General features: G+C 50.7%; 1 protein-coding gene across 6 annotated transcripts; it reads right to left on the reverse strand.

Annotated features, from left to right (window-relative positions):
- Nucleotides 1-7,498: 7,498 nt before the first annotated feature.
- LOC115082213 (zinc finger protein 324B-like) lies at nt 7,499-46,063 on the reverse strand. Of its 6 annotated transcripts, none has more exons than XM_029586467.1 (12): nt 45,763-46,063; nt 45,205-45,332; nt 44,556-44,669; nt 43,947-44,060; nt 43,676-43,789; nt 41,591-41,676; nt 41,008-41,134; nt 40,470-40,583; nt 40,199-40,312; nt 33,533-33,682; nt 16,434-16,508; nt 7,499-8,423 (listed from the first exon to the last, which is right to left on the reverse strand). In XM_029586467.1, exons 3-12 carry the CDS (start codon nt 44,572-44,574, stop codon nt 7,915-7,917), a joined length of 1,422 nt encoding a protein of 473 aa, XP_029442327.1. In that variant the 5' UTR covers nt 44,575-44,669; nt 45,205-45,332; nt 45,763-46,063; the 3' UTR covers nt 7,499-7,914. The 6 variants fall into 6 exon arrangements, with proteins under 6 accessions (XP_029442327.1, XP_029442326.1, XP_029442325.1 ...); XM_029586466.1 differs by having other exon boundaries at nt 16,434-16,511; nt 45,763-46,062; XM_029586465.1 differs by having other exon boundaries at nt 7,499-8,426; nt 45,763-46,061.
- Nucleotides 46,064-71,413: the final 25,350 nt, after the last annotated feature.

Below are 71,413 nucleotides of genomic sequence, written 5' to 3' on the forward strand. Positions count from 1 at the left end.
GGGTTGGAATATAAAAGAGTAATATATTCAAAAATCCTGCCGATGAAACCCATCTTAGAAAGAACCTGCCGCAGAAAGGGCCAGGCCACCCTGTCAAAAGCCTTCTCCGCGTCACACGTAACGAGAAGTGGATCCTGGAGAAGAAAATTGTGGCAGCTTTCCAAGGCAGCCTGTACCTTATGAATGTTTACCGCTGATCTCCTACCAGCCACAAACCCAACCTGCCCTGGAGAAATAAGCTGGGGCATAAAAGGCTGCAGCCTAGTGGCTATTATTTTAGCATATAATTTGATATCTAAGTTCAGGAGGGAGATTGGTCTGTAGGAAGATGCTAACAAGGGTTCCCGGCCTGGTTTTGGCAGCACTACAATAGTAGCCGACCGAATGGAAGCTGGCATAGAGCCCTGAGTCGCCATCTGTTCAAATAAAGATTGCAAAATAGGGGCAATATCCTCCATCAGGGCCGGGAGCCTTGTTATCTTTCAAAGCCTTTATAGCTAGTAGTACTTCAGGAGTCGTAATGGGCCTATTGAGAACACTACGCTGGTCCTCAGTCAAAACAGGTAGTGGAAGGCGACTGAGAAACTCTGTAATAGCTGTTTCATCTACCTGTTCCGCCGTGTACAGAGTCTGATAGTACTCTGAAAACAATTGGGCAATGTCAAGGGATTTAGATTTAATTTCCCCATTCGGAGCCTTCAAATTGGCTATGAATTTAGAGGATTCCTGAGCCCGCAAAATACGGGCCAGCAGACCCCCCGCTTTGTTCCCATAGTGAAAGAAGGTGTATTGCCTAAAGCGCATAGACTTCTCCGCCCTTTCATGCAATAGATTATTCAGCGCTACTTGGACTACTTTATACTTGGAAATCAACTGTTCACCTCCCCCCCTGTTCAGCTGTCGTTTAAGAGCTTGAAGCTGTTTCTCCAAAGAAATGATAGCCGCTGCCGCTTTACGCTTTTTGTGACTGGCATAACTAATAATCTCCCCCCTTAATACAGTTTTACCAGTTTCCCATAGTAAGACCGGGTCATTGGTATGTTGAGCATTAAAGAACAGGAAATCCTGCCATTTATTCCGCAAAAACTGTGGGAACTCCAGGTCCGTATTCAAATGAGACGGGAGTCTCCATTGAGTAGGAATGGCGGAGTCCTGCATGCACATTGCAGCCATGACAGGGCAATGGTCTGAAATGACCAATGATCCAATGGAAGCTTTGGCAAATTTAGGAAACAAACTTTCTGAGATCAAGATATAGTCGATGCGAGAACGAGTGGAATGGGCTCTCGCCAGATGCGTAAAGTCGCATTCTCCCGGGTGTAAAACCCGCCAAAGATCTAAGAGCTGCAGGTGCTTACACAAAAAAACTGGACCCTTCCTCTCACTAAGTGGATGTCCGCCCAAAGAGGGAGATCTATCCAATTGAGGATCTATGACTATATTCAAGTCACCACCCAAAACAATTGGAGTAGAGCCAATTTTAGAAAAATGGGTCAGAAGAGTGCTAAAAAACCCATGGTCATAAGAGTTTGGGGCATACACCGAAGCCAAAATAACAGACGCTCCCATCAATTCACCTTTTACTATAATATACCTCCCATTTGGATCAGCCTCTGTTTCCTGAGCCCGGAAAGCAGTATTTTTATTAACTAGAATAGCTACTCCCCTACTCTTAGTGTTCCCTGTGGCATAAAATAGTTGACCCACCCACTTTTTCTTTAATTTGACCACTTCAGCAGAGGATAGGTGAGTCTCTTGCAAAAATGCAACACTAGCATGTAATTTCTGAAGATGGGCAAGCACCTTCTCTCTTTTGACCGGGGTGCCTAGACCTGCCACGTTCCATGATATAAACTCTATCCCCATAGCACAAGATAAAGTTGCATCTCAAATAGATTCTCACACTGTATAATAAACCTCAGCTTCCCCGGCCACTCAGCCCCAAAATCCATTAACATTATATAAATCAAAGTGTCATCCAGTATGGTAATAGAAAAACAAACCTCCCCTCCCACACCCTCTCCCCCCCCTCCCACATCAGGTCTTGTCTGGCACAGAACAACACAGAACATGAGCAAAAATTGCAGCCCAAACCAAGACCCGGAGTTTTTAAGTAAACCTCCCAAACACATGCACATCAAACCAGGAGTCACACTACCATCAGTGTGCTCAACCACCACCCCCTCACATCCCCAGAACAATATACCCAAACTCATCTAAAACAATAAGGTCCAGCCAAAACATTTAAGATCTCAGGCTCAGCCATAGTGTAAAACATTTCTCGGGTAAACGCCATGAGCCCATGGTGAATATCCACAGAGCCAGACTTGTACAGTCAAAGCCTCAACAGGCCAGGAGCCTATTTAAGTACACTCCAATTAGACCAGTCCGAATTGTGATGAAAAGAAAAAACAGCGTTCATCTGATGAGCTTAGGCTATGTTAAGTAAGATCATTTCCCTCTAAATTCCATGCGCCGTTTTCAGGAAGCCTCCTCTCCCGGTAGCTCTTGCAGATTTGTAACATATGCCTTCGCTTCCACCGCAGATGAAAAAGATTTCAAAGATCCTTGATAAGAAATGCGGAGTTGAGCTGGGTACAATAAAGAAAAGCGGATTTTTTTGGCAATGAGTGTTGAGCAGACTTCGTGAAACGCCTTGCGTTTCTGTGTGACCGCTGGCGAAAAATCTTGAAAAACTAGAATTTTAAAAGATTCATAAAAAAATTCCCTTTGCTTGCGGTAGTGCTGTAATACCAAAAATTTATGGGCAAAGTGAAGAAAGCGGGTAATAATCACCCTGGGACGACTGCTTTGCCCTCCATCCGGTCTCTTTCCAATTCTGTGAGCACGCTCTAGCAAACCTCCGGAGGGGGAGGCTAGGGATGGAACAAGGCCCAGAAGCCAAGCTTCTAAAAGGTGGGGGAGTTCTGTTTCCGCCAGAGACTCGAGGAACCCCACGAACCTCAAGTTATTACGGCGTGAACGATTCTCCAAATCGTCTAGTTTTTCCGAGGTTGCCAGCGCCGTCTTTTCCAGTTCCGCCACTTTCCTCTCAAGCGCGCCCACATCGTCTTCCACGAGGCTAACCCGACCCTCCGTATGTTCAATCCGCGAATCAAAGCCAGTTAAAGATGCTCGCACCTCAGCAATCTGCTCCGAAAGCTGGTGGAGCCTCACATCGAGCGCCGCTACCACAGCCTGTGAGATTTTTTCCTCCAAAGAGTCAGCTGGTAGTAGGCCGTCTTCCTCTTGGTTTGCGGCGGCCATCTTTGTGTCTGGGGGCCTCGATTTTTCCTTTTCTTTCCGCGCCGTTCTTGTCGCCATAAGAAGAAAGATGGCAAGACTCACGCAATCTCGGGGGTATCCGCAATCGATCGGTGACTCCCAAAGATAACCCGGAGGAAATTAGAGGAGGATGTCTGGGGATGGATCAGGGGTGGCGGTCGGAGCTCAGAGTTTTTGCTGCTGCTGAGCTCACCACATCACGTGACTCCCCCAGAGGTCCTTCTTTATACGTCGATGGCGTTCGCGGGAGGATAACTTCCCACGTCCCACATCCGTGGGTTCATCGGGTAGTGAGCAGGGAGTTCCCAACCTACCCTTGGGTGAGGGTGAATGTCGGGAGCGGCTGGGCGGAGTTGCGGCCTTAGATGTTTTCTGGGTCTCTTGGTGACGCTCCTGGTGGCGCCGGTCTATGCGGCCTGCCAAGCCGATCAAGGCGATTAAGGACCTCTGTATCTCTCGCCCCGCGAGCTCGTCCTTGATTCGGGGGCTCGGCCCCTGGTAGAAAATGGTGTGGAGGCAGTCGGAGCCCCAACCGAGCTCTGAGGAGAGGGCCCGAAAGTCGATGGCGTATTCCGCCAATGTCCTTGAGCCTTGATATAACTGCAGTAGTCTCGGCCCTGCTAAAACTTCTTGAGCTGGGTCCCCAAAGTTTATTTGGAACAACTCCCAAAACTCCCTGAGGTTCCTTAGAACGGGTTAGTCCCATTCCCATAGGGGGGAAGCCCAATATAGGGCCTTCCCTTCAAGAAGAGCCAGGATAAAGGTAGTCTTGGTGGCGTCATCTGGGAAGAGAGCGGCCTGCAGGCAGAAGTGCATATTGCACTGGTTCATAAAACCCCTGCAGGCCCAAGGTTCCCAGGAGAACCATGGGGGTGTGGGTATGCGAACTACTGGCCAACCTCTAGAAGCCATAGGCAGGGAAGGCAGTGTAGGATTCATCGGACCCAACGCATCAAAACGCTGATTCAAACTCTGTACTGAGGAGACCAGGGCGTCCAGGGTTTTCTGCTGGTCCATTCCTGGAATGGCCTTGCAGGCAGATGCCTCTGCCGGGTCCATGGACTTGTTAATCTGTTATGCACAGGCTTGTGGACCCTTGGCCGACGGGAGGATGGTATACCTTTCGGAGGCTCCGTAGAGTCTCTCGCCGGGTGGCAAGGCAGAACAGAAGGCAGGACCAGCTGACCCCTGACACAGGAGACTGAGGCAACCACAGAAGCGGATGAAGAGCAACTGAGTCTTCACCCCTGGAAGTCTGTGGTCCCCCCAGGAGGAGCCTGTAGGGACCCGGACCCAGACCGCTGGGACTTAGGTGGACCTTAGAGAGGTCAGGCGACGGTGCAAGGGCTGACTGGAGCTTCACCCTGGAAGCCCGCGGTCCCCCCAGGAGGAGCCCGTAGGGACCCGGGCCGCTGGGACTTAGGTGGGCCCTTGGAGACGGTAGTCGAGAAGGAGTCCTAGATTGGGTGCCAAAGGGTCATAGCTCACCAGTCCAAAGTTGTATGCCAGAGAATCGCCACTTGCCAAGCGGAAGTCAAGAACCAGAAACACCAAGACGAAGCAGGAACCAGGAATCAAGACACTGGAACTCCCCGAAGCAAGCAGACCTGATCAACGAAGGACGTTGCGAAGTCACACTGACAATGCTTGATGTTCATCCTACCAGGCCACGTCTCCGGCCATCGGAAGGAACCTGAAGTCCTGGACAGACGATCGAGGACAGGCCAAGTTGGAGCGGAACGGAAGTCCTGGACAGACGGTAGAGGACAGCCGATTGACAGGAGTGAGGTCCTGAGGGCGAGCAGCTGAACAGGATCATTGAGCTTGCAGATGTTCTGGATCATTGTCCTGCAGATGTTCTAGGAATTCTTGAAGGGAGAGCTTGAACCCCCAAGCTTGGAATCGAGTGTTCTGAAGTCCACGGGAGCGTGGGCTACCAACCACGAACATGGAATCAATTCTTGGAGACGCAGAGAGTTGGACTCAATCCCACGATCTTCAGATCAAGGTGTCCTTCAACTTAGGCACTGTACCACATGCCAAGTCAAGGAATGAGCAGAGGAAGTCTTTTATACTTCCTCTGCTCCAGCTCATAAGGAACAGCTGAGCCTGGTTAAAGGGATCATGTCCCTTTAAGGCTAATGAAGAGGCGGTGGCCATCTTTGATTTTGTCCGACGGAGGAGAGACGCCGCAAGGGGGGGAGCAGGACGGCTCCCCCTGCGCGGGCAGCTCGGGAGGCCGTGCGGGAGCAACGGCCAGGATCGGCGCAGGAACGCCGCGGCTAAGGTAGGGGGGCGCGGTTGTGGGGTGCCCCAACTACGGAACACAACAGTGTAATTTTCATAGGTAACATATCAGGGAGTGCTTGGAAATTCCTCTGAATCAGACTAATATGGATTCTTTTTTGCTTCCTTAGAGCAAATATGTCTGCAACATTTACCACAATCATAACATTTAAACCATTTTGCAATGCTTATGGACTCTTTTGTGTTTATTAAGGTTAAGTATTTGAGTGAAACAGATACCACAGTCAAAACATTTAAATGGTTTCTCACTTGTATGGATGGTTTTTTTGGTACTTAAGATGGTATATTTGAGTAAAGCATCTCATTCAGAACATTTCATGGTTTCTCACCTGTATGGATGGTTTTGTGGTTTTTAAGATGGCATAGTTGAGTGAAACATTTATCACATTCAGAACATTTAAATGGTTTCTCGCCTGTATGGACGGTTTCATGACTTTTAAGAGCTGACATATGTGATAAACATTTATCACATTCAGAACATTTAAACGGTTTCTCACGAGTATGGACGGTTTTGTGGCTTTTAAGAGTGGAGATCTGAGCAAAACATTTATCACATTCAGAACATTCAAATGGTTTCTCACCAGTGTGCATTCTTGTGTGTTTTTTAAGAGTGGAGAGATGAGCAAAACATTTATCACATTCAGAACATTTAAATGGTTTCTCACAGTGTGCATTCTTTTGTGGACATTGAGAGTGGACATTAGCGCGAAACCTTTATCACATTCAGAACATTTAAATGGTTTCTCACCAGGTGTATTCTTTTGTGTTTTTTAAGAGTGGGATATGAGCAAAATATCACAGCCTGAAACATTTATCACATTCAGAACATTTAAATGGTTTCTCACCTGTATGGGACGGTTTTGTGGTATTAAGACCGGAGATTTGAGCAAAACATTTATCACATTCAGAACATTAAATGGTTTCTCACCAGTGTGGGACAGTTTGTGGGTTTTAAGATTGGACATTTGCGTGAAACATTTATCACATTCCGAACATTTAAATGGTTTCTCACCTGTATGGATGGTTGTGTGGTTTTTTAAGACTGGATTTTTAGCAAAACATTTATCACATTCCGAACATTTAAACGGTTTCTCACGAGTATGGACGGCTTTGTGGCTTTTAAGAGTGGAGCTCTGAGCAAAACATTTATCACATTCAGAACATTTAAATGGTTTTTCCCCAGTGTGGGCAGCTTGGTGGGTTTAAGAATGGATATTCTACCGAAACATTTATCACATTCAGAACATTTAAATGGTTTCTCACCGGTATGGATGGTTTCATGTCTTTTAAGAGCTGACATTTGTGAGTAACATTTATCACATTCAGAACATTTAAATGGTTTCTTGCCTGTATGGATGGTTTGTGGCTTTTAAGATGGAATTGTCTAGCAAAACATTTATCACATTCAGAACATTTAAATGGTTTCTCACCGGTATGGATGGTTTCATGTCTTTTAAGAGCTGACATTTCTGCGAAACATTTATCACATTCAGAACATTTAAATGGTTTCTCACCGGTATGGTGGGTTTTGTGGTATTTAAGACTGGAGATGTGAGCAAAACATTTATCACATTCAGAACATTTAAATGGTTTCTCACCTGTATGGACGGTTTTGTGGGTTATAAGATTGGACACGTGCCTGAAACATTTATCACATTCAGAACATTTAAATGGTTTCTCACCTGTATGGCGGTTTTGTGGTATTTAAGACCGGAGATGTGAGCAAAACATTTATCACATTCCGAACATTTAAACGGTTTCTCACGAGTATGGACGGCTTTGTGGCTTTTAAGAGTGACGCTCTGAGCAAAACATTTATCACATTCAGAACATTTAAATGGTTTCTCACCAGTGTGCATTCTTTTGTGGACATTCAGATGGGACATTTGTGCGAAACATTTATCACATTCAGAACATTTAAATGGTTTCTTGCCTGTATGGATGGTTTTGTGGCTTTTAAGATGGGATTTTCTAGCGAAATATTTATCACATTCAGAACATTTAAATGGTTTGGTACCTGTGTGAATATTTGTGTGTTTTCCTAAACTAAATTTCTGACATAAATCTTTATCCCATTCAGACCATATAAATGACTTCTCTCCCTTATGACTTCTCTGATGAACTTTAAGCCAGGATCTATATCTGAAACATTTTTCACATTGAGAACACTTACAAGGTTGGTCTTGTCTGTGAATTTGTTTCTGTTCTCTCAGGTTTGATTTCTCAGTAAACCTCTCCTCACATTCAGGGCACTGAAATGGTCTTTCTCCAGAGTAAATTCTTACATGTCCTTCTATCTCAGCTTGGAAGAAAAAGCATTGTTCACACTGAGTGCATTTTAATGGATTTCTTTTTTAGGTGATCTTTTCCATGTGCTGTAAGTTTTGTATTCGTAGGGGTCCTTATCTCTTCTTCAGAACCTGTAAATGTTGTTTTTTCCTTTTTCTGATATTGTTGGATAGATGTGTGACTTGTCCTTTCAGGAAACTTGTTCCCACATTCAATAATTTCTTGCTGTTCAACAGATTGTAAGTTTGTGGTGAAGTTTTCTGAAGTGTCAGCACTTTGAAATGGAGTCTCTCCTTCACTGAGTCTCTGAGTTTCTACAAGACTGGGGCAGAGGTTGAAGTTTCTTCCTCGTTCAGAACATGCATATGGACTCTCTCCTTTCTGGACTTCTTCTTTCCCCCTGGGTGATGTTACTCTACTGATACCTCCTGGATACTTAGCTGAAGGTCCTGGGCTGTCTCTGGAGTGGTCTCTCTCTTTCCATTCTTCCGTCTGCTGCCCATCACACATTCTCTGCATCTCATTATTATTCCTGAATCCATCTTCTGGTGCATAAAAGCGAGAGTATGATTACTACATTTATAACAATGGAGGGAGACGTATATAGGAAGATAGCTTCATCTAATCACTGAATGGCATTAGGGTGACTATGGATCCCTATCATATATAATAGAGCCTGGTGCTGCTTGTAGACAGGTACAGGTGGGCAATAGCAATGAACAGAGGGGAACAGACCACGTCTGACCTCATCCTGCTGGTTCTGTGCCTCTCATCCTCACCTCCAGTCTCTGTTCTGTTTCCCTTCACTCACCAAAAACTCTGCCACGCCTTGCAGGAGACCTGGGATTCATTCTGAACCCGGGCCCTGAACCTCAGACCTGTCAGCTTAAAGCAAGTGAACTCTAATGACTTAGTAATGAGAATTCAACTGAGAGCCAGCATTAAAATTCACCTTCTATGTGGAACGTTTGAAATTCTCATAAGCCAAAGACTGAATGTCAATTCCCATTGAATGACCAAACTAAAAAGGTGAATAAAGATTCAATCACAAATCTTACACAATTTACTGCAGTTTTTAACGACCATCACAATAGGCTCTGCCAGTCAATAGACCTTCATCTGCCTTATATTTAATCAGTGGTCGCAGTGACAAAAGAAAATTATTACTTACCTGCTAATTTTCGTTCTTGTAGTACCATGGATCAGTCCAGACAGTGGGTTATGTCCCCAATCCAGCAGATGGAGTCAGCACAAGCTTTGAGGGGGCGTATCCATATATACTACTACCCCCTCTGCAGGAGTTCAGTATCGAGTATATCAAAGCCCGAGTAGAAACCCCCGAAGGATCAAGTTTGTGAAAAACAGATAATGAAAAACAATTGTAACCGCAACAAGGAACTGCAAACATCCTACCAACTTGTAGGGAGCTGTGAAAAACAGCGAAAAGAAACGACGGTGAAGACACAGAACACTGCGAGCAAGAAGGAGCGCAGAGCTGAGCAGGATCAAGAACCCAAACACGGTGGGCGTCTGGACTGATCCATGGTACTACAGGAACGAAAATTAGCAGGTAAGTAATAATTTTCTTTTCCCTGTACGTACCTGGATCAGTCCAGACAGTGGGATGTACCCAAGCTTCCCTAAATCGGGTGGGGTCCTGCGAGGCCTGCTCGGAGAACCTGCTCGCCAAAGTGTCCAGAGACCGAAGAGGCGAGGTGCAGACGATAGTGCCTCGAGAACGTGTGTAACGATTTCCAAGTGGCTGCTCTACAAATTTCTTGCGAAGATACCGAGCGAGACTCCGCCCAGGAAGCCGCCTGAGAACGTGTAGAATGCGCTACGATTCCGGGTGGGGGAGTCCGACCCGCCCCAATGTAGGAAGCAGCAATGCCGGCCTTTAGCCATCTGGCAATGGTAGTCTTCGAGGCCTGAGACACCTTTTTAGGACCGGCCCAGAGTATGAAGAGACGGTCAGAGGTCCGGAACTCATTTGTAGCCTCCAGATAGAGACGCAGAGTGCGCTTTACATCCAAGAGACGGAGAGACTTCGGTTCTGAAGAAGAGAAGGACGGCAACTCCACCGTCTGGTTCACATGGAATGCAGAAACCACCTTCGGAAGGAAGGAAGGAACGGTGCGAAGCGAAACTCCAGAGTCAGAGAAACGGAGATAGGGCTCTCTACACGACAGAGCCTGCAGCTCCGAGATGCGACGAGCGGAACAGATGGCCACAAGAAAAACAGTCTTGAGAGTGAGATCCTTTATCGTTGCGCTGCGCAGCGGCTCGAACGGTGGTCCCGACAGGGAGCGAAGCACAAGGTTAAGACTCCAGGAGGGACAAGGGTCCCGTAACGGAGGACGCATATGCTTGACACCCTTGAGAAAACGAGCAATGTCAGGATGCTGTAGAAGAGAGCCCCCAATCCTCAATAGCGAACCAAGGGCGGCCACCTGAGCCCGTAGTGAATTATAGGCGAGTCCTTTTTCCACCCCCGCCTGTAGAAACTGAAGGATCTGAGGTACAGAAGCCTTAGCGGGTCTCGTGGCCTGGCTGGTACACCACAGCTCGAACACCTTCCAGACGCGGACATAGGCCGCCGCCGATGTCTTTCGCGCCCGCAATAGCGTGGATACTACCGCCTCCGGGTAGCCCCGACGCCGCCTCTCAAAAGCCAGGCCGCAAGACAGAAGAGTTCTGCCTGCTCGAAAAATACCGGGACCTGATGTAGGAGCTGGGGGATGTGCCCCAGCCTGATTGGCCCGTCGATCACCAGCTGTAGCAGGTCCGCAAACCAGGGCATTCTGGGCCATTCTGGGGCAACGAAAACCACGGTCCCCTGATGGCTTTCTATTCTGCGGAGCATCCTGCCCACCAGGGGCCACGGTGGAAAAGCGTAGAGCAGAAGATGTGGGGGCCACGGAAGGACCAGGGCATCCACTCTCTCCGCGCCGCGCTCTCTCCGGCGACTGAAGAAGCGTGGAGCCTTGGCGTTGAGAGCGGACGCCATCAGATCCAAGTGGGGGGCTCCCCACCGATGGACGAGAAGTTGCATCGCTGTGTCGGAGAGGGACCACTCTCCTGGGTCCAGCAGTTGACGACTGAGGAAGTCCGCCTGGACGTTGTCCACCCCGGCGATGTGCGAGGTCGCTAGCCGGACGAGATGACGCTCCGCCCATCGCATCAGCAGCGCCGCCTCGAGCGCGACCTGCGGGCTGCGCGTGCCTCCCTGTCGGTTGATATAGGCCACGGTGGTAGCGTTGTTGGATAGAATTCTGACCTCCCGGTTCCGAAGAAGCGGGAGGAAATGTCGCAGAGCTAGTCGGACCGCTCTGGTTTCCAGACGGTTGATGGACCACTTTGCCTCCACCATGGACCACGTCCCCTGCGTGGCGCTTCGATCGCAGACTGCGCCCCAGCCCGCTAGACTGGCGTCGGTGGTCACCACCACCCAATTTGGCAGATCGAGGGACACGCCACGGGCCAGGTTCGACGGATCCAACCACCAGCCCAGACTGTCCCTGGCAGTCTGCGGGAGCGGGAGAATCACCTGGTAGTCCTGCGATACTGGTTTCCAGCGGGAGAGGAGCGCCCACTGAAGGGTCCTGAGGTGCGCGAAAGCCCAAGGCACAAGGTCGATGGTGGACCCCATCACTCCCAGGAGTTGCAGGTAGTCCCAGGAGGTGGGCTCTGGTAACGCAGAGAACCGTCGTGTGTGATCCCGCAAGGATTGCGCCTTGTCCTGGCGCAGAAAAACTTTGCCCAGCAGGGTGTCGAAGGTCGCTCCCAAAAATCCAAGCGTTGCGAGGGCAGGAGGGAGCTCTTGGAGAAGTTCACTACCCATCCCGGGGAAGGAAGAAACCGTACGACTCGAGTCACCGCTGAGTGTCCCTGCTCGAATGACTTCGCCCGGATGAGCCAATCGTCCAGATAAGGATGAACCAGGATGCCCTCCTTCCGGAGAGCTGCAGCCACGACTACCATAATCTTGGTGAAGGTGCGCGGCGCCGTCGCCAATCCGAACGGGAGAGCCGTGAACTGAAAATGCTGGTCCAGGATTTTGAAACGAAGGAAACGGTGGTGGTCCGGGCGGATGGGAATGTGCAGGTTAAGTCCAGGGAGGCGAGGAACTCCCCCCGATGCACCGCCGCAATCACTGACCGGCGCGTTTCCATACGGAACCGAACGACTCGAAGGGATTTGATGACTTCCTTGAGGTCTAGGATAGGCCGGAAGGCACCGTCCTTCTTTGGCACGACGAAATAGATGGAATAGTGGCCCGAGCCCACCTCTCCGAAGGGCACGGGCGCAATAGCGCCTATCTCCCGGAGTCTGTCCAAAGTCAGCTGCACCGCGCTTCTCTTGAGGTCCGAACCACAGGGAGAAAAGATGAACCTTCCCTACGGGGGGCGGACAAATTCCAATGCGTAGCCGTGTTTTATGGTATTCAGGACCCACTGGTCCGAAGTGATCCGCGCCCACTCCGCGTGGAAATACGTTAGCCGGCCCCCAATCCTGGGGACAGAGGAGTGGGCGAGACTGGCATCATTGGGAAGACTTGGTAGAGGGGTTCCCGGGTCCGGGAGTAGTGCGTGCGGGCCGACGCCCGCGAAAGGAGCGCGACCAGGGCTGAGACCTGGGGGTGGATGGCCGGGCGCCCGCCTGTCTGTATTCCCTGTATCGCCGCTGTGCTCTGGCTCTGGTCCGAGAAGAAGAAAAAGCTCTGGATGGTCGAAACCTATCCTCCGGCAGCCGATGAACAGCGTTCTCCCCCAGGGACTTGATGATCTGATCCAAATCCTCCCCGAAGAGGAACCTGCCCCTGAAGGGAAGAGAGCCCAGACTCGACTTAGAGGACGTATCAGCGGCCCAATTGCGTAGCCACAGTAGTCGTCGTGCCGCCACTACCGATACCATGGATCTTGCGAGGACCCGAAAAAGGTCGTACGAGGCGTCCGCCCCATACGCCACTGCGGGTTCCAGCCGATCCGCCTGGGCAGCCTCATCGGCCGGCAGGCTCTGAGATGTGAGGAGTTGTTGCACCCAAAGGAGACCAGCCCGCTGGGCAAGCGAACTGCACATCACCGCCCGCATGCCCAGTGCGGAAACCTCGAAGACCCGCTTAAGGAAGACTTCCAACTTACGATCCTGTGTGTCCCGCAACGCCGCACCTCCCGTCACTGGGATAGTCGTCCTCTTCGTGACCGCCGACACTGCGGAGTCCACCTTTGGGACCTTGATGAGGTCCAGAAAATCTTCGGGGAGCGGGTACAACTTTTCCATGGCCCGACTGCTCTTCAGGGAGGCCTCCGGGGTGTCCCATTCCCTGGTGAGAAGTTGTAAAAACGAGTCATGAATGGGAAAGGCCCGAGCCCTCGGCCGGAGTGCCGCCAGGACTGGATCTCCCTTCTTTGAAGAAGTGACGACAGCGGGAGCTACTGGGGCAGGCGGGTCTGGTGGCGGGTCCAAATCTAATTCCTGAATGATCTGCGGGATGAGGTCGTCCAGCTCTCCCCTCTGGAAGAGACGTAGGGTATGCGGATCATCCCCGTCCTGCGTGCCGTCGCCTTGTCCCCCGTCCGGGAGGTCAGGTCCCTGTCCCGCTGGGTCTGGTACCGCCCCCACCGCCGCGGGCGCAGAGCGACCCCGTGTAGGAAGGCGGGAGGCCCCCGCACCCGAAGGGTCGGGGGGGGGGCCGGCGCCGAGGGCGACATCCGTGGTATCTTAGGGGGGGGGGTCCCACAGGTGTTTCCAGCCCCTGCAGATAAGCTGTGTGCATGAGCAGGATAAACTCCGGAGAGAACCCCGGCCTGCTCGGGTGCGCTTCGGGGGCGGCGTGGTTCCTGCTCCCTGGCTCTGGGTGCTTGGTTCCTGCACCAAAATCGGGGGGGCACCCCCGCTTGTAGAATCCTCCAGGGAGCCGTTCTCCCTCGTGGCCTGCGTCTCAGGGCGCTCAGAGTGTAAAATGGCCGCCGTTCCCGCCAAAAATGGCGGAGTGGCCGGCCCGCACCGCCCGGGCAAAAAAGAGAAATCAGTCAGGGACTGTGAGGTACCTTCCCCCACGGGAAAGCATCGTGCACAGATGCCCTCCCGTGAAATTTGGGACCCCGGGTCGCCGCAGGCCGCACAGCGTGACGGCCGCGGCATCGGGATCGCCGGGGGAGAGAGGAAAACGGCGCCAAAAATGAGAAAAGCCTCAGGGGGGCCACGCGCACAAAAGCGCCGCTGCGGGGGGGGGGCCCGGGCGGCCCTCACTGCCCGCTGTCCGAAAATAGAGGAGGGTGCCGCGGGGGGGCCTTCCCGGCCACACGACCCGCCCCAGACTTCTTTCCCAAAGCGCCGCAGCAGCCCTCGAGGAGCTGCAAAATGGCCGCGGGAGAGTGAGTGAAACACGAAGAGGCCGGCTCCACCGGCTTTCGCAGGCACCGGGGGCTGTGCTGTGAAATAAAAACTACAAAGGAATAAAACCCAACTTACCCCCGGCAACAACGAGAAATAAACAGCAAGGCCGCAGAGAAGAGACAAGGAAGATAAGCCACTCCCCAATAGTTGAAAGGCCCCTGCCTTACTTTTTTTTTTTTTTTTTTTAAACTTAATACAACTTGATCCACGAGAAAAGACAGCAACAAGCCAGACAATCAAGCAAAAAAGTGATAAAGAAGGAAAAGGAGGAGAAGCCCGATTCCCCTACTCGCATCTGCTGGCGTCAGAAGATACTGAACTCCTGCAGAGGGGGTAGTAGTATATATGGTGACGCCCCCTCAAAGCTTGTGCTGACTCCATCTGCTGGACTGGGGACATAACCCACTGTCTGGACTGATCCAGGTACGTACAGGGAATGCACAATTTTTATATTTTGATCATAAAATGCAAATAAGACACATCTGCTTGTCTCTTTTCTTCTTAAATATCACAAAAAAATCCAGACACAGGCTGTGTTTCAAAGCGGAGTCTGCATGGGGGGAAATCACACAGGAAATCTCATAAGCGGTGATGCACGGCCTCATTCCTCCTTACATTGAGGTGCATTGGCTCTGCCGGCATTTTAAACTCTCGGTGCCAATTTTTAACTTATTGCAAGTAGAGGAAGTTACAAAGAGGCCACTGCTTAAATATAAGGCAGATGAAGGTCTATTGACTGGCAGAGCCTATTGTGATGGTCGTAAAAACTGCAATAATTTGTGTAAGATTTGTGATTGAATCTTTATTCCCCTTTTTACTTAGGTCAGTGAGAAATACTCCACAGCACCCAGGAAGAAAGAGAGAAATGATGGCAGAAAAGGACCAAATGCTCCACCCAGTCTGCCCAGCAAGCTTACGCCAGTATCTGCCGCATCGTGCAGGTTACCCCCATGCTTATCAGTTTCCCAGACTGTAAATGTCAGGGCCCTCGGATGCTGTTTGAATCGAATTTCCTTTAACCAGTGCCGTTGAAGCAGAGAGCAAGGATGGAGCTGCATTAACAGTGTCAAGGCTTAATTGTTAAGGGTAGCAACTGCCGCACCAGCAAGTTACCCCCAGTTACCCCCATGCGCTCTTTTCCTCACTTCCATCCTCGAGCCTTTAGGGACCCGCAGTGCTTATCCCTTGCCCCTCTGACATCTTTCACTGTTTCTGTCTTCACCACCTCCTCCGGAAGGGCCTTCCAGGCACCACCATCCTCTCCATGAAGAAATATTTCCTGACGTTGGCTCTGAGTCGTCCTCCCTGGAGATTCACTACCTGACCCCTAGTTCTACTGATTTCTTTCCAAAGTGAAAGGTTTGTCGTTGATTGTGCATCGTTAAAACCTCTCAGGTATCTGAAGCTCTGTATCCTATCCCCTTGCTCCTCCAGGTTTATACATATTTAGGTCCCTCAGCCTCTCCTCATAGGTCTTCTCATACAGACGGGCTCCAGAACTGAGCACAGTACTCCAGGTGAGGCCTCACCAAGGCCCTGTACAAGGGGACTATCACCTCCTTTTTCTTACTCGATATTCCTCTCTCTGGGCAGCCCAGCAGCCCTCTGGCTTTACCTATCGCCTCGTCACATTGCCTCGCCGCCTTCACATCACCAGACACAATCTCCCCAAGATCCCTTTCTTGCTCCATGCACAACAGGCTTTCACCCCCATCACATCTTTTGGATTTCCACACGCCAGATTCATGGCTCTGCACTGCTTGGCTGCCTTATCTTCGACCACCGTTCAGGCTTCCTTAAATCCCGTCTCTTTCTCTCTACCTCCTTCCGGCGTGACCACTCTGTTGCAGATCTTAGTATCATCAGCAAACAGACAGACCTTACCTTCTCTCCCGTCCGCAATGTCGCTCACAAAGATACTGAACAGAATCTGTCCCACAACCCATCCCTGGGGCAGGCCCCTTAACACCGCTCTCTCTTCAGAGCAGCTTCCATTTACCATCACCCACTGCCTCCTGTCCCTCAACTGGTTTGTAATCCACGTCACCACCTTGGCGCTCACTCCCAAGCTTCTCATTTTGTTCACGAGTCTCCTATGCGGGAGCGCATCAAAAGCTTTAAAGTGTTGTGTTAAGAAGGAATATTTTGCTCACCGCTCTTGGTCTCCGTCTCCTCCCCGCCCATTCTCAGGATCTCTGCTGTAGGGTCAGGACTGGGACCTCGGCTGCCTGCTAGAGAATGAGATTGTGCCTTCAGCTTTTAAACAGTCTGGGATATTGACCTAAGAAAGGCAAAACCTGAACTGCCAATCAGTTTTCTCAGCATTAAGTGCACTTACGTGGGTAAATGGCTTTTGAAAATTGCTAGGACGCTCTGTTACATTTGCACGCGTGAAGGAAAATTATGTTCTTACCTGATAATTTTCGTTCCTGTAGTACCAAGGATCAGTCCAGACTGCTGGGTTATGCCTCCCCTCCAGCAGATGGAGTCAGAGAGAAAACTGAAAGCACCCCCTAGATATACTGGTGCGGCACCTGCCATCCTTCAGTATAAAGTATAACAAAGCAGAAGAAAGCCAAAACAATCCTCCGCCAACTTAGCCACGAATAAAACCATGGCAACTGTCTAGATCAAATAGTTAAACTCTCACGTGCCAAAAACTGGCGAACATTAACAGAACTTCAAAAAGGGCACCACCCTCTAAAGTCAAAGAAAAGGGATAGGCACCTACCGTGCTGAAATATTGAAAAAGAACTGGCTAGTGGAGCGGACTCACTGGATAGACAATATCGGGCGGGCGTCTGGACTGATCCTTGGTACTACAGGAACGAAAATTATCAGGTAAGAACCTAATTTTCCTTTCCCTGTACGTACCAGGATCAGTCCAGACTGCTGGGATGTACCCAAGCCGCCTCAATTGGGGTGGGACCCAGAGAGTCCCGCTCGAATGACACTGCTGCCAAAGGAATCGGCTGATGCTCCTCTCACATCAAGCCGATAATGACGAGCGAAGCTATGCAAGGACTTCCACGTTGCTGCACGGCAAATCTCCTGGCTAGAAACCAAACGACTTTCTGCCCAGGAAGTCGCCTGAGCCCGCAGAGAATGCGCCTTGAGCCCCTCAGGAACAGACTTACCACAGCCAATGTACGTGGAAGCGATCGAACTCTTCAACCAACGCGCAATAGTTGGGTTTTTTTTTTGTGTTTAAAGAATTTATTGTCAATCAGTGCAAAACAATGATACAAAACATCAGCATATAAAAACAGAAAGTGTAATACAGAACAGTAAGTGCAATTTGGTAGCATCAACAAACTGCTAGAGGAACCAATACATTCCGAACCAAAATTGACCAAGTTTTCAATTATACAGTCACCCCCCGCCCCAGTACTCCACCCCCCACCCCCCTTACACACTGGGAATATATATATCAGCAAGGAAGTAATGTATGGAAGATTTTAGCCTGGGAGAGGGAATGAAGTGAGACCACCAAAAAATTTAAGGAGAGGTAACAAGCATATGGGCTAAAACAGCGACAACTATAACAGAAAGGGCATATCCCACTTATGCGACCAGAGTAAGGGCCCTATTGAATAGGTCTATAGCTGAGGCCCAGCCCACGAGGGAGAGTGGCCAAGGTATCCAGATAGGCTTAAATATACTAGATCAGGACCTAGAGCATCGGTGACATTCATTTATGTAGACATGCTTTGGAGCTCGAGCCACTTGGTGTAATGACCCCACATCCTGTCAAACGCTGTGTACCGCAGTGAGTCTGCTAAGTTGGTAATATGTGTGTAGTCTGCTTTGGATTTTAGCCAAACTGGGGGCAGTGGCGTCCTTCCAATGGTAGGCTATCTCCGTGCGTGTCGCAATAAAGACTTGCAGCAAAAATTTCTGTGTCTCTTTATTATGTTCGAGTAAGGGTAGGCCTAGAAGTGCGTGCATCGGTTCAGCTCTCACCGGCTCCAGTACAACCGCCGAGAGCCAACCCAAAACCTCTCGCCACACTGTTGCTACCTTGGGGCATGCCCACCATATATGATAGTAGGTTCCGGTGTGTCCGCATCCCCGCCAACATTGGTTAGATATTGTGGGCCGAAACTTATGGAGACGCTCTGGTGTGTAGTGCCACCGGTAAATCAGCTTATAACAGTTTTCCTGTAAACTGGCCGACACTGAGCATTTGTGAGCAAGGGAATAAATAGAATCCCATTCCGTGTCCTCTAGAGGACATTGAAAGTCTTGTTCCCATAATGTGCGATGGCGTGGAGTCTCCTTCAGTAACCCATTAAAAAGGCCATATATCTTGGAAATGACACCCCTGATGGTAGTAGCAGATTTACAATAGGTCTCGAACAGGGTACTCGTCAGTTTTAGAGTGCCCCCCCCCGTAGTCCACGCTTAACAAAATGGTAAAGTTTGGCGTAGTGCAAAAAGTCCCCTCCACTCAACTTATATTGATTACATAACTGTTCAAGAGTGTACAGGGACCCCTGAAACTGAACATGTGCCAATTTAATGATACCTGCCGACATCCATCTCCGCACAATCAGTGAATTGTCAGAGAGGGGGTAGACAGTATTCGTGTGAAGGTGTGTCATAGTAGAGTACCGTTCAGGCCCCACCAACTTAACCTTCCAGTTAAGCCATACCTTTAGGGTGGTGCGGAGAGAGATAGGCATATATTGAATCTGTTCCCCAGTCAAAGGTGGCTGCCAAGGAAGTGCCGATAAGGGAACCCTCCCTACCAGAGCCTGTTCCAGCAGCACCCACTGCGGCACATCAGTTGTGCGGTGAAGGGCCACCAGAGCCCGAAGCTGTGCAGCTAGGTAGTACCACAACAAATTAGGTAGCTGAACACCCCCCCCCGAGGCTTTGTCCTATATAAAGTCGCCTGAGCCACCCTTGGGGGCCTCTTGCGCCAGATGTAACTGCAGAGCATCTGCTGCCACTTCTTTAGAATTGAAGAAGGCAAAAAAATTGGTATCGTAGTGAAAAAATATAAAAACCGGGGCAGGATATTCATCTTGATAATGGCGAGTCTACCCAGCCATGAATGCATCTGACACTGCCAGGTGTTTAGATCTTTACGTATGGTGTGTACTAACGGGTCATAATTTAACGTATATAACTGGCTAGTCGTGGAGCCTAGTCGGACACCCAAATATTTAAGGGAGGAGGCGGCCCATTTAAAAGGGAACTGTCGCCTTAGGGATTGTACTTCCAGAGGCGACAGAGTAAGATTAAGAATTTCCGATTTATCATAATTAACCTTCATTCCGGATACAGAGGTAAATCGGATTAATTCTGACATAATCTGTGGCAGGGAGTGCTCCGGATCTGTAATAGTGAACATCACGTCATCAGCGAAGAGGGAAATCTTAAAATGATGTTCCCCCTTCCGAACGCCCACCACCCCCTGTGAGTTTCGAATGGCCGTAGTGAGGGGTTCAAGGAATAGGGCGAATAGTAAAGGTGACAGAGGGCACCCCTGTCTGGTTCCCCTCTGAATCTCAAACGGCGTACCATAGCTACCATTAACCTTAACGCGTGCTAAGGGTTGAGCGTACAGTTTTTCCAACCAGGTCACAAAGGAAGGGCCAAATGACATGGTGTGCAGCGTCTGAAAAAGAAACGGCCAGTGCACCAAGTCAAATGCCTTCTCCGCGTCCAATGAAAGCAGTATAGCCGGCATCCCCTCAGCATGCACCCAATCAATAATATCGATTATCCTCCGAACATTGTCCGCCGCTAACCGCCCCGGTACAAAACCCACCTGGTCGTTATGTACTAAACAAGAAAATTACTTCTTACCTGCTAATTTTCGTTCCTGTAGTACTAGGATCAGTCCAGACGGTGGGTTATGTCCCCCGTCCAGCAGATGGAGTCAGAGTAAAGTTTTAAGGGTGCTGGTATATAAGCTGGTGCACCCTCCTAGATCCTCAGTATCGAGAATATCAAAGCCAAGCCAGAGAACTGGACAGAGCAAGGATGATGGATCAAGCATAAGTACAACCAAAAGGCTTAAACTGCGAACAAATTTATGCAACGTGCAATGAGAACTGTCGAACAGAACAACACACAAAAGACAACTACCCCCGAAGGGGAAGAGCAGAGAACAGAAGGACAGGAGATAATAGTCGAGCAGGTTCACACCGGGTGGGCGTCTGGACTGATCCTAGTACTACAGGAACGAAAATTAGCAGGTAAGAAGTAATTTTCTTTTCCCTGTACGTACAGGATCAGTCCAGACGGTGGGATGTACCAAAGCTTCCCTAAACCGGGTGGGTCCCTGAGAACCCTGCTCGAAGTACCCTGTCCCCAAACGAACCAGCCTCCGCTGCCGGTACATGGAGTCTGTAGTGTCTGGAAAAAGTGTGGAGAGACTTCCAAGTCGCCGCCCGGCAGATTTCTTGTATGGAGACGAGTTGAGACTCTGCATGGGAAGTGGCCTGGGCCCGCAAAGAATGCGCCTTGATGCCCGCCGGAGGATCCTTCCCGGAACCAATGTAAGCAGCAGCCACCGTCTCCTTGAGCCAGCGCGCGATGGTAGTCTTTGACGCCTGTTGGCCCTTTCTAGCACCAGACCAAAGGACAAAGAGATGATCGGATATTCGAAATTCATTCGTCACCTCCAAATAGCGAAGAATCGCTCGTTTAACATCCAGGCACCGAAGCGCCGCAGGGGCGTCCCCTGGGAAGGCTGGAAGTTCCACCACCTGGTTCATGTGAAACGAGGAGACCACCTTAGGCAAGAACGAGGGAACCGTTCGCAGAGAAACCCCGGAGTCTGTGAACCGCAGGAAGGGCTCCCTGCACGACAGCGCCTGTAGCTCTGAGATACGCCTTGCCGAGGCTATTGCAACCAGGAAAATCGTCTTTAGGGTGACGTCCTTGATGGAAGCCTGACGCAAAGGCTCGAAGGGGAGCCCTCCCAGGGCACGTAGCACCAAGTTGAGATTCCAGGAGGAGCAGAGAGGACGCACCGGCGGCCGCAAGTGCTTGACGCCCCTGAGGAACCGGGATATGTCCGGATGGGATGACGGATCCGGCCTGCCTGAGGCGCGAGCCACGGACGCGAGGGCTGACATCTGCACTCGGAGCGAATTGTAGGAAAGACCCTTTTCCAGCCCGTCCTGCAAAAACGCCAGGATGTGATGTCGGGAAGCCGCGGTCGCGAGGACACCCCGCGCCGAGCACCAAACCTCAAAGACCTTCCAAACCCGCACATAGGCGACCGATGTTGAAGCCTTACGCGCCTTGAGGAGTGTGTCCACCACGGGAATAGCGTAGCCTTTGTTCAGGAGCCCCCTCCTCTCAAAAGCCACGCCGCAAGACAGAAGGGTTCCGCCTGCTCCAAAAATACTGGGCCCTGATGAAGAAGACGTGGAAGGTGCGCAAGTCGAAGTGGACCGTCCACCGACACGCCGAGCAGATCCGCGAACCATGGACGCCGCGGCCATTCCGGAGCCACCAAGATGACCTGACCGTAGTGCAGCTCCACCCTCCGTATCACCTTTCCCACCAGTGGCCAGGGGGGAAAGACATAAAGTAGAATCTGAGTGGGCCAGGGGAGAGCCAGAGCATCGACGCCTTCCGCGCCGCGCTCCCTTCTGCGGCTGAAGAAGCGAGGAGCTTTTGCGTTGGCGGCGGACGCCATGAGATCCATCGCCGGCGTCCCCCACCGGCGGGAGATGAGCGACATCGCCTCGTCGGAGAGAGACCACTCCCCCGGATCCAACACCTGACGACTCAGAAAGTCTGCTTGAATGTTGTCCACCCCGGCAATGTGGGACGCCGCCAGTTGATCCAGGAAACGCTCCGCCCACGCCATCAGGCGCGCGGCCTCCCACGCCACCAGGCGGCTCTTGGTGCCCCCTTGCCGGTTGATGTACGCCACCGTCGTCGCATTGTCTGATAGGACTCGAACCGCTTGACCCCTGATCAGAGGCAGGAACTGCACGAGGGCCAGACGAACCGCCCTGGTCTCCAGGCGGTTGACTGACCAGGTCGACTGATCCCTTGTCCACCGGCCCTGAGCCGAGCTCCTGAGACACACTGCTCCCCAACTGGACAGGCTGGCATCGGTAGTGACCACTACCCAGTCCGGCGTTTCCAGGGAGCAGCCTTGAGCTAGGTTCCTGGGATCCAGCCACCACCTCAAGCTGGACCTGGCGGCCGGAGGAAGCGGGAGAATCACCTGGTAGTCCTGAGAGACTGGTTTCCACCTCGAGAGCAAGGACATTTGTAGAGGCCGCAGGTGTGCAAAGGCCCAGGGCACCAAGCTGATCTCGAACGCCATGGAACCCAGGACTTGGAGATAATCCCACGCCGTGTGTGTCTGAAGAGAAGCAAACCGGATGATTTGATCCCGCAGAGATTGAGCCTTGTCCGGACGCAGGAAGACCTTGCCCAGAGCCGTGTCGAAACGCGCTCCCAGGAAATCCAACTGTTGAGCTGGCCGCAGGTTGCTTTTGCTGAAGTTCACCACCCAGCCAAGGGACTGAAGGAAGGACACCACCCTGTCGACCGCCGCCCGTCCCTGCGACAGATACTTCGCACGAATAAGCCAGTCGTCCAAGTAAGGGTGAACCAAAATGCCCTCCTTCCGGAGCGCGGCCGCTACCACCACCATAATCTTGGTGAAGGTTCTGGGCGCGGTCGCCAGACCGAAGGGCAGAGCCTGGAACTGAAAATGTTGTCCCAAGATTTTGAAGCGAAGGAATCTGTGATGGGCTGGGTGGATCGGAATATGCAGATAAGCTTCCGTGAGGTCGAGGGAAGCCAAGAACTCCCCTTGAGGCACTGCCGCAATAACAGAGCGGAGTGTTTCCATGCGAAACTTGGAGACCCGGAGCACCTTGTTGATTTCCTTGAGGTCCAGTATGGGACGAAAGGATCCGTCCTTTTTGGGAACCACGAAGTAAATCGAATAATGCCCCGAGCCCACCTCTCCTAAGGGGACGGGCGAAATGGCTCCCAGGGTCAGCAGCCTGTCCAGCGTGTGTTGCACCCCCAGGCGCTTGAGACTTGATCCGCAGGGAGAGAAGATGAAGCGGTCCCTGGGAGCCCGAACAAAGTCCAACGCGTAACCGTCTCTTAGGATGTCGAGGACCCATTGGTCCGTGGTGATGTTGGTCCATTCCTCGCGAAACAAAGCGATGCGACCTCCAATCCGGGGCAGCGAGGAATGGACTGGCCTGGCATCATTGTGAAGGCTTGCCTGAGGCTCCCTGTGCCGAGGAGTCCCTGGCAGGTCTGCGACCCCGAAAGGGCCGCGTCCACGTTTGCGACCTGGTGGAAGGTGTCCTAGGGCCCTGCGGCCTGGAGCCTCGGTAACGCCTCTGGGCGCGGTAGCGATTCCTGGGAGTTCCAGAAGACGAACGAAAACCACGCTGCCGATCCTCAGGTAACCTGTGGACCGAATTTTCCCCCAGGGTCTTGATGATCTGATCGAGGTCTTCTCCAAAGAGAAACCTGCCCTTGAAGGGCAGAGATCCCAGACTCGCCTTGGAGGAGGCTTCCGCTGCCCAGTTCCTGAGCCACAGGAGGCGCCTGGCAGAAACAGCCGAGGCCATGGTCCTTGCCAGGACCCTCAGCAGGTCGTGCAAAGTATCTGCCCCGTAAGCAATGACCGCCTCCAGACGGTCTGCCTGGGCTGCCTCCTCGGGCAGTAGCTGTTGAGAGGTGAGGAGCTGTTGAACCCATCGAAGCCCGGCTCTCTGAGTCAGAGAACCGCAGATAGCCGCCCGGACCCCCAGCGCCAAGACTTCGAAGATCTTCTTGAGGGCGACCTCCAGCTTTCTATCCTGTATATCTCGCAGCGCGGTGCCCCCTGTGACCGGGATGGTAGTTCTCTTCGTGACGGCGGACACCGCTGAATCAACCTTGGGGACCTTAAGGAGGTCCAGGAAGTCCCCCGGAAGAGGATAGAGCTTGTCCATCGCCCTGCCGACCCGAAGGGACGCCTCCGGGTTATCCCACTCTCTCACCAGGAGATGGAGAAAAGAATCGTGAATGGGAAAGGTCTTCGCTATGGGGCGCAGGCCTGCCAAGACAGGGTCTCCCTTGGAGGTAGCGGAGGCTACGGAAGGAGCCGGGGGTCCCGGTGGTTCAATGGGAGGGTCGAGGTCCAGTTCCTTGAGAACGTGAGGGATGAGATCCGCCAATTCCTCTTTGCGAAAGATGCGAAGGACCCACGGATCATCGCATTCCAGGTGCGCTGTTACGCCCGAATCGTCATCCACTTGTGCCAAAGGATCGCCCCCGGATCCGGCGAGGGAGACGGGCCCCCTAGGAAAAGCGGTATACTCAGGGGCCCCCTGGCGCCGCCCCCTACGGTCCCCGGTACCGATGTCGTAGTGCCCGAGGGCCTGGGGGCCTTGGCGGGGGGAGGAGAGAGAACTGCCCCCCCCCTGAGGACTCAGGCTCTGTAAATAAGCCTGGTGCATAAGTACCACGAAGTCCGCCGAAAAACTGAGCGGCCCCGCCGAGGGCGGGGGCATGGGGTCCCTGGAGGGTCCAGCCGAGGAAGGCAGAGGCCCCGAATCCGAGATCGGGGGCGCGGACGGCAAAAAATCATCAGACGGCTCCTCCGTGTCTGAGCCCACGCTGCCTTCTAACTCTAAGATGGCCGCCGCTCCCGCCAAGGACGGGGGCGGGGCTACCCCTCGAGGCCCGTGGCGCTCCGAGCGCGGCGGCGAAGTTGTCGGTGGGACGGCGCCCGCTTCCCCCCCGGGGGGGCACCGACCACATGGACCGTCCCTCGAGGCGCCGTGACCCGGACCGCCGCAGGACGGACAGCGAGCGCGTTGCATCGCGCGAGGCCCGAGTCAGACGCAGCACCTCGAGCACGCAGCAGCTGATGATCGCGGCGCGGGAGGAGCGGGCTCGCCGTGCCCTCAAACCACCACCCAAACACCCTCAACCCCAGGGGGGGCAGGGAAATGGGACCTCCTTGCTGCCTGCGGCCCCGGGGAATGAAACGTCGCAGGGCCGCGGGGGAGGTGAGTCGCCGCGAAAGAAAGGAGGGGAGAGGCTGGCCCCACCAGCATCCACCTCAGGCTGCGCCGAACCTGTGCTGAAAGAAAAGAAACACAAGCCCCAAACAACAAGCTTCCCCCAGCTTACCCCTGAAGAATACAAGGAGCGCGAGAGACAAACAAAGCAGGTAAGAGACAGTCCTGATGGCAGGATGAGCAGAGGGGCCAAGGGAACCGGTTTCCCTCTGGCAGGAACAAAGTTTCCTCCTTCTTTTCCTTTTTTTTTTTTTTTTTTTTTTTAACTAACTTGATCCATCAAACGAAAGAGAGAGAAAATAAGTATATGTATAGCGGAAAACCACTAAATAGGGGGAACCATGAGATCCCCTCCTCACATCTGCTGGAGTCAGAGAGATACTGAGGATCTAGGAGGGTGCACCAGCTTATATACCAGCACCCTTAAAACTTTACTCTGACTCCATCTGCTGGACGGGGGACATAACCCACCGTCTGGACTGATCCTGTACGTACAGGGAATGGGCAATACTCCATTTAGGCGAGCGACCAAGACTCTGGCAAGGATTTTAAGGTCAATGTTAATGAGTGATATGGGCCGGTAAGAGCCACAATTTGTGGGGTCACGGCCTGGTTTCGGTAACACTGTGATACCAGCAGTATTAGCGTCCCGTCCAATGGCCGACCCCTGCAAGAGGGAGTTAAACGCGTCCGTCAAAGGTCCCACCAGGAGATGGGCAAACTTGCGATAATAACAACCCGTATAGCCGTCGAGACCTGGAGCCTTTCCAGGCTTCAATTGTTTAATGGCGGTGAGCACCTCCTCGGTCTCAATAGGCTTGTCCAGAAAAACCCTCTGTGATTCAGTCAGGGAAGGTAAGTGCACCGATTGCAAGTAGTCGACAATGGCTGTATCATTTATCGTACCATCAGATGAATATAAATGGGCATAAAAATTTGTAAAAGCATGCCTAATACCCTCCGACGTCGTAGTAGCAGAGTCCCCTGATGTAACTATCCTGGCGATGGTCGCCTGTGCCCTCTTAGCTCGCAGCTTTTGGGCTAAATATCACCCTGCTTTATTGCCTCCCTCAAAGAATTTCTGTTTTAACAAGAGCATATGATGGCTAATAACTTTGTCATCCAGGGACCGAAGTTTGCCCTTAATCTGTAATATTTGGTTATAAACAGAATTCGAGGAGGTAGCGCTGTGCCTTTTAGTCAAGACCCCTAACTGAGCTAGCAGACTGAGCCTAGTGGCCTCCCTTTTCTTGGTGCAGTATGCTGCTTGAGAAATAAAGAGGCCCCGCATCACAGCCTTAGAGCATTCCCATACTGTCAAGGGGGTCATATCCTCTGTCTTATTTTCCTGAAAAAAGAGTTTCAGGTGGGACTCTATCTTGGTAACAAAATCCCGATCCTTAAGCAAGCCCTCATTAAGTCGCCATGGCCTGTACCCAGGGACAGTGTCCTGAAGTTCAACATCTATCCAGATTGGGGCATGGTCAGACCAGGTGATATGGTCTATCTCTGTTTTCCGCACCCTATTTTGCATTTGTGTGGAGACAAAAAAATAGTCAATCCGAGAGTACGTGCCGTGGGGATGAGAGTAAAAGGAATAGGATCTAGAGTGTGGATACCTCCGCCGCCAGATATCAATCACACACCATTTGGCAAGGAAGCTACGCCACTTGGACCGAAAACTATGAGCGGCACTGGTGCCTGAACTGTTGTCCAAAGAGGGTGATAAAGTGGCATTAAAATCACCCCCCAGAACTAAATCCCCTTCTAAATGCTTTAACAGGAGGTCATCAATGTGATTCAGAAAGGCCACCTGATCCGTGTTTGGGAAATAGACATTTAGCAGGGAGATTATATTTTTACCCACCCTAAGTTTCAGAAAAACATATCTGCCCTGGGGATCTATCAATTTAAATAACTCCTCATGAACACATGCAGAGGAAAGTAGGATGCCCACCCCAGCATATTTCTGCTCTTTAGAGCTGGCTGCCCAATAACAGGTAGAGAACTGAGGGAAAGTCGGAAGCCGTTCATGGTGTCTCCGTACATGCGTTTCTTGAATAAATGCTATTCCTGCCCTCTGTCGCTGAAGCTCCTTACGGAGCAGCAAACGTTTCCTCGGAGTATTCAGCCCCTTCACATTTAGGGATAATATCCTAGTAGCCATGTCGCATAACAAGTACATAGCACACCCGTGGCGGTGAGGACAGTGCCCCCCCTCCTGTAGTACCAAGGATCAGTCCAGGACACCTGGGTTGTGACTCCGCACTAGTAGATGGAGACAGACTTAAACTTGTGGGCGGAGCCATATATGCCCCTGTGTCAGTCACAGCCCCTCAGTCATACGTAATGTCAAAGTAGAACACAACCAGAGAACTAAACTAGCTATAAACCGCTAAAAGAACGGGGAAAGAAACACCCCTCCTGGAAACGGACTCTTCAACCGAGAGAGCTAAACAAGCGGAACAGAATAATTCAGAACAATGAGCGGACTCTCCGTTACTTCAGCGCAGCACTGCGGGCGGGATCCTGGACTGATCCTTGGTACTACAGGAACGAAAATTATCAGGTAAGAAACTAATTTTCCTTTCCCTGTACGTACCAGGATCAGTCCAGGACACCTGGGATGTACCAGAGCAAACCTACTGAGGGTGGGAAGCAGAGAGTCCCGCTCGGAGTACCCTCTCTCCAAAACCCCCGGAATCGGTAGCCCGGACATCCAGCCGGCAATGCCTGATAAAAGTATGCAACGACTGCCAGGTAGCCGCCCTGCAAATCTCTTGAGGCGACACCTGCGACGCTTCCGCCCAAGACGCCGCTTGAGATCGAGTCGAGTGAGCCCTCAGGCCCACGGGAAGTGGTTTTCCCCGCATCAAGTACGCCAAACCAATGGCCTCCATGAGCCAACGGGCGATCGTTGTGCGGGACGCTGCGGCCCCTTTCTTTGGACCAGAGAACAGGACAAACAGATGATCCGTGACCCGAAACGGATTAGTGACCTCCAGATATCGGAGGAGGGATCTCCGCACGTCAAGCTTCCTTAAGTCCCTTGCTTCTGGGACGGAGGACTCCCCGCCCACCAAAGCGGGCAGCTCCACCGATTGATTCACGTGAAAAGACGAAACAACTTTGGAAGGAACCGTCCGCAAGAGACTCCGGAATCTGAAATACGCAAGAAAGGTTCCCTACAGGACAGGGCCTGTAAATCGGAAACACGCCGTGCCGAGGCAATCGCCACCAAGAACGCCGTTTTTTAAAGTGAGATCCTTAAGAGTTACGCGTTTCAAGGGCTCAAACGGCGCCGCGCATAGAGCGGAGAGAACCCAATTGAGGTGCCAAGCCGGACAAGGGAGACGCAATGGAGGACGAAGGTGCTTAGCTCCCCAAAGGAAACGAGAAATATCCGGGTGAAGCGCCAGGGACGTACCACGGCCCTTACCTCGCAAACAACCAAGCGCCGCTACTTGAACCCTTAGAGAACTGCACGCCAGACCTTTGGCTAGACCTGCCTGGAGAAAACACCAGAATGTCGGAAACTGAAGCCGAAGTGGGGTCCACCCCACGCTGCACGCACCATTCCTCAAAAACCACCCAGACACGGACATAAGCCAGAGATGTCGACTGTTTCCTGGAACGCAGCAACGTAGCCACCACCGCATCTGAGTAACCTTTACTCTTCAGGCGCCTCCTCTCAAAAACCATGCCGCGAGACAGAAGTGATCCGCATCCTCCAAACAGACGGGGCCCTGATGGAGTAGGCCCGCCATTCCTTGGAGCCGAAGGGGTGCCGCTACTGCCAGCTGGACGAGGTCTGCGAACCACGGCCGGCGCGGCCACTCCAGTGCCACCAAGATCACCTTGGCCGGGTGCAACTCTATGCGCCGTAGAATCTTGCCGATCATTGGCCACGGGGGAAACACGTAGAGCAACACATCCGTCGGCCATGGAAGCACCAACGCATCGACGCCTTCTGCCCCCCGTTCTCGACGTCGACTGTAAAATCGCGGAGCCTTCGCATTGTGCCACGTGGCCATCAGATCCATGTGGGGCACACCCCACGTTTCGCAAATGAGAAGGAACGCTACGTCCCCCAGCTCCCACTCTCCGGGATCTAAGCGATGACGGCTGAGAAAATCCGCCTGAACGCTGTCGACTCCCGCAATGTGAGATGCTGCTATGTTGCTGAGATGCAGCTCTGACCAAGCCATCAAGCGCTGAGCCTCCTCCGCCACCTGGGGGCTCCTTGTTCCGCCCTGGCGGTTGATGTATGCCACGGTGGTCGCATTGTCCGACAACACTCGGACTGCCTTTCCCCGCAGCAACGGCAGGAAGGCTTGTAGGGCCAGACGGACCGCTCTGGTCTCTAGGCGATTGATAGACCACTGGGCTTGCGACACTGACCATCGGCCTTGGACCGAGCTGCCTAGGCAGACCGCCCCCCAACCGGAGAGGCTGGCATCCGTGGTTACCACTGTCCAATCGGGCACCAGAAGGGAGACTCCAGAAGACAGATGACTGGGATCCAGCCACCAGAGTAGGCTGGACCTCGCGTGTCCCGCTGGAGGAAGCGGGAGATGGAAGCCCTCCGAGACCGGGCTTCCAGCGGGACAGTAAGGAGGACTGTAATGGTCGCAGATGAGCGAATGCCCAGGGAACCAGCGCCAGCGTGGAGGCCATAGACCCTAGGACCGTAAGGTAGTCGCAGACTCGCGGTCGGCGGAGAGACAATAAGCGCCGTACTTGAGATTGTAGTTTGCACACCTGGTCGTGCGACAGGAACACCTTGCCCTGCTTCGTGTCGAACACCGCTCCTAGATATTCCAAGGTCTGCGTGGGTGCCAGATGACTTTTGCTGAAGTTGACCACCCATCCCAGGGACTGCAGGAGATGGAGGACCCTGGCCACCGACTTCCGACACTGATCCTCGGACCTCGCCCGAATCAGCCAATCGTCCAGATAAGGATGGACCAGGAGACCTGCTCGGCGCAACTGCGCTGCCACCACAACCATCACCTTCGTGAATGTACGGGGAGCTGTCGCGAGCCCAAACGGGCGCGCCCGAAACTGATAATGCCGTCCTAGAATGCAGAACCTGAGGAAGCTTTGGAACGACGGCTGAATGCCTATGTGAAGATACGCCTCCGTGAGATCCAGGGAGGCCAGGAACTCGCCGGGCCGTACCGTACCGCAGCAATGACTGACCGAATCGTCTCCATTTTGAAGTGAGGAACGCGAAGGCATCGGTTTACCCCCCTTGAGATGCAGAATTGGTCTGGACGTGCTGTCTTTCTCTGGGACGATGAAGTAAATGGAGTAACGGCCCTTGCCTTGTTGGCTGACCGGGACGGGGGAAATGGCTTCCAATGCTTCTAAGCGTCGGATGGTGTCTAGCACCGCCGCCTTCTTCTCGGGGGCCTTGCAGGGCGAGGCAAGGAACTTGTCCGCTGGAGTGCGAGCAAAATCTAACGCGTAGCCGTGTCTTATCACGTTGAGGATCCACTGGTCCGACGTTACACCGGGCCATCTCTCGCAAAAGGACATCAACCGCACCCCGACATTCTGCTGGGGGCGCGGCGGGAGAGGGGCCGACCACCTTTCATTGCGAAGACTTGGCCCCCGTGATCGCCAGGGGACCCCCTTGCCTTCCGAAGCGCTTCCCCCGAAAGGACTGCTGCTGCTGCCACTGCGGGGCACGGGAGGAAGAAGACCTTTGAATGGCAGCGCCCAGAGGTGAGCCTTGGAAGAGCCATCTGCCGCCCAGTTGCGTAGCCACAGGAGTCGGCGCGCCGAAACCGCAGCCACCATGGATCTCGCCGACGTGCGCAGCAGATCGTGGAGAGCATCTGCGCCATATGCTATTGCCGCCTCCAACCTATCCGCCTGCACTGCCTCGTCTGCAGAAAGATCCGCATTGGCCTGTAGAACTTGAGCCCAGCGCAATCTAGCTCGCATAGCGAAATTCGTGCAGATGGCGGCTCGTACTCCCAGCGCGGAAACCTCGAAAATCTTCTTAAGCTGCACTTCCAGCTTCCTGTCCTGAAGATCCCTGAGGGCTGTCGCTCCCGTGAGTGGGATAGTGGATCTCTTTGTTACCGCAGGAACCGCCGAATCCACCTTGGGAAGTTTGAGAAGGTCCAGCGCATCCTCCGGGAGCGGGTAAAGCTTGTCCATGGCTTTGCTGACCTTCAGACCCAATTCTGGGGTGTCCCATTCCCGGAAGAGGATGTCCGTTGAAGAAAAATGAAACGGAAAAGCCACTGCCGGACCCGTGAGGCCTAACAGGACCGGATCCATGTTCGCCTCCTGCCGAACCACTACCGGAGGGGCCTCTATACCCAGCTCCTGGAGAATGGCCGGAATTAAGGGTGGCAGTTCCTCCCTGCGAAAGAGCCGGACCACCTTGGGATCGTCTCCCTCCACTGCCTGTGATCCTTTTCCTGCGCCGGATGGAGCGGATCCGCCCGCTGCCACCTTGTCGGCCCCCTTTAGGGGCTCTTCAGGGGAATCAGTGTCTGCCCCCGTGGAGGAATCTGAGTCCGCCTCCTGTGGGACGCCACGTGGAGGCCTCTTCCCCCTGGAAGAGGCCTCGGGGGCACTTCAGCAACCCCCGATGGCCTCTTGGATTTCTTCAGCAGTGGAGCCTTGCAGGATTCCCTCCGGCCGCACTTGCTTTTCATATATTTCAGGACTTTGCGCAGCAAAAGCGCAAAGTCCTCAGAAAAGGAGCCAGAATCGGAAGAAACCTCAGCGGGGCTCCCCGGGGCCCCCGAGGGACCCCCCCTCGCCGCGATTCGGGGGGGGCCCCCGAGGGACACCCCCCCGCCGCGATTCATTGAGGAGACAGCGCGGGAGGCAAGGCCGAAGGCCCTGCCGTTTCCCGCACCATTTCGCGCCCCGTGGCCAAAATGGCCGCCGCTCCCGCACTGAGCGGGAAAAAACTCCTGGGGCCTCTCAACCGCGCCCCCCCCCGCTCGGCGGCGGTCGCGCGGGTCGCAAACGAGCCCCCCGAGACGCCCCGGACGACCCTTCATCTCCCGGGATGCAGGCAGCACAAAAGCCCTCGCGCGCGCCGAGCCGCAGGCCCTGCAAACCGAGCCACGAGGCATGCCGGCGAAAACGGCGCGAAGAAGGAGACCACGGCAGCAAAACAATAAATAAATAAAATTCGCGCGAACGGCCTCCCCCCTGCCAGCAGCGCTCCCCCCGAGAGCAGACTCGAAGAAAACAGAGAGCCGGCACAAAAATAAAAACACACTTTTTTTTTTTTTTTTTTTTTACAAAAAAACGCCTGTCGCTGTCCGTGGTCCTGGAGCCCTAATCCAGCAGGGGTGAGTGAACCGGGCTCCCCGGTGTCACCCCTGACGCTGCTACTAGGAAAGCCGGGTCCTCGACCCTAGCAGCGGCCTCAACCAGGGGGGGGTAGTCCCCTCAGGACCTCTCAATCCCCCTGGGAGGCAGGGCGGACGGACGTCAGTGACAATTTGGCAAAAACCCCAATTACAAACACCGTAGCCTAAACTGGCCTAAAACCAAAAAGAAATAACCAACCCTGACGGAGTACCAGAACCAGGGCAGGGAGGAGCTGTGACCGCACCTGCACCATCTACTGGAGACAGAGTAAGACTGAGGGGCTGTGACTGACACAGGGGCATATATGGCTCCGCCCACAAGTTTTAGTCTGTCTCCATCTACTGGTGCGGAGTCACAACCCAGGTGTCCTGGACTGATCCTGGTACGTACAGGGAACTGAATAAATTAAGAAATGACACCTGAAAGACTTTTTGTCAGGATCTAGACAGGACTGCAGGTTATGCCTCTCAATCTGCTGGAGTCAGAGGAAATACTGAAGGATGGCAGGTGGCGCACCAGTATATCTAGGGGGTGCTTTCAGTTTTCTCTCTGACTCCATCTGCTGGAGGGGAGGCATAACCCAGCAGTCTGGACTGATCCTGGTACGTACAGGGAACTCCTTTCATAATTCTCCTGCTGGGGTCCCACAATCCCACGAGGATGGAAACCGTTTCCTGTGCAATCCCCCTCCCTCCCTCCTGCTGCTCCCCCTGCCTTCCTCCCTCTTACTGTTCCCAGGAGGGGGGTTTCCTGCTGCCACTGGGAGCCCTCCACACAAGAAAGGTCAGAGGTCAGGGACATGATTTAACGCCTCCTCCTCGCTGTGTCTGGCCCAGAGGAGGCCTCGTGTCTCAGCAATGTTTGGATCGGCCCAGCAGTACCTTTAATCCAAGCTGCATCGCCTGCTTCATGCAGCTCCTCACAGGCGCCTGAGATGCTCAGGTTCCCTCTGTCCTCAGATCTCGGGGGCTCAGTCCCACGTCCTTCTTGCTTAAATCGGATTAAAATGTCAGGGGTGACACTGGGGGAGCCTGTTATGGGAAAAGATGGTTACAATATGTAGAAACGTTACCCCAGAGCCTGTATTATCAGTGCAAGTGAGCTCAGGATTAAGCTGTGTCCATAGACACTGCCACCAGTGCAGCGCTAAGAAAGGAGGGTGCTGCTGGGCTGATCATCATCAGAAATCCCTTCAAAGAGAATCTTGATCATTTTAACACCGAGGTGGGTGACTTCATTCCTCAGGATCTATAAAATAATCTGGTGTGGTTACTGCTATTGCAAAAACATGCTGAACATTTCTACCTCAAAGAGTATTTTTGATAAAACCAGATGTTTTTTCATCCAGCTGCCCGATTTCAGAAATCTGACTCTCCCTGGCTCCTCCGCTTCATTATAATTATATGAGGCAGGGCGGGAGATGTCACTAGAAGGCACCAAAGCCAAGGAATTCTTAGACAGGAGGGTGAGGGAAGGTGGAAAGGAGACTCCTGGAGAAGAGGACAGGATATGAAGATGACGGAGGAATCTGCAGAGGAAACGTGAGAGAATATTTCTTTACTGACAGGGGGGTGGATGCCTGGAGTCCCCTCCTGACAGAGGCAGCAGCAGCTTGCAACCAATAGGAAAATTAGGTTCTTACCTTTGCTAATTTTCGTTCCTGTAGTACCAAGGATCAGTCCAGACTGCTGGGTTATGCCTCCCCTCCAGCAGATGGAGTCAGAGAGAAAACTGAAGACACTCCCTAGATATACTGGTGTGCCACCTGCGATCCTTCAGTATATGTGATATCAAAGCAGAAACGAACGACAGGACCACTGTAGCCACTGTCAAAGTCATCAAAATATTTTAGTACCCATTGAGCAGAACAAGTAAAAACTTCCTTGAGAAACAAGAACAAGGAACAAACATGACCACAACAGGACAACCAAAACGGTATAGAACAACCCAAACCAAGGTCAACTTACCGTGGAAACTGGACCACGAGCCGTAAGAATCTGACATCGAGAAAACCTGAAATACGAGCGGACTCCCAGAAAACTTGGGCGGGCGTCTGGACTGATCCTTGGTACTACAGGAACGAAAATTAGCAAAGGTAAGAACCTAATTTTCCTTTCCCTGTACGTACCAGGATCAGTCCAGACTGCTGGGATGTACCCAAGCCGCCTTAAATGGGATGGGACCCCGAGAGTCCCGCTCGAATCACACTGCTGCCAAAAGAAGCAGCCGACGGCCCCCGAACATCTACGCGATAATGTCGAGCAAAAGTATGCAACGACTTCCAAGTGGCCGCCCTACAAATCTCCTGGGTAGAGACCTGAGTACTCTCAGCCCAGGAAGACGCCTGTGAACGGAGAGAGTGGGCCTTAAGCCCGTCCGGAACGGGCTTACCACACCCAATGTACGTGGATGCTATCGAGCTCTTCAGCCAGCGGGCAATAGTAGCTTTTGAGGCCTGTAAACCCTTTTTGGGCCCCTGCCACAATACAAACAGGTGATCTGACTGCCGAAAATCATTGGTGACCTCCAAATATCGCAAAAGCACTCGACGAACATCCAAACGCTTCAAGTCGGAACCGTGAGAAGACTGCAGCTCCTTCTCCGAGAAGGACGGCAAGTCCACCGACTGATTCACGTGAAAAGCCGATACAACCTTAGGCAAGAACGAAGGAACCGTACGTAACGACACCCCTGAGGCAGAGATACGCAAGAACGGCTCCCTGCACGAGAGCGCCTGTAGCTCCGATACCCGACGCGCGGAGGCTATGGCCACTAAGAACACTGTCTTGAGGGTGAGATCCTTTAAGGAGGCTCGCCTCAGCGGCTCAAAGGGCGCGACGGTGAGGCTCTTGAGTACCAAATTCAAGCTCCAGGAAGGACAAGGGGCTCTGAGTGGAGGACATAAGTTTCGAACACCGCGCAAGAATCTGGCCACGTCCGGATGACATGCGAGAGAGGATCCTTCAAACTTTCCTCTCAAACAACCCAGAGCCGCCACCTGGACTCGCAGAGAACTATAAGCCAAACCCTTCTTCAGACCATCCTGTAGAAAGGTAAGGATATCCGCTATCGCCGCACGACGAGGCTGAACTTGGGCGGTCGCGCACCAGGAGTCGAATGCTTTCCACACCCTGGCATAAGCAAGTGTGGTAGAAGGTCTCCGCGCGCGAAGCAAGGTAGAAATAACCGGCTCCGAATAGCCTTTCTTTCTCAACCGCCGCCGTTCATAAGCCAAGCCGCCAGACAAAAGCGATCCGCTAGATCGAAAAATACTGGTCCTTGACGAAGAAGTTTCGGAAGGTGGCCCAACCGTAAGGGCCCGTCCCTGGCGAGATTGACTAGGTCCGCAAACCACGGTCTTCTTGGCCACTCGGGAGCAACTAGAATCACTGGTCCCTGATGGGATTCTAGACGCCTTAACACCTTGCCTACTAAGGGCCAGGGGGGGAACACATAGAGAAGGGTGTGACAAGGCCATGGAATCGCTAGCGCATCTACCCCCTCCGATCCGTGTTCTTGCCTTCGGCTGAAAAAGCGTGCTGCCTTGGCGTTGAGCCGAGTTGCCATCAGGTCTAGGCGCGGCACTCCCCATCGCCGGGTGATGAGACTCATCGCCTGGTCCGAGAGCTCCCACTCCCCGGGATCCAAGTACCGACGACTGAGATAATCCGCTTGAACGTTGTCTACGCCCGCGATGTGAGTGGCCGCGATGCGGGCCAGGTGGCGTTCCGCCCAGGCCATTAACAAGGACGCTTCGACCGCCACCTGCTGACTTTTCGTGCCGCCCTGTCGATTTATGTATGCTACCGTGGTCGCGTTGTCCATCAGAACCCGAACCGCCCGGCCCCGTACCATTGGCAGAAATTGACGCAAAGCTAGGCGTACTGCCCTGGTTTCCAGACGGTTGATGGACCACGACGCTTGGCGATGGGTCCACGTCCCTTGCACTGCACGGGATTGACAGACTGCCCCCCAGCCGGTCAGACTGGCATCCGTCGTCACTATGACCCAAGGGGGGGGCTCGAGGTCCACTCCTTGCAAAAGATTGTCCGGGACCAACCACCAGCTTAAGCTGGACCGCGCCGGTTCTATCAGTGGCAACTGCACTCCGTAATCCTCGGATTTCTGGTCCCAGCGAGAAAGGAGAGCCCTTTGCAACGGCCGCATATGAGCAAAAGCCCACGGCACCATCTCCAGAGTAGACACCATATGTCCAATGACTTGCAAATAATCCCAGGCCGTGGGTAACTGGAGATCTAGAAGCCGCTGTACCTGAAACATCAGATGCTCCATTCTCTGTCGAGTCAGAAATACCTTGCCTACCAGGGTATCGAAACGCGCTCCCAAAAAATCCAACCGTTGACTCGGAAGCAGCTGGCTCTTTGCAAAGTTGACCACCCAGCCTAGCGACTGAAGTTGCTGTATCACCAATCGGACTGCCCGGTTGCACTCGCTTTCCGATTTCGCCCGTATGAGCCAATCGTCCAGGTAGGGATGTACCAATATTCCTTGACGTCGCAGGAAAGCGGCGACTACCACAAGAACCTTGGTAAACACTCTTGGCGCTGTAGCGAGGCCGAAAGGAAGGGCACAAAACTGGTAGTGTTCTCCCAACACCATGAATCTCAGATATCTCTGATGACGCTCCCGGATTCCGATGTGGAGATATGCCTCGGCTAGATCCAAAGAAGCCAAAAATTCTCCCTTGTGGACGGCCGCAATAACAGACCTTAGAGTTTCCATGCGAAACCGGGGAACGCGCAAGGCCTTGTTTACTCACTTCAAATCCAGAATGGGACGGAACGTACCTTCCTTCTTTGGGACTAGAAAATAAATGGAATAGCGGCCCGTTCTTGTCTCGTCCGGGGGAACGGGTAGTATTGCCCCGAGGGCCCGTAAGTGGTTCACCGTTTCGGCTATAACAAGTTGCTTTTCCCGAGGCCCGCAAGGGGATATCATAAAAAAGTCCCGGAGGGGTCGAGCAAAGTCCAACTCGTAACCGTGACGCACCACGTCGAGGACCCATTGATCCGAAGTTATTTTGACCCACTCCTCCCAAAACCGGGACAACCGACCTCCGATAAGTTGAACCGAGGAGTGGGCCTGCGCACCTTCATTGAGCTGGCTTGATGGCCGGGAAAGTCTGCGAGGCACCCCCCCGGGGAGGCCGCCTACCACGAAAGGAAGAAGACCAAGATTGGGACCTTGCCGGTTGCTTCTGGGAAAAGGAGCCACCCCTCCCCATTCGGAACCGGCGCTGACCCCGAAAACGAGCTCTGGCATTTCCAAAAGACCGAGACTGACGCGGTTTGTCCTCTGGCAACTTGTAAACCTTATTATCACCCAGGTCTTTAATAAGTTGATCCAACTCTTCACCAAACAATAGCTTACCCTTAAAAGGAAAGGAACCTAGGCGTGCCTTGGAAGAAGCGTCCGCCGACCAACGACGGAGCCATAGCAGTCGCCGTGCGGAAACCGCGGAGGACATAATCCGAGCTGAGGTCCGCAACAAATCATACAAAGCATCCGCTGTATAGGCCACCGCAGCCTCCACGCAGTTGGCTTGCTCCGCCTCGCCAGGTGGAAGCTCTTGGGAAGTAAGCAGCTGCTGAACCCAGCGCAGGTTGGCCCTCTGCACCAGGCTGCTGCACGCCGCTGCCCGGACCCCTAGGGCCGCTACATAAAAAATGCGCTTGAGCAAGACCTCCAGCTTGCGATCCTGAAGATCCTTGAGAGCTATCCCCCCCGTAACGGGGATGGTGGTGTGTTTGACCACAGCCGTCACCGCCGAATCCACCGAGGGGGTCTTTAGGAGATCCAGGGAGTCCGCCGGTAGGGGATACAGTTTTTCCATGGCCCTGCTCACACGCAGCGAAGCCTCTGGGACCTCCCACTCTTTGGAAACAAGTTGTAACACCTTATGATGAAAGGGGAACGTTTGAGGGGGGGCCTTCAGGCCCGCCATAGCCACGTCCCCCGTGGAAGTGTCCGCGTCTTGCTGCGGGGCCGGAAGCTCCAACTCCTTCAATACATGAAGGATTAAATATGCTAACTCCTCTTTGCCGAACAAGCGGCGCACCTGGGGGTCGTCCCCTTCAACCAATGCAGGATCGGCCCCTGCGAACGAATCCGGGTCCCCCTGAGGCTCTGGTAATCCTGCAGCCGGCGGGCGGGGGTCCTGAGCCCCCTGGTCCCCGCGGACGAGGGTCACTAACCCCCACGCTCCCTTGATCCCCCCCAAGCCTGGGAAGCTTGGGAGGGGGGGGGGCCCATCAGCTTCCCATCCTGCCTCTGCCTGCAAGAAAGCTTTGTGCATTAACAGCACAAAATCTGCCGAAAAAGGCACAGACCTCTTCAAAGCTGCCTTACCTGCACCAGAAGGGGGAGGGGCTGCCTCCTCCTCCAAAACGGGCGGCGATTCTGCCATTAGACCGGATGGAGAGGGAGGAGGGGAGAACTCCTCCTCCGACGCTGATAGCTCCGGCTGCCTCGTGGCCAAGATGGCCGCCGCCCTCCTCCCTGAGGGGGGAGGGGCCGAATATCGGGAGCCCGGCTGCTTGCTCTGCCGCGACGGGGAAGGAGAAGGACGGCAGCTGCGGGCGGCGCTCGGCCCCCCCGAGGGTCCCTCGCCCCCGGGAAGACATCGGGTGCAGAGACCCTCGCGGGAGAGTCGCGCCCCCGCCCCCCCGCAGGCCGAAGATCGCGGCATCCCGGGCCGAAACGCAGGCGGCAGGTAAAAGCGCGCCAAAAAACAGAAGAGAACAAACGTGGCTCGCAAAAATGCGCCGGGTGACCCAGCCACCCCCTCCGGAGTCCGCAGAGGCACGGCAGGCCGGGGCTAGAAGCAAAAGCTCACTGCCTGTCACCAACAGGTCTTAAGTGGCTCGAAGGCAGAAAAGGAAACTTTAAAACTTTTTTTTTTTTTTTTTTTCAAAACCCCCTTCAGGGTAAGGGACCCTGGTACATAAAGGGGAGGGTGACCGGCCCACCGGTAATCTCTCCCCCAACCTACTGGGACACTAATCCGGGTATTTCAAGAGGGCAATGCCCTCTGTGCCTGCCCTGCCACTTAGCGCTGCGCTGTCGCTCTGCGCTAAATACCAATGACAAACCTGACTGACAACACTGAACAACAAAGACCCGAAGGTAAGTCAGCACTTGTTCCAGTTCAAAAGAGCAAAGCCCCAGCACAAATAGCCTAACCGGGACAGGACCGCAGGTTATGCCTCTCAATCTGCTGGAGTCAGAGAAAATACTGAAGGATGGCAGGTGGCACACCAGTATATCTAGGGGGTGTCTTCAGTTTTCTCTCTGACTCCATCTGCTGGAGGGGAGGCATAACCCAGCAGTCTGGACTGATCCTGGTACGTACAGGGAACAGCAAATTTACACAGATTTAGGACGGACACAGAGGGCGGTGGTAAAGGCAGGTGGGGAGCAACGGGTACAAGAAACGAGGGAGGGGCCTGTGTGTTAGCTCAGTCGTATGGAAATCCAGAGGGAAGAGGAGGGGAGAATACAAGGCGAGGGCAGGGAGTGGTACTTGCCTATCACAGGAGGGTGAATCCCTTCAGACGTCTCTGATTCAGGAGGATCCAGGAAGGGCAGATCTGCCTCTTGTTTGACGCTCAGTGAGAACACAGACGTTACAATCGGAAGGCCTGGGATGAGAAAACAAACGAGTCTAGGAGGGGTCACCCAGGACCTGCTAATATTATATTAGGAAATGGATTGGAAGTCCCCAAATGTTTGATGTTAATGCCCCATCTCCTGTGATCTGAAAATGCAGAGCCCTTTAAATCCAGAACATTTACTTACTGATGCTGGGGTCCTTCACGGTTTCTTTCCCCTCCAGCTCCCAGTGCTGAGGGAAATATTTCTCATCTTCCTTCTTAATCTTCAATACAACATCAGGATTAAGAATTGAATAACCTGCCAATAAGAAATAGCAAAAATTACATTTAAATTATTCTTGTATAGCCCTGGGAGCTTTCATCTCTTTTCTGTTGAGATGGAGCTGTGAGTGTGTATGTGTGTGTATGTGTGTGTGTGTGTGTGTGTGTGTACAGACACTTGCAGGCTGCCCCTTGATTAAGGTTAAACCTTGGAGAGTTTCTGGTGCAGTCATTTCTATTCCTGACCCTCCTAGCTGGAGGCATTGCAGGTGCCAATCTTCTCTGCCAGCCTGTGCCCTCCTGGAGAGGAGGAGTCCCAGCTTCTTATCAGGAGCATCTGAGAAAGAGTTATCTTAGTATCCCAGGAACCTGGGTTTTCCTATCTAGAGACCAGTGAGCCATGGCAGCAGCCATCCTGCAGTGTGTGTATGGGTGAGAGATGATAGAAAAGGCGGACTTACCCCGTGACATGAGGACGCCGTGAATCTCCTTGATGACCTTCCTGTACAGCTCCTTCTGCCATTCTCCCAGAATGTCCCACTCCACTTCCCAGAAATAAGCAGCGACGTCCCTGAACGTGACCGATGCCTGGAACAGCAAACAGGACCCCCTCAGCCCCTCTCCCTGCAGCTTCATTATAATGTGCAGGCAATAAACTGCGTTCTCTGGCCTCTGTCAGTGAGATCGGCTCCCCAGTTACATTATATCCTGAAGAGAGCTCTATTCTCCGAGATCGATAACATTTTGTAGAGATCTTCTGCTCCTCAAAGATGCCTATCGTGCCTACATTTACAGAAGTCAAACCTTTCCTAAGTGTGTGCACCTTAATCAAGAGGCTTATTTAGGGGCCTGTAGTCAGAGGCTTTATTTAGCCACTTTAAATGGCTGAAAATGGGGCCTGAAATCAGGTGCAGAGCTCTCTCTGAATATCCTGCTTGTGGTAACCATCTCTACCCTTAATGAGCTCCCCCAATGTAAAACCTGACGCGTTAATCCGAGAGGAGCTGCACGAAGCGTTTTATTACAAAGGAATATTTTGCTCACCGCTCCTCCCTCCAGCCGCTCGCTGACCTGAGGCTCCTCCGTTTTCAGCGTCCCTGCTGTGGGGTCAGGCCTGTGACCTCTGCTGCCTGTTACAAACATGGGAAAATGCATTTATTTATTATATTCTACACGAATAAAGCAGCAGGAGCCAGGCATTAATAATGAATGAAAAGCAGAAGACGCATGAAACTCTGAAACTAGACAGATAACTAATCTGGAAAATTCAGAACAAAGAATCCTGGTAAACGGAGCAGAAACAGAACAGAAAGAGGCAGTAAATGCGCAGTAACATTTGACTCTAGAGCAGAGATGTCTGCAGAGCTATACAAGCAGGTTTGTTCTAGAGATGCCACAATCGGCAGCCGGCACAGCTTCTGAAGTCCCGGTGAGCTCTGACCACGTAATCTTGGATCCGGCGGGAGCCCAGGCCACGTATTCTGCACATCTTGCAGTCTGGATGGTAAAGCAAGCTGTCACCAGATGTTCATTTTACAAAGAAGGGCGCAGGTTAGGAATTAATTCCTCACCGTGCAGGGCAGCTCCTTACCACGCTGTTAATGTGGGGTCACATTCCTAACTCTGAGGCCAGGGTTACACCTGCAATTCTCATCTCAGACGTGATAGGAAGCAACTGGCCCTTAAAATAAAGAAGTGAGGGGGGACAAACGTCATTGTCTCTTGGCCGAAACGGTCAAGTTGTCTGGGTATTCACTGATATTCTGTTTTGTTTCATCCAATGAGAGAGAGAGAGAGAGCTCCAAGTCAGTTTAACACCTAGAGACAGACCATGATGGCAGACACAGAGCGTATTGGGCCCATCCAGTCTGCCCAGCCTCATCTCCTGCTCAGCTAAAAGGCCCCTTCCTCTGCCTCAGAGATCCCCTCGGCTCCTCCCAGGCTTTCTTGAACTCAAGCTATGGTGCGCGTCTAATCCTCTACTGATCTTCTGCACCGTAACCTGAGCGAGAGTCTGACCGACAAGAGTCCGGAAGGTGCTTGCCCTCCATAAACCTTCCTCGCTGCAGCGCGCTCGAGTCATTTCTCTACAAAAGGGACGTTTGCAGCGGCTCCACGGGCAGCGAACTCTTCGGCTTTTAAAAAAAGCTCTTGGACGCGCCGACTCAAGAAGGGCGACATTTAGCTCAAAGTGAGAGGATGGGAATCTCGTGAGCTCTGAAAAAGTAAGAATCCCGGAGGAAGACGCTGAGGGCCTTCTGTAGCCATGAAAAGGAACCGAGACAGGGAACCCGCACAGATACCAGGACAGTACGAATCGCTCCTCCCTCCAACCTCCCTCCCTCCCGCTGCCCGGGCTCAGGGGAAGTGAAAGCACAAGCTGCTGCCTGGGAGGGAGGGGGTTGGCATCTAGGAGCGGCACCGGGAGAGTGAGGGATGGAAGGAAGGACGTGAAAGGGAGGAGAGACAGCAGGAGCTGAGGGAAGGGGCGGAGAGACGCTGGGAAGGAGGGACAAAGAAGGAGAGACTTGAGAAGAGGGAAAGACTGGAGAGGGGAGAAGAGGATGACAGACGGGCCAGGGTGAACTGGTGGGGGGTGAATGGGAAAAGGAAGGAAAGGGAAAACCCCATTCGGACCAAAAAAACACAGGCAAACGGTGTCAGAGTCCTCACAACTCCGGACGGCAGTGAAAGAGCTCCCTCTCTCCGCCCAGTGGTTTACGGAGACGAACCCAAACGCAGTGGTGCCCGCACAGCCGGATCACTGCAGGGGTCTTGGGGGTCACGCGAACGTCCGCTGCCAGGCCGAGAGAGGCCGCCCAGCCGATTCACGCAGGGTCCCGCACAAACGGCACGGGCTGGCAGGTCCCGACCTTCGAGAAGACAGCGGTAAAATGCAGGGGCCCCCTCCAGCCCCGTCACCCACATCGACAGTGCAGGACTGAGAGCCTTGCCTGACCGGCCGCCATCCCAGGCCCCCCACTCCCAGCCCAGGCAGCCCAACCCCATCCCATGTAAGGAAACAGATAGCGAGAGAGAGGGGACCGGCCTCTTACCCTCCCGGTGCTGAATTCCTAACTGGCACCGCCTGATCTTAGAAAAGACGCCCGGGAGGAATCTGATACTTGCCTGTTCCAGGAGGGTGAATCCCTTCAGTCGTCTCTGATTCAGGAGGATCCAGGAAGGGCAGATCTGCCTCTTGTTTGACGCTCAGTGAGAACACAGACGTTACAATCGGAAGGCCTGGGATGAGAAAACAAACGAGTCTAGGAGGGGTCACCCAGGACCTGCTAATATTATATTAGGAAATGGATTGGAAGTCCCCAAATGTTTGATGTTAATGCCCCATCTCCTGTGATCTGAAATTGCAGAGCCCTTTAAATCCAGAACATTTACTTACTGATGCTGGGGTCCTTCACGGTTTCTTTCCCCTCCAGCTCCCAGTGCTGAGGGAAATATTTCTCATCTTCCTTCTTAATCTTCAATACAACATCAGGATTAAGAATTGAATAACCTGCCAATAAGAAATAGCAAAAATTACATTTAAATTATTCTTGTATAGCCCTGGGAGCTTTCATCTCTTTTCTGTTGAGATGGAGCTGTGAGTGTGTGTGAGTGAGTGTATGTGTGAGTGTGTGTGTGAGAGTGAGTGAGTGAGTGTGTATGTGTGTGTATATGTGTGTGTGTGTGTGTGTATGTGTGTGTATATGTGTGTGTATATGTGTGTGTATATGTGTGTGTGTGTGTGTGTGTACAGACACTTGCAGGCTGCCCCTTGATTAAGGTTAAACCTTGGAGAGTTTCTGGTGCAGTCATTTCTATTCCTGACCCTCCTAGCTGGAGGCATTGCAGGTGGGATGAGAAAACAAACGAGTCTAGGAGGGGTCACCCAGGACCTGCTAATATTATATTAGGAAATGGATTGGAAGTCCCCAAATGTTTGATGTTAATGCCCCATCTCCTGTGATCTGAAAATGCAGAGCCCTTTAAATCCAGAACATTTACTTACTGATGCTGGGGTCCTTCATGGTTTCTTTCCCCTCCAGCTCCCAGTGCTGAGGGAAATATTTCTCATCTTCCTTTTTAATCTTGAATACAACATCGGGATTAAGAATTGAATGACCTGCCAGTAAAGATAGCAAAATGACTCTCTCATTTCATCTGTTCCCTGTTATTTGTTAATGATATTTTTATTCATCTGATCTGAGTTAGAATCAGGGCAATTCACAACCTGAACAATTTTGACGACGCTGAGGGCAACGGATAACTTGGGCGGGCTGAGCTCTGCCGGACACATTGTCAGGGGTAACGTCCCACTGGACATCCCTGAATAAAATAATAGGGCAGTGTCCGAGTACTGACAGCTTGTCCCCAGATAACTTTCAAGCTTCCCCCGACAACCAGAGGGGGAAAAGCAGCAAACGAAGCAAATCCCCCCCTGGATGCTCCTTGTGACCTCTGCCAAGCCACTCCACCCCCTCATTGCCTCAGGGACAAACTCGGGGGGGGGGGGGGGGGCATTTACTGAGGTTCTCCTCCCATTCTGTGCCTAGGATTAAGTCCTTGGAGCGCGTGAAGGTAACTTACCCTGAGCCACCACTGAAAAGGCACAAGCGAAATCTAAAATAATAACAAAATGATAGAAAAAGCAGACTTACCCCGGGACAGGAGGAGGCCGTGAATCTCCTTGATGACCTTCCTTGTACAGCTCCTTCTGCCATTCTCCCAGAACGTCCCACTCCACTTCCCAGAAATAAGCAGCGACGTCCCTGAACGTGACCGATGCCTGGAACAGCAAACAGGACCCCCTCAGCCCCTCTCCCTCCAGTTTCATTATAATGTGCGGGCAATAAACTGCTTTCTCTGGCCTCTGTCAGTGAGATCAGCTCCCTGACATGGAGAGAGCTCAGCTCTTATTAAATCTCCAGTAATTTGTAGAGTTTGCTTGGTTTCCAGAGAAACCCTGGAGATCTCAGGTGCATCTGTCTGTGCATCAGTGCATGTCAGAGCACCCACGGTGTGCATGGGAGAGGCTGCGTGCCCTCCCCAACATCCCCCACCCTGCCAATCTCTGCCGATCTCGGGGTGAGCAGAGCTCAAACCTTCCCGGGGCTGGAAAGATCTCTGCCCTGTGCTGGGAGGAGGGGAGGCTGGAAGAGCTGCACAGGGAAAAGGTTTCCTTTACATGCACAAGAGGACAGAGAAGGATTTCTTACCGGATCGGACACCAGGGCACACATTGCCCTCCTCTTTTCCCTCTCAGTCCTGCAGGTGCTGGGGGGGATTCAGAGGGGGCAGGGCTGATTCCTGGGGGCTCAGATAAAGCCCCTGCTCTCCCCCTCTGCAGGGATTTCCGGTCCTGGGGAGGCAGAAAGTTTCTGCTTTTACTCTGAGTCTTTCCTGCTCTCTGCAGGCAGAGAAAGAAAGCAGGAGCATGCGCAGAGCTCCCCGGCAGAGGTCAGGCAGGAGGGAGGGGGGATGCTCACTCCTTAAGGTGGATCCGGGGAGAGAATCAGCTTCAGAGGGGGGGAGAGGGAGACAGGAGCAGCAAGTCAGGGAACTGCTTTATTCCTTAAGGTGGATCAGGGAAGAGAAACAGCTGCAGAGGGGGGAGTGGGAGGCAGGAGCAGCAAGTCAGGGAACTGCTTTATTCCTTAAGGTGGATCCCGGGGAGAGAAACAGCTGCAGAGGGGGGAGAGGGAGACAGGAGCAGCAAGTCAGGGAACTGCTTTATTCCTTAAGGTGGATCCGAGGAGAGAATCAGCTGCAGAGGGGGGAGAGGGAGACAGGAGCAGCAAGTCAGGGAACTGCTTTATTCCTTGTGTATCTATGAACCTGTGATCTTCTGCTTGGGAAATCCTTCTTCTCCCCACTCTCAGCTCATCCCCACCACATTATTTCCCCTTCTCTCTCTCCCCCCTGGCATTTCTGCTGGCCCCTTCAGATTGCAGGCCAGAGCCAGTCTCATGCCCGGGCTACGTACGACTCTCCGCTTCCTGCCTGCCCTCTGCAGATTTAGGATTTTGCCATTCCAGGAAGAGTTGGTGCTATGGCCCCCCACCCCGGAAGGTCAGACAAGACGGAGGAGATGGCCTGAGGCACAGCCTCATTTCCCTGCTGCAGATCAGTTTCTATTCTGCAACAAGAATTAGAAATATCTGAAGCGCACTGACAAACAGTTCCAGGTTTTATTCTCCTCGCTGGCATCTGTATCATTTGTTTTGTTTTTATTGGGTGAGAACAGGGGATCCTGTGTGTCAGCACAGGGAGAAGATCATGGGGATGGATAGGGAGGAGGAGAACCAGAGACTGAGGAGAGGGGAGAGGACCAGGAATGTGGGCAGGAGAGAGAGAGAGAGAGGACAGAGAAGGCTAAGAGATGGGGGGGATTGAAGAAGGGTGAAAATGAGGAGGGAAATACTTGTGTAACCGTCTCTTTTTAGTCAGTAAGGAGGTCCAGACAACTGATCCGTAAAGATAGACTTTTATTGCCAGCAAGATGCAGCTAAGACAAAGGCTCAGTACAACTGCATGCCCCTCCCCTTCAGGAGCAGACTCTTATGCACTTTACAGTTCTTATCTTTTACACATGTGTTCTAAGCATTGCTGAGCAAGCATATTCCGGCTGAAGGGGCTACTGACCCCCTCCCTAGACACCCTGGAACTTTCGTGAAACTTCTCCCATGTTCTGCAGGAGAGGCTGCTGGGACTTGCAGTTCTGGAAAGAATTCGCGAGTCTGCAGTAATACAGCCCATCACATAATACATCCATTGTTCTAATCTAGGTTCCAGCAGTGAAAGCTTATCAGAGAATAAGAACAGCGAAGCCAAAAAAATGAAAATGTGCAATGTGCTGACAGAGAGTTTCTCAATGTCCTAATTACAGCTGTATTGCAGACTGTAAGTAAACCCGTCATGAAGCAGGGAATTCTGGTACATGAAGTCCTTTGTCAGGTTGAAGCGTTCAGACCCCTTCATTCCCCCCTTTGATACTTATCATTCTTTATGAAAAGTATCACACCATCACAACGCAACTGTGGAGCTGAAAGAAACAGAAACAAGAAAAATTAGCAATTTGAGTTCTCAGGGGGCCCTAATTTCCCAAACAGTCCGATGGTTTCTTCACGGGTTTGAGACGGATGGGCCCTAATGGCTCCACCCCCCTTTGTAGCCCGAACTTGTCATGTATGGGAAGATGGCCCAGGATAAAACATGAGGATGGTTAAACAGGTTCTATAGGCTCAGAGGAATACATGTACAGTGACAGAAGCTGCGTGGCTGTTTTGCGTTCAGCAATGTCCTTCATCACCCGACGAAGGCGGTTTGAGCAAGAAAGGAATAATTCAGGGTCCTAAAAGACAAAACAGAATTAAACTGGCTGGGATAACAAACAAGCTCTTAAATCCACCGATCATGGAAAACCAACCACGGAATCCATTGGTCCAGTCCCAAGCACTATTCCATTGCTGGACAGGGACATGTGCCATCTTGACCATGCGATCAGTGATGTCTTGGATAACCTTGTTTTGGTCATCTACCTGTAAACAACAATTGGAGAGGTTAAATGTTCCACAAACCCTCCTTCCTGGGCCAGAGGATAATCTAAAACCAATCTATTCTGGTACACTGCAGTCATAATTTTGGTATTTTGTTTTGCCCAGAGTTTAAGAGCGAAAGCAGTCGTTGGTGATGAGCTCCAGGACTGCCTGAAGCCTGATGATTCGATGCAATTAATACTGCTTGGAAGGGTTCCCGAGTTGCCCCTTTTTGCTGCTTCATCTGCTCTCTGATTTCCTTGACAATAGGGTTTGATTTCCTGGTGTGTGCTTTGCAATGCATTACAGCCACCTTGCGAGGTAGCCAAACTGCGTCTAGTAATTCACGTACTTCTGATGCATTGTTCAATTGTTTTCCCTCTATAATGCTCCATGCACTTGGATTGTAAGGAAGGCATATTTAGAGTCTGTATAGATATTTACAGTTTGTCCTTCTGCCAACTGCAGAGCTCGAGTAAGGGCAATTAGTTCAGCTTTTTGTGCAGACGTTCCTGGGGGAAGAGGTTGAGCCTCAATGATTTCATCTTCGGATACAACAGCATATCCAGCAGAACGTATCTCATGAATGATTTGGCTGCTCCCATCAGTGAATAAAGTCCAAGCTCCTTGCCAGGGGTGATCCCTCAGGTCTGGTCTACTGTAATGTATTGTAGTCATGACTTCTTCACAGTCATGGGCAACTGGTTCAGGTGCCGGCATAAGAGTGGCCGGGTTCAAGTTTTTGCTGTCCTGTATTTGAATTTCAGGAGTTTCACATAACAGAGCTTGATACTTTACAAGACGTGAATTAGTCATCCATTTTGGCCCATGAGTTTCTAGTAGTCCTTGGATAGTATGAGGAGTTGTTACTTGTAAAGTTTGTCCAAATGTTAGCTTAACAGCTTCGGGTATCAGTAGACATGCAGCAGCAATGCTTCGGAGGCATCCCGGCCATCCTTTTGACACATTGTCCATTCCTTTTGACAGATATGCAACAGGTCGTTCCCATGAGCCTAGAGTTTGAGTCAATACCCCAATGGCCATTCCTTTCTTTTCATCGACGAATAGATGGAATGGTTTCATTACATCTGGCAATCCTAAAGCAGGTGGTTCAATTAAGGCTTCTTTTAGTTGACGTAAGCTTGCCAGTTCGTTTCCTTCCCATTGGAAGGGTTGAGATTCTGCCTCTTTACCCCGCAGCTTGTCGTACAGGGGTTGGGCAATAACTGCATAGTTAGCAATCCACAGCCTACAGTATCCTGCAGCTCCAAGGAACGCTCGGAGCTCTTTCTTGCAAGTGGGTACAGGTTGATCTCTTATAGAACTGGTGCGAGAAACTCCCAGACAACGGGTTCCTCCACGTATTTGGAAGCCTAAATACTCTACTTCCAATTCACAGATTTGCGCTTTCTTTTTACTTGCACGATACCCTTTTGAGTACAACGTCTTTAGCAGCTGAAGAGTGGATACCGCACATTCGAGGTACGTCTCTCGAAACAACAGAAGGTCATCCACGTATTGTATGACTGGCCCATACTTTACTTGATACATCTTTAAGTCTTTTGCCAGTTGCTCACCGAACAGCGTAGGTGAGTGCCTAAACCCTTGAGGCAACCGAGTCCATGTGTACTGCTGCTTTACTCCAGTATCTGCATCTTCCCATGTGAAAGCAAAAATCTTTTGACATTCCTCCGCCACCGGGACGGAGAAGAAGGCATCTTTGAGATCAATGACACTGTACCACTTGGATGCAGGGGAAACTTGAGCCAAGATTGAATATGAATTTGGCACGAGGGCTACTAGATCTTCTACTTGACTATTCACTTTCCGTAGGTCTTGTACTGGTCGATAATCATCAGATCCAGGTTTCTTTACGGGCAACAAAGGGGTGTTCCAAGCAGTTCGGATTCGTCGGAGAATGCCCAAGTCGTACAGTCTCTGCAGATGTATCTGGATTCCTTGCCTGGCCATATATGGAATGGGGTATTGAGGTTGATTAATCACCTGTGCATTCTGTTTCATCTCTATCCATATGGGGGTAGCGTCGATAGCTATTCCTCCCGGGTTCTGTTCGAACCATACTTGGGGTACACTATCCATCAGTTGTCTTCGTTTTTGTTGAGGGGGGTGTTGTTTTCATATCGATGTTCGATGGTTCGTTCGACTATGGGAAGATGTAGTCTCCATTCTTCTTGGAGGGGACAGATGAGTATCACTGGATGGTCCCCGAAGGAGGCTTTAACTTCCCCTGTTGGTTGAAATCTCAATGTGGTCTGTAGCTTACACAGCAGGTTCCATCCGATAAGGGATACCATGGTCCCGCCTACTTGTATAGTTCATTCTTTCTGCAGAGGGGCAGTGAGTACCTGACCTGAGGCACCCACTATAGAAACAGTCTCTTTCGTCAGGGGGGCCGATTGGTGCAGTCATGACAGATCGTTGGCCTCTGAGTCCAACAGGCCCCTGATTTTTGTTGTGTTACCTCGTGGATCTCCACCAGAGGGTCAGTGGGGATTCTTCCCTCCCGGTCTCTTCAGGCTGTATGCTCCTTGTCACCTCCCCCGCCATCTGCCAGTGGGGGTTGTCCAATCTCCTTCCTCCTCGGCCCCTTTGTGTCGGTGCAGGTCCATTTTTGTCGTTAGTATTCACTGCAGGACTCCCGTATTTCTTTTGCCATTCTTCACAGTCTCTCTTCCAATGGCCTTCATTTTTGCAGTACGCACACTGATTCTTTCCCAAAGGGGGGTCTTGTTCCCCCTCCTCTTCGCGGTCTGCCATTGTCTTGGCTCCTTCCCGTCCGCGTGTCCTCGAGAGCGGCGGCTAACAGTCACTTTCTCCTTCATGTCTCTACTTGCTTCTCTCTTTTCTCTTCCACTTCTCTATTTCCACATACCTGGTCTGCTATAGCTTTTAACTGGCTGAGGCTCATGCCCTCAAAGCCTTCGGCCTTCTGCAGCTTCTTTCGGATGTCGGGTCTCTATTATTAAGTTCCTGGTTGCAGGGACGGGCCCTTTTCTTCTCTTCCTGATCCCTGTTCCCATACATCTCAAAATACGATGAGAAGATCACAATCCATCTGGAAATTGAATAGGTGACCTGCGCCTGGAGGCAAATCAGTTCTGACGAGGCTGAGAAGCTGCAAAACATTGCTTCCTTCATACTTGTAAGTTTGGCATTGGGTTAATTCAATAAAGTCAACCTGGATCTGCAGGCAAGGATCCAGGGGGGGGCGCTTTAGGTGTGCAGGAGTGATGATCAAACCCTTGGAAGCCTTGTATCAATTACATTGCAAACACTAAGAACATATGGTAATAGCCAGAGCCCAGCCCCCACCAGTGGTAAAAGAACATAATTGCAATATATATATATATATATATATATATATATATATATGTGTGTGTGTGTGTGTGTGGGCCACTACTTTATCATTTGGGCCGACTCATATTTGCTCTTGTTCCTAATCTTGCATAGTGGCCCCTTCTCTTGCCCACAACTTCCAATAATCCTTATCTTGCGCCTGCCACTGAATCAAAATTTTTAATATTAAGTCTTTGTTTTATTGTCTTTTTTTTTTTTTTTTTTTTACAAACGGCATCCTGTAATTCCCACAGTCAGCGCTGCACATGCTTGGCTGTCTTATCTTGCCAGTTCCCTAAAACAAGGAGTAGCTCTGCATATTTAACTACTGCTAGCCAAAGAAGCAGCAAGAAAAACTTTAACAAAGAACCCATTCTTAATCATTTCTCTAAATTTCCCAGAGACAGCTTCAAAATAAACTGCGTCAGCAAAAGGGAGTTCATACTTTATCATGCGTTCCAATGTAACTTTTAAATAACAGATAATATATAGGAGACAAGTAAGAACAATAATTAACATGGTATTAGAGAATAGAAAGATAAGCATAGGGAGGACACTGGGATAGAAGATATGAGAAAACTAAAAACTTCTGATTAGCAACGCCAGCATTGAAACGCACAGCCATATTGAATGCCTACGCACTACGTACTGACACGCAGTGGGACGCACCACCATTCCACTTTGTACTGTAACAATTAATTTGCTGCTATAAAATGTCTTAAAAATAGCCCGCATCATAAGGCACTAAATGATTTGTAAGGGACCCTTGGTTCTGGTATTTCTTTGCAAGTAGCAATCCTTTGTCAGATTACAGACAGTTTTAGCAAGGACCTTGGAGAATAAATTTAATCAGCAGAAACTCGGAGCTACAATCTTCCTTTCTTTTAATTAACATACCACAATTCTATCTTTATTCACATACGCACACCATCAACTAACTTTCAATAATGTTCTGTTAAAACAAACGAAACAATTTTCATTCACCCAGACTAGCCCAATGTCCCCTTTTTTTTTCTTTCTCTTCTCTCTCTGGCTCGATCCCCTCCTCTCTCCTGTAATTATCTCTGCCGTTAACCCTTAACTGCCATCAAGTTCTAAACTTCAACACCAGTAAATGCATTCTCAGTAATCAAATCAGTATTTTAACTTAACACTGTAAATTAATTTGTTGTATAGTAGTCTTGTGCAGCATCTGTAAACCAAAATCTCTTCTTATTAGGGTTTAAAACAATTAAAAATCCCTGGTACATGTGCTTGCAATTCACAGATAGCAGTTACATACATTACAATCCTTAATTAATAATTTGAAAACCCAAACGTACCAGAGAAATGTTATAGGGGTTAAACTGTCCCGCTGCCCAGCCAAATTAATTAACTCTCAAGCTCCCAGCAGCAGCTAACTGCCGCTGTTCAGCACACATATACAGATAAATAATTCACAATCACTTTTAATAAGTTTTCCTTAAGTAAAAATAGTCTGCATCACCAGAGTAGATCAAAAGAAATAATGCATTTGATCACAAAAAGAAATTTGTCTAACCGTTCTACCACAGTAGAATTTTTTTTTTTTTTTTTTTTTTACAGGTACCTTACAGACAGACAGACACTGGGGACTTCCGGTTCCCCATTTTGCGTACTTGAGTTACCATTACGAGGGCGGCTCCCTCTACTAGCTTCTTTGCCCACGACGGAGGATTTTCAATAACTGCAATCCAAGCGGTTATGTACGGTATATCCTCAGGGCAACCCGGATTCCCTTCTTGTATAACTATATTCTGGACCCTTGTGGCCGTTTGGAAATCGAAAGTTCCTACCGGAGGCCAATTTACACACAAACTGGGCCACCTATGGGTGCATCGTTGAATCATTCCGGGTTTAGTACATTTATGTCTATCGAACACTTCCCTATAGTGTTCCGTCATGACTTTTAATGGAGTCGAACCGCCCCCTCCCATCAGGATAGAATTCACAGACAGAGGAGGGAAGGGAAGACGGATAGGTAAGGGGTCCGTATCCGTCAGACACAAAAGGGTCACAATCGCCCCGACTAGGACGCGGTCAGCCTGGCCTAGAACTGCGAGGCCATTCACTCTCTTTCACACAACAAGAAACCTATTCCCACTATCGTATGCGTTACTTCTTTTTCCTCTTTTTATGCGCGTGGCTTTCGGAATGCAATTCCTACCAAACCACCGCTTGGGGTGTGATCAAAGCCCCCTCGGTCCCCTCACGGATGGACCGGTTATTTGCTACTCTTTTAGCTATTCTTCACTTTTCCCATCATTCCCATAATACTCGCCTGCAGGGTTCTTCCGAACGTCATGAAAGCCTTCTTCCCGGATCACCAGCCCAAAGGTCTCAGAGGATCTCCGTGGAATGACCCCCTCAGATACCTGATCACTGAACTCAGCGGTGGCCACTCACCAGGCAAGTCTGGGGGATCACTCCGCCACAAAATCTCCTGGACCAACTGGGGGGCTAAAATAGCGTCCCCGGTACCTCCTGGCTGGCTCGCCAAATGTAACCGTCTCTTTTTAGTCAGTAAGGAGGTCCAGACAACTGATCCGTAAAGATAGACTTTTATTGCCAGCAAGATGCAGCTAAGACAAAGGCTCAGTACAACTGCATGCCCCTCCCCTTCAGGAGCAGACTCTTATGCACTTTACAGTTCTTATCTTTTACACATGCGTTCTAAGCATTGCTGAGCAAGCATATTCCGGCTGAAGGGGCTACTGACCCCCTCCCTAGACACCCTGGAACTTTCGTGAAACTTCTCCCATGTTCTGCAGGAGAGGCTGCTGGGACTTGCAGTTCTGGAAAGGAATTCGCGAGTCTGCAGTAATACAGCCCATCACATAATACATCCATTGTTCTAATCTAGGTTCCAGCAGTGAAAGCTTATCAGAGAATAAGAACAGCGAAGCCAAAAAAATGAAAATGTGCAATGTGCTGACAGAGAGTTTCTCAATGTCCTAATTACAGCTGTATTGCAGACTGTAAGTAAACCCGTCATGAAGCAGGGAATTCTGGTACATGAAGTCCTTTGTCAGGTTGAAGCATTCAGACCCCTTCACTTGGACTGAGACTGGATATCAGCACAAACTGATATCTGTCAGGGAAAGAGCTGTCTCCTTAGCGGGCCCAAGATTATGGAACACCAAGCCTCCTGAATTGAGACTACAAAAAGACCTGAAGCTGTTTAAGAAGGTGTTAAAAACATGGATTTTTAACCAAGCATATTGTATAGACTCAAGCCAGTGATTTATATTTTTTGTTTCGATTTTATTTATTTTAAGTGTTTTGATTGATTTAAGTTTATGAATGAGTTAGTTTTGCTTTCATTAGTATTTTATTAAGTATTTAATTGTAACTCTTGTAGTTTATAAGCAAATTTTATTTAAATCATGTAGTTTGTATTTTGTAGTGCATGTTTTTTTAGTTTTTATACAATTGTAAACAGTTGTGAAGGTTCAAAAAGCCAAACATCGGAATATAAAACTGACTAAATAAATAAAATAAATAGTACAGTACAAGTTCACATGAAAACCTGCATGTGGTGCTTGATAAGTGACTCAAACACAATGACAATAAAAAAAAAGTGATCTGTATATGTAGCAGACGTTCTAAGCCATGAGATACCATAAGCTTACACTGGCTGACAGCCTAATAATAAATAGTACAGTACAAGCTAATGTACAGGAAAACCTGCATGCAGGACTTAATACCTGGCTCAGAATGACTCAGAAACACAATGGGCCAGAAAACAAGTAATCTGTATATGTAGCAGAGGCTCTAAGCCATGAGATACCACAAGCTGACAGTGAAAGATATTTTAATTTGTATTGTAAATAATTCTTGTTTTCTTTCAATTATAAAGCCTAAAACACTAGTTGCATATTTTCATTCACGTGATGGTTCTAGAGAGTTTGCCACTGCCAGTGGTTTGAAGTACATTTTTAGATTTTACTGTACATGCACTATGTTTTGACTTTTGTTTATAATGATTTTTATTGGTTATTGCATCTAGTTTTATGTTCACTTGAAAACCATTGACTATCAACAAACCAAAACCCTACAAGGAGTTTTTAGGCGAATTATACTAAGCTCTGAAATGGAGGAGTATTGTTGCAGGCATGGAACCTTGAGCCGAGGCAGACTAGATACAACCTACTGGGAGGAGCCCTGCAGGTTCCCACCGTCCGCAGGCAGATTCAGATGAGGCCCAGACCCAATTGGAGCTTTGCCTCTACCAGCCTACGTGCCCCTCGGGTTCAGCCTTCAGGTACCGGTCCGGGGGCTTCTGCTGGTGGAGAGATCTGTTGGCATTACGGGATCAGAATAGGAGAAGGCTTGGCGTATTTGGGGGCAAGCTACAGTCGGAGGCCTCACCTGGAGTACTGTGTTCAGTTCTGGAGCCTGTATCTCAAAAAGGGACAGAGACAGGATGGAGGCGATCCAGAGAAAGGCAGCCAAAATGGTGTGGGGTTGTTTTGGGTTCATATTCTGTCTGGTAGTACTGGGTGAGAAAATCTTTAATAAGAAGTTCCCTTATAGTTCACTCTCTCTCCCCAGCGCCCCATGTCAAATTAGTGTAACACATCATTACCTCTTAGAGATAACGTATTAGGGTGAGAAAGATAATTATTTATTAAGACAGAGCAACTCAGTAAATCAGACAAAGTATTCAGTAAAAATATATGCTTATTTATTACATATAAGGCAATTGATCAAGTCTTCTCTTAGAAGGATACAAAATAAGAAAAGAAGGATATATCACCTATAGGTTAGATGCTGTGTCCTGAGAGGACTGCTATCTGATGATAGATTAGATGAGCAGTCCCAAGTTTAGAATTCACAACATATTTATACCTTTTGTTTACAAAAAGGAATTATAAAATAAATTCAGGTATTTGGAAAACAGTGCACATAACATCAAAGAATTAAAAAAAATCAGATACACAGATAAAGAGCACATAATGTCTATTTCTTAAGAATGTAAAAACAAAATATAGACAGAGACACATAAAAGTCTACCTGATATCATATATTTATATCTAATGCCTTATAACATCTGTTCTACCTGCTTAGCTAGATTGGAGTTAAATGAGCTATATTTTAATTCACCTAGCATGAAGCATTGGCCTTCAATCAATAAAAAGATCACAGCATTTAGTGGCTGACATAAAACTGAAATTCCCCTGCTTTCTGGGACATTCACCAAGTTTCCCAGAGAGATAACGTGTTGGGAAGGTAGCGTCTCGGCAGCGTCTCGTTAAGAAATTGCATTACCTGGGGACTAATCATTTTTATGTGCCCGGGTGCAATACCAAGGACAGAGTAATCTGATTGCAGTCCTGTTCCCTGAGAACTACCTGATTGCTTTTCTTTATGCTGAGCTGAATTTGCAGGCAGGACCATTCGCTTTTTAACAGGAAATGAGGGACTTGATTTTGAACGTAGGAACCCCAGGGGTATTGATTGGGGGATATATTAGCTTCCACGTGACATGATCAGTATTGGAAGACCTATGAGAAGAGGCTGAAGGTTCTGAATATGTATAGCCTGGAAGAGAGGAGGTGCAGGGGAGATAGGATACAGACCTACAGATACCTGAAAGGTTTTAAAGATGCATGAACTTCAAACCTTTTCCGTTGGAAGGAAATCAGAACTAGGGGTCATGACATGAAACTTAGGGAGGGAAGATTCAGAACCAAAATCAGGAATGAGGAGGAAGTGACGTCAGCGAACAAGCTGGCTGCCTGACTCGTGAGCTCCCGCACACTTTCCCAGCAAAAGCTACTTTTTCGCTGATACACCCAGTGCAAATCTTCTCAAAAACGCAGCGTTTCTCTATAATTAGCCTCGGTGATGGCAGCGAAACGAAAGTCCGTGGACTTTCAGAGCTTTTTGTACCAGAAGGCCGGGGGAGCTGCGACGGAGGCCCAACCGCGGGGCGCGGTTGCAGACGCACCCTCGGACTTGGCAGAGGTAGAGGATGAATTTCACATTTCCTCTGACGAGGCTCCTACTCGATCGGAGTTCCGAGAATGGTTTTGCAGCATCAGAGCCGATTTAAAAAGCTACAAAAAAGAAATCCGGGAAATGATGGAGGATTTCCGCGAGGAGTTAAATGCGGTGGGCCGCCGGGTCGATGAGCAAGAAGGCCGCATGGATGAGCAAACCGAGGTTACCAAACATCTTCAGGGTGTGTGCACCGAGTTGCAGGGAGAAACAGCAACCATGCGGGCTAAAATGGCCGACCTGGAGAACAGGGCTCGACGGGGAAACCTGCGCTTTAGGGGCTTTCAGGAGACTCCTAACAATGCTGACTGTGAGCTGTTGATTGCCCGCTTTTGCACTCATCTGCTTCAAATTGGCAATCCAGATATTCAGATGGCAGAGACTGAGATCAAGCTGGACCGTGCGCATCGGGCGTTGCGTCCGCAGCGAGCCAATACTCCAAGGGACATCATTGTGTGTTTTCACAATTACTCTCAAAAGGAAAAAATAGCCAACGCAGCCCGCAAGCAGATGAAATGGATGTGGGAGGATCAGGAAATTTCTGTTTTTGCTGATCTCTCCCAAGCCACGCTGCAGAGCCGTTTTGAGTTCAGGGAGATCACGCAATTCCTCAGGAACGCGAATATTAAATATCGCTGGTTGCATCCCTTTGGGCTTATTTTCACTAGTGAAGGGAAGACAACGCAGCTGCACTCCGTGGCGGAGGCGACGATGCTCCTGAAGGAGAAAGGATTCCAGCCCACAGTCCAGGCGGACACTTCCACTCGACGGGCTAACATCCCTGGGCAACATCCGCGTTGGCAGCGAGCCACCACCAGGAACAGCAGATTGAAGAGGAATTCCGATGCTGCTAAACAAGCTCCTGGGAATACCTGAGGCGAACTCTCTAGCCTTTATTTACTGGTTATTGTGTTGAAGCCACTGTTTTAGGCCTCGTTTTCCATGCTTGGGAATCTATTAGCCTACAAAGTATAGGGGTTTTCCTACGGTTTAAATGTTCAGCGTACGTTTCACGTTACTGTCACTGGGTTTATTCATATTTTTGCATGGTTACTGGGAAGGGGGGAGCTCAGTTAGTTATAGTCTTCCTCCATGAGTATCAGGAGAATGGATCTACAAAGCGGTGTTTGTAGATCATTTAAAAGGGGGGGAGGGTTGGGGGAGAGGGGAGGGAACAGGGTGGGTAATGGGAGGGGTCAGCAACCACAACTACCAGCTCAATTATGGCAAGCGGGAGGACTTCCCGCTAATAAAGATATGCCAGTATGGAGGCCTGAGAGGCGGGCTGGGGCCCGACTGCTCCAAGCATTTGGGGGGGGGGGGGGGGCCTTGATATGCTATTATGACTAATATACGTATAGCCTCTCTTAATGTTAAGGGGCTCAATACTTCTTATAAGAGGCGCCTCCTTTTCAGGGAGCTGGGTTACCTTAAGATTGATGTTGTCTTGGTCCAGGAGACGCACCTGCGGGCGCGTTACGAATCCTTAATGAAGTCTCCCTCATATCCGCACCAATTTTATGCTGCAAGCTCCAAGAATGCGAAGTATACGGGGGTGGGCATATTGCTTAGCCGGAATGTAGTTTTTGAGTGCCACAGTTGTATTAGAGACCCCATGGGACGCTACCTCATACTGGTAATTTCTATAGATGGGGTGGATTACACCTTAATGAACGTTTATGCCCCAAATAAGGATCAGGGATTATTCTTTGATCAGCTTAGCTCGCTTCTTTTGCTGCACTGTCGGGGTTACCTCTTGATGGGGGGTGATTTTAACGTGGTTAGAACACCTAAAATAGATGCCTCTAAAGGTTGTGTATCGACTCCCAATAGGCAGAGGGTTAAATTGCAAAATTTGATGGATATGTGGCAACTGATTGATATATGGCGGTTGCACTATCCCACTTCTCGAGTGTATACCTACTACTCTGCTGCACATCTCACGTACTCCAGAATAGATTATCTGTTCACAGATAAAGGACTATCGCATCATGTACTATCGTCCGATATCGCTCCAGTGGTATGGTCTGATCATGATGCGGCAGTTATAGACGTCACTCTTAAAGGCTATGATGCAGGGGTGCGCTTCTGGCGCCTTAACGAATCCTTATTACGGGAAGAGGACTATAATACGGCCCTTATTGATAATATCAAAAGCTTTTTTCAGCATAATATCGGGGAGGAGGTATCTGCGCCTACTGTTTGGGAAGCCTTCAAGGCCTACCTTCGAGGTCTGCTAATTTCTAGAGGCACCTATGTCAAAAAGCGAGATTCTCAGGCAGCGCAAGAACTAAGGGACGCTATAAAGAGTCTCTCTACACAACATCAGGCTGGGGGTTCGAGGGCGGTTTTATTAAAACTAGAGAGAACCAGGGAGGACCTCACCCGGTTGGAGTCTAGGAAGATCACTCACTCCATGCTTTTGGCTAAACAGGACCACTTTGAGGGGGGAAATAAAGCGGGAAAAAAGTTGGCCAATCAGTTGAAACGTGTACATTATCAAAATAATATAGCCAAGATTAAATCTGCTAATGATACAATACTTACCAATAATATGGCCATACGAAAAAGATTTTTAGAGTTTTACTCCCAATTATATGCGTCCAATACTGCTATTACACAAGCTAACGTGGATGGGTACTTGGATGGCGTATCGCTGCCCCGTCTATCACCTGAAGCTCAATCTGCTCTGGATGCAGAAATAACGGTAGCTGAAATTCTGGATAGCATTAATACTATGAAGGTGGGGAAGTCCCCAGGACCGGATGGCCTGACGGCCTACTTTTATAAGCAGTACGGCCCATATATTGTAGCCCTTCTCCAAAAGGTATATAATTCCCTTAGACATGGTGCCACGCTGGGTCCCCAGGCGAATTTGGCGGGAATAACAGTGTTACCTAAGCCAGGGCGTGACCCCACGAGTTGTGGATCATATCGTCCCATTTCATTGATAAACCTGGATCTCAAGATTTTTGCGAAAATTTTAGCTGGCCGCCTGACCAACTATATCACCTCTCTTGTCCATCAGGATCAGGCTGGCTTTATCCCGGGTAGAATGGCCGGGGACAATGTCCGCAAATTGGTCGATTTGTTATGGATTGCCCATGAACGCAAGGATGATGCGCTTTTTCTATCCATGGACGCAGAAAAAGTGTTCGATATGGTGCATTGGCCATTCTTGTTTGGGGTTTTGCGACACATGGGATTTGGTCCGTACTTTTGTAACTGGTTGCATAAATTATATGATAAGCCACAAGCCTGCCTTAAAATCAATGGGGGGTATTCTGATAGTTTTGAAGTGGGCAGGGGTACGCGACAAGGGTGCCCTTTGTCGCCCATTCTTTTTGCCATTTTTTTAGAGCCCCTTGCTATTCAAATTCGTAGTAATCCCTCCATTCGTGGCCTGCTGGCGGGCGGTGCTCCCCGCAAACTTTGTTTATTTGCTGATGACATCATATTCACAATTAGGGATCCCCATGTTTCGTTGTCAGCAATTGAACAAGAAATACGGCATTTTAGCGAGGCCTCGGGCTATAAAGTCAACTGGGAGAAATCCGAAATATTGAATGTCACCTGTGCCCCAGCTGTGGTGCAATTTTTAAAACCGCTCCACCCCTTTCGTTGGACCAATCACAAACTCAAGTATCTGGGTATATATCTTACTAGTCACCCGAAGGATCTTTTTAGTTGTAATTATCCTCCTTTAATTAAGAAAATATTCTTTGATCTAGACACCTGGCACAGGTTACCCATTTCGTGGCTGGGACGAATAGCTACAGTCAAAATGAACGTGCTCCCCAAATTGCTATATTTATTTCAGTCCTTACCTGTTGCTGTTTCTACTGCAGCATTGAAATTATGGCAGAGACGAATTTTTAGTTTTATTTGGAGACGGCGTCCGCCACGGGTTAGTCGACAAGTGCTTTATCAATCCAAAATGGAAGGAGGACTCAGTGTCCCAAATTTTCAGTGGTACTATGCTGCTGGTCAAATTAGACCTATTATAGAGTGGCACGCAGAACGGGATCAGAAACACTCGGTAGTGATTGAACAACATAGGGCGCCGGGGATGAAATTGGCAGCTATGCCCTGGCAGCCATGTCGCACCTGGAAGGAGCATCAGGATTTATTGCCCACTACGAGACATACCTTGTCCTTGTGGTCTACCTGGAAAGCTAAACTAGTGGGCACTAAAACTTATTACCACTTGACCAGTTTATATCATAATATTGATTTTCAGCCGGGTGTTCCGACCTCAGCATTCCGGGCATGGAAGGACAGATCTATCACTAGATTGGAGCACTTATGGGGTGGGGATAAACTCATTTCTTATGCTTCACATCAAGAGTCTCTAGGCATGCCGGGTACGGAGTTCTTGGCATATAGGCAATTGGTCCATTTTTGTACTACTAGCGGTATTCCGGCGGATCTGTTGAGAGGGAAGACCTTATTTGAAGGCTTTTGCTCTACTCCACACAGGACGCGGGGCTTGTTATCTAGAATTTATAAACTAATGAATACTAGACTGTTGCCCAGTCCTAGTTATGCCAAGGCGTGGAGTGATGATCTTAAACGGGACATCCCCATATCTGATTGGGATCGCATATATCTTCAGATTAGTAAAGCCTCAGTCTCCGCATCCCTAGTAGAAAATGGTTATAAGCTTATGTACCAATGGTATGTAACGCCAGCTCGGTTGCGGAAAATGTCACCCAAGCATGATGGTTTGTGTTGGAGAGGGTGCGCTGTTGAGGGGACGTTTTTACATATGTGGTGGGAGGGGGATTGTATTAAACCTCTCTGGCAGAAAGTGGAAGATTGGATTTCTGCTGTGCTTACTAATCCCACTTGCCTTTCAGTGGAAGGAGCGTTGTTGAATGACTTTGGTGAGGGGGAAGTTACGGCGCCGTTGGCTTTCAGTGTACAAGTGTGCATAGCTGCCAGGCTGGAAATTGCGCGCCTGTGGAAGAGTACAACAGGACCCAATCTGGCCGCAGTTCAGAGCAGAACCGATCATGTTTGTACATTGAATAAGCTCACGGCAGAAAAGCATAAAAGAGTAAAATCCTTTCAACGCATTTGGACTCCCTATTTGCAGTGGAGGGCTTCACAATCCTCCCATTCCTCGAACTAGTGGTTTTCTTACACTCTCCTTGCACGTTATTTCTATGCACTGATATCAAAGGCTGTCACCTTTACCTGGACTGGCTAGTCTTCTCAGCATGGGCCGAGCCGTGCTTTTCTGTTCTTTTAGGCATCTTAGCTCGCTGTCTATCTCAATTTATCTGAGCTGATGATTCGGCATTCCATAGTACTAGTTGGTGGTTGTATGGGGTCTTGCACTTCTGACTTATTGTAGCAATCTATGTATGATGGGTTTTTTTTGGGGGGGGAGGGGTTATATACTTTGAAAACACAGGGATGCATTGTATTCTTTGCTATCTGTTTTTTCTTGCCAACATTGTATTTTGTCTTTCAATGCATCAATAAAACTGTTCAATATAAAAAAAGAACCAAAATCAGGAAATATTTTTTCACGGAGAGGGTGGTGGAGGCCTGGAATGCCCTTCTGGAGGAGGTGGTTTATGTATAAATGATTTTATTGGCTTTTATGCAACACAATACAAACTACAAATAAACAAAGGTCCGCAGTCAGTCAATCAGAAAGAGGGGTGTTGTAGTCTGATACACTCCCCCTAATGTACAATGTAGTCCAACAAATGCAGGCCCCCCCTCCCAGCATCCCCCCCTTTATATGTCTCCCCCCCCCCCCCCCGCCTTTTCCATCATGCAGGTAGCAAGCCTTCAGCATATCTGTTGCAGCCCAAGCAGTGGTTGCAGACGGCGAACCCACTCATCGCTGGGAATCAAGTGAGACCCTCACACATTGAGTATGCGGCTTCTGGCTCGGTGGGGAAGAGCCTGTATGTATGAGTCCCAGATGGAGAGGAACCTCCTCCAATGCATTGGTGAACTGTTTGGTAACAGACTGTCTATAGTCATCATAGCATGAAATTGGTTTCTCCAAGTCCAAAAAGACAGGGGATCCTCACCTCGCCAGTCGGACAGTATTACCCGCTTCCCCACCCGACAAGCCTTGTGTGTCAGTAATCGAGTAGCAGGATCTCGTATACGAGGGGTGGGGGAAATACAGCCATAGAGAAGCCACAGTGGGGCTACTGGAATTGATATGTGTAAAATTGTGGCCAAGTATCCCGCCACCCGTTTCCAAAACAATTTAACAGCCGGGTAGGACCAAAAGGCATGTGTCAGCATGCCCACCACCGTTTTACATCGCTGGCATTGCGCAGTGGGGGCGATAGTCAGTTGGTAAGCTATCTGTGCAGAGACATACGCTCTCCCCCAAAACTTGTACTGCAGCTCACGGTAGTACATGTTATACGAGATCCTGGCCACTTTGGTATAACAGGCCCGAATGATCGAGGGTGTAACCACGATGTTCCCATCGCTAGTCCAACGATCAGCCAGTACCGCAGGAATATCCACCCGTCCCTTCTGTCGCAATCCTTTATAATAAATAGGCAGCAAGGGGGGCTCCTGTTTTTCCAACATTAATAAGGAGTCTAGGGCTTGAAAGACAGAGAAGCGTAGAAAGGCCGCAAGGTAGAGAGCGAATGTAATGTACAATTTGTAAATAGGGGAAAGTATGTCCCAAACCCAGGCCATAATATTCGCAGAGTTCAGAGAACGATAGCAGCCTCCCCACCCGTGTAAATACCTTTGATAAGCCATTCCCCAAATGCTGATGATTGGGAACCCGGAGAAAAATCCTCATTGCCAATCACAGGTAGTAAGCATGCGCTGACTCGAGGCACTCGCAGGTGCTTAGTAAATAGGACCCAAGCTTGCCGAATCGGCTTCACAATAACAGACTGAGTTAAAAGGGTTGGAAGCCATCTGGAGAACATATTTAACATCCAGCGGGGCCGTTAAAGCACTACCCGCCATAAGATTAGAATGGGAAGAAGTGCCATTTAACCAATCCCTGGCCACCCATAAGTTACTGGCCAAGTTATACAGTGCCAAATTTGGCACTCCTAAACCGCCTATCCCCCACTGCTCCTGTAACCAGGAGAGGGGGAGGCGAGCCCTCCCACCCCTCCACAGAAATTTCCGGAGGGAGCGATTTATCACATTCAGGTCCGTGGCCTTAAGGTGGAGGGGCAAGTTTTGAAAAAGATATAGCCATTTAGGCAGCAGGACCATCTTAAAGAGATTAACTCGGCCACACAGGGATAAGGGCAGATTTTTCCAGGTAGATAGGGCCTTTACTGTATGGTGCAATAAAGGTGGGACGTTGACCTGATAGCTCAATTTGGGATCTTTAGACAACTGTATCGCCAAGCATCGAAGGAGGTCACCCGCCCATTGAAGAGGAAAGGTATCGGACCATTGTTCCTTTAGGGTCTCAGGGTGCGCCAGCACCGAGGACTTGTCCACCTTCAGCCGAAGGCCAGAAAACACCCCAAAGGTCTCGAGCAACGTAAGAAGAGGGGGGAGCAAAGCCTGGGGATCAGTAAGGAAAACGAGAAGGTCATCAGCAAAGGCAGCATACTTAAAAATTTCAGATTGAAAGCGTATGCCCTTAAACATGCGGTGCACCTGGAGAACTAGCAAGAGGGGCTCCAATTGTAAAAGAAACAGCAAGGGGGAGAGGGGACAGCCCTGTCTTGTACCCCTCCCAGTGTCCAGTGGTTGAGATTGCTACCGGTTAGCCAGAAGGTTGATGGTAGCACAAAATTGAGCACAGGCTTCCTCAAGACCATCCCTCAGGTGGGTATAATTTCATATAATAATCACGAAATAGCCGCAAGATAGTCTGTGTGTTGGTTTCCACCTGCCCAGTATGATTCCGTACGCTGGAGACATACCGGTTACCATGAGAGGATCTAATCAAATGGGACATGGATTTGCCTGCTTTATTGCTGTATTGATATAGCTTGAACTGATAACAGAGCAAACCTTTCTTGGCCCGCTGATGGAGGAGGGTGCTAGGCGCACACTGCACAGAGATATATCTGCTGTGAGCCCTGGGCATGTTGGACTGAAGCAGGTGGCCCTTAGTTTACGCAGTTCTGCACTAAGTGACAGGATTCGCTGATTTAAAACCTTCTTAGCACCTGCCAATTAGGCAATTATATCCCCCCTAAGAACCGCCTTAGCTGTATACCAAAAAAAGTATGGGTTGGTCGCGATGCTCTTGATTTAGAGTTTCCCACCAAGTACTGCTGGAAAGAGCTAAGTAATAAGGGAACTTCCAGATCCAAGCTGCAGGAAGAGTTTCATCGATCCACACCGGAGAGCGATCCGAAATTATTATATCTCCAACATTTGAGAAAACGCGTGGCTACTTACAAGGAGGAAGTGGTGTGGGTAAACTCCTTCTCCCCGGATGTATTTTCTAATAAAGTTGGGCCTTTCCCCATCTCTGCCTCAGTGCGGCGGTTTTGGGAGGAATCCAACTGCGGGTCCCGAATAGCAGTGAAGTCTCCTCCAAGGATCACTATCTCGCCAATATAGGGACGTAAATGCCTGGTAAATTACCTGGAAAAATCTAGGATGATATTGATTGGGGGCGTACACATTGCACAGCACCAGTGTTTTATTATATAACTCAGTCACCAATATAAGAAATCAGCCTTCTGGGTCCTTAATTTCTTTCAAAATCTTAATGGGAAGACGTTTATTAAAGAAAATGGCCACGCCAGCCGACCAAGTAGTGGCTGATGCAAACCGCACCTCCCCCACCCATGTCTTACTCAGTTTCACATGTTCAGAGTCAGAAAGGTGCGTCTCTTGTAGGGAGGCAATATCCGCCGACTTCCTTTGAGGGGTACTCAGCGCCTTTGAACGTTTGATCGGGGTACGGATCCCGCGCACATTCCGGGAGACTATGCGCGTGTGAGGGGTAGAGATCCTTCCCCCTTAAATAATGGCTCTGCTGATAGAACCTGGAGGCCTGGGGAAAGGCCTTCCCAGCCGAGCCCCCCCCCCCCCTCCAGAGACATAAGTGTGAGTGCTCGCTTGGGGTGCATCACCTATTATGAAGAAGTAAAAATATCACACCTGCACTTTTCCCCTTCTACCCCCCTCCCCTGTTCCATCTGTCCCCCGGTCCTTTCCCTCCCCGTGCCCAACCCCTAACCCCCTCTCTTCCCACAACACAAAGTACCTTCACTTCTCCCCACCCTTCCACCCCCACAGACAGATTCATCTTAGCGCCGGCCCTGTTACAAACCTGAAGTGCAATGGAAATCTCCCAACTTAGACTGGGAAAGCAGTAATAAACAGCGGAACTGGAATTAAAACTAACAGGAACTTCTAAATGAAAAGGATTAAGTCATCTTACACCACAGCTCTTAGGATGCTTTCCCCCACAAAAACCCCAACCCAGTCTCCTCAGGAGTGAGCCCAAGTAAACAAAAAACCCCCCAATGATTCTCAGCATATAGGGGGTCAAACAGTCCCTCCCGAAGGGGGGACAACCAGTCCCTCCTCGATCCTTATTCTCTGCTGCTGATCCAAGGCACGGGGATGATGTCAAAGGCCCCAAAAGCACTCGCAGTCATTTAGACAAGAGCTGAACCCTCGTTCTGCGCCAGACTGGAAGGTGGCACCCCAAACCCTACACAGGAAGGAATAAAGGGGAATAGGCCTCCGAACAAATAGTAGTACCAACAGGGGTACCGGCCTGTACTCCACTCTGCCTCAAGGTCTGCATCATGGCCCAGTCCCCTTCTCCAAAAACAGCAGCAGAGAGAAGGAAAACCTGTGTCCGGAGTGCATAGGCAGCTCGGATGAGAAATCTCTGCAGCAGAGTGTCCGTACCTGCCGCAAAGCGCCACCGCCGGCCTCGCGATGAACTAGAAGTGGTGATGAAAAGAAGAAAAAAAAACTTCCAGTGGGCCCGATAGTCCAGAAGCAATTCCTAAGGGGAAAAAAAAAGGGTGCTTCTGCACATTCCAGATCCGAAGGAGAGTAGCGGGAACCCAAAAAAAAACCCCAGTCCTAAGAAGAAAGGTAGGTCAGGCTCAACAGGCTGAGAGAGGGCGCATCGAAGTAGAATGGCCTTCAACAACTCCCGCGGTGCCCTCCGCCCCTTCGTCGGCCATGTCCATGGCCCTCGGTACTATGGTCAAGTAGTCTATGAGGGGGAAAGGGACAGGTAGCGGCGAGAAAGCAAAAAGGTTCATTGCCGGACTCAACGACGACTCCCCGGCGTTTAGCCTTCGTCGTGCCGCTCAGAACAGCTCGATTTCAGGTTGGCTTACCAGATGAAATAGTGCACTGCTTCTGCACATAAGCGTGCGCTTCCTCCGCCGTCTCTAGCTATTTAGTGCCTGCATCCGTGGTCACTCTTAGGCAAGCTGGAAATATCGCGGCAGCTTTTACGCCCATGCCGATGAGTTGGGAGCAGTGAGGAGCCATTGCCTTGCGCACAGCCGAGACACCAGCTGAAAAGTCTTGAAAAACTAGCACGCGCTGATTCTTATGCTTAAGCTGGTGACCCGCCCGGATCGCTCGCAGAATCTCCATCGCAATTTTGCGATTACAGCTCGGGGCCGAGTCTGATTCTTCCTTCGCAGGCCCAAGCGGTGCGCCCTCTCAATTCTCAGGGGCCCAAAGGCGTCGGCAAGGCCGAGTTCGTCCCGGAGCCATGATTCCAAAAAGGTGGATAGATCTTGCTCTCTGATGCTTTCAGGCAATCCGATGAAACGGAGGTTGGATCTTCGTGAGCGATTTTCAAGATCCTCTATGCGGGTTGCGTGTGTGGAAAGCAAAGCCTTGAGAGCTGTGATTTCCGCTTGGGCGGAGAGTAGGCCATCTTGCGTAACCAATATCCGTTGTTCCGCCTCAGTGAACCGAGTTTCATACCCGTTCAGAGTTGACGAAAGCTCAAATAGTTTTTCCGCAACTGCTATCAATTCAGGCCCCAATGCTTCACTAATGGCCATCTTAATGTTAGCAATGTGAAAGAAATTAGCCGGCAAATTCTGTCTCTCAGTGATAAAAGTCGTGGATGGGGTTAGATGTAGGGGGGTAGGCGCGGAGAGGGAAACCTACATCTGTTCCCCTCACTGCCTCACGTGATCTCTTTTGGAGGAGGTGGTGAAAGCAAAAACAGTGAAAGATTTCAGAGGGGCATGGGATAAACACTGAGAATCCCTAAAGGCTCGAGGATGGAAGTGAGGAAAAGGGTACATGGGAGTCATTTTCTCGGTGCGGCACTTACGAGCCTTAACCAATAAGTCTTGATGCTTTTCATGCAAATAAAACCCAGGTCTCCACTCCATCAGCAGGGAAAAGAGAAATGGGATTCAGACCACAAGCAACAAGGGCCCAGACTTTCACATTCTGGGGAACTGATAAGCACGGGGGTAACCTGCACGGAACAGCAGTTGCTACCCTTAACAGAAAGCATGGGGATTACTACCCTTAACCAATAAGTCTCCCTGCTTTTAACACAACTGCAACAATCGCTCTCTGCTTTGATAGTGAGGGGGGAGTGGCAGGAAAGAGGAATTGGATTCAGAGACAATCAACATGATCCCTGAGTTTTACAGTCTGGGACACTGATGCACAGACATAAGGGAAAAAATACAGGACAAGTCCATAAGCAAAGCAGATCAGGCAGCACTGTCTGAATTTTCAAGAAGGTTCATCACCCCGTAAAAATGGCGCTAGCACTACATTCTTTATGGGTTATCCTAAGGCTTGGGGATAACTGCAGGCAGCGGCAGTTACTACCCTTAAAAGAAACTGGGGGCTAAGCTGCATGGCGCAGCAAATAGTACCATAAGAAGCTTGCTGGGCAGACTGGATGGACCATTTGGTCCATTTCTACCGTCCTTACTGTGTGACTATGTATATTGTCACATTCAGAGCATTTACCGTATTTTTCGCTCCATAAGACGCACCTGACCATAAGACGCACCTAGGATTCAGAGGGGGAAAATTAAAAAAAAAAAAAATTGTGCTAAACCGGCTCTGCGTCTGGGCGTCTTATGGAGCAAATTAGGGGAGTGCATGGCTTTTTTTTTTCTCCCCATTTTGTTTTCGTGTCTGGGGAGGGCCATTTCGGTCCACTCCCCAGATCAGAAAACTTTTCTTTCTCTGGGAACCCCCAAACCCCCCCCCCAATCCCAACCCTTTAAATTAACAACCTCCACCCCCCTGACCCCCCAAGTCCTGCCGAATTAATTTCCTGCAACCCCCCACCCTCCTGACCCCCCCAAGACCTGCCGAATTAATTTCCTGCAACCCCCCACCCTCCTGACCCCCCCCAAGACCTGCCAAACGTCCCTGGTGGTCCAGCGGGGGTCCAGGAGCGGTCCGGGAACGATCTCCTGAGCGTGAGCCGTCGGCTGCCAGTAAACAAAATGGCGCCGACGGCCCTATGCCCTCACTATGTCACTGAGACCGACCAATAGCAGTGGTCGGTCTCAGTGACATAGTGTGGGCATAGGGCCGTCGGCTGCCAGTAAACAAAATGGCGCCGACGGCCCTATGCCCTCACTATGTCACTGAGACCGACCAATAGCAGCAGTCGGTCTCAGTGACATAGTGAGGGCATAGGGCCGTCGGCGCCATTTTGTTTACTGGCAGCCGACGGCTCACGCTCAGGAGATCGTTCCCGGACCACTCCTGGACCACCAGGGACGTTTGGCAGGTCTTGGGGGGGTCAGGAGGGTGGGGGGTTGCAGGAAATTAATTTGTCAGGTCTTGGGGGGGTTGTAGGAAATTAAGTCGGCAGGTCTTGGGGGAGTCGGGGAGGGGGGGGGTTTGTTAGATTTTTGTTTGGTTTTTTTTTTTATATTCGCTCCATAAGACGCACATACATTTTCACCCCACCTTTGGGGGAAAAAAGTGCGTCTTATGGAGCGAAAAATACGGTATATGGTCTCTGTTTCACATGGCTCATTTCATGCTGTTGTATGGGGCAGTTTCTCTAAATCAGTTTATTTTGCAATGATCTGGACAGGAATCAACCTAATTCATAGCCAGGTTAGGTTAGAAATGATCTGTATCTCAAATTTACGAATAATACCCTTGTTAGTACTTGCATTGTGCCAAAGAGAGCCTCCTTCTGAAGGTCATCATGTGTATGTTATGCACAGGATTGTGGACCCGTGGCCGATGGGAGGATGGTAGACCTTTCAGAGGCTCTGTAGGGTCTCTTGTCGGGTGGTGAGGCAGGACAGCTCCCCCTGCAGCGGGCAGCTCGGGAGGCCGTGCGGCAGCAACGGCCAGGATTGGAGCCCTTCCCCGGGGCTCCCGCGGCGCAGTAACGCCGCAGCTAAGGTAGGGGGCCGCGGTCGTGGGGTGCCGCGACCGTGGAACACAACAGTACCTCCCTCTTTAGGGCGTCTCCCCGGAGGCCTGGGTTTAGCTGGATGGTCCTTGTGGAACTGCTCCAGCAAACTCCGGTCCAGGATATTAGCCAGTGGTTCCCAGGAGTTCTTCTCGGGACCAAAGCCTTCCCACGCTATCAGGTACTCCCATTTCTTCCTGTGTTTCCTTACATCTAGAACCTCTCGGACTTGATAGGTGAGGTCATCTTCAGAGGCCACAGGTTGCGGGGTCGGAGGCGTGCTGGAAGGCCAAGACAAAACCAGAGGCTTCAGTAGGGAGACGTGGAATGTGTTGTGAATCTTGAGGGATGGAGGGAGACGAAATTGATACGAGACAGCACCCACTTGCCGGATGATGGGAAATGGTCTGATGAACCGCGGGGCCAGTCGTGCTGAGGGCAGCTTCACCCGGATGAACTGTGAGCTCAACCAAACCTTTTGGCCCGGATTGAGAGGCGGGTACGGCCTTCTGTGCTGGTTTGCGTATCTCTTAGCTGCCTGACCAGCCTTGATCAGGGCGCGTTGCATGGAAATCATCGGCGGAGACGCAACCGTGATGGAAACAGGCAATGGCGGGCGTG

This window comes from Rhinatrema bivittatum, unplaced genomic scaffold (genome assembly GCF_901001135.1).
Source record: "Rhinatrema bivittatum unplaced genomic scaffold, aRhiBiv1.1, whole genome shotgun sequence".
NCBI lineage: Eukaryota > Metazoa > Chordata > Amphibia > Gymnophiona > Rhinatrematidae > Rhinatrema > Rhinatrema bivittatum.

Excerpts from the sequence above, each read along its gene's own strand:
- LOC115082213 (XM_029586463.1), bottom strand. Across the intron at positions 41,677-43,675 it reads GATTCACCCTCCTGGAACAG|GCAGCAGAGGTCACAGGCCT; the intron begins GCAAGTATCAGA and ends TGTTTGTAACAG. Across the intron at positions 16,512-33,532 it reads CGATGCAGCTTGGATTAAAG|CAGGCAGCCGAGGTCCCAGT; the intron begins GTACTGCTGGGC and ends CTCATTCTCTAG.